This window comes from Saccoglossus kowalevskii, chromosome 18, assembly GCF_978046115.1.
Source record: "Saccoglossus kowalevskii chromosome 18, keSacKowa6.1, whole genome shotgun sequence".
Lineage (NCBI taxonomy): Eukaryota > Metazoa > Hemichordata > Enteropneusta > Harrimaniidae > Saccoglossus > Saccoglossus kowalevskii.
The window spans coordinates 10,912,621-10,984,709 of record NC_140658.1 but is presented as its reverse complement, the minus strand read 5'-3'; the positions used below and the strand labels follow the sequence as shown (position 1 = coordinate 10,984,709).

General features: G+C 35.5%; 2 protein-coding genes across 4 annotated transcripts in view; both read left to right on the top strand.

The window, feature by feature from the left end:
* Nucleotides 1-6,593, top strand: part of LOC102804245 (receptor-interacting serine/threonine-protein kinase 1-like) — a 13,818-nt gene extending 7,225 nt beyond the window's left edge. The window contains exons 3-4 of one of the 2 annotated variants that reach the window (XM_078008259.2): nt 4,707-4,853; nt 6,393-6,593. In XM_078008259.2, coding sequence (XP_077864385.2) covers nt 4,707-4,853; nt 6,393-6,493 — 248 coding nt within the window. In that variant the 3' untranslated portion in view covers nt 6,494-6,593. Of the gene's footprint in view, nt 1-4,706; nt 4,854-5,182; nt 5,297-6,392 lie in introns of those variants that run through there. The other variant, XR_014927005.1, reaches the window with a different exon arrangement.
* Nucleotides 6,594-21,283: 14,690 nt separating this feature from the next.
* On the top strand, nt 21,284-52,906 carry LOC102802620 (palmitoyltransferase ZDHHC17-like). 2 transcript variants are annotated; one of them, XM_078008256.2, is made up of 6 exons: nt 21,284-21,356; nt 41,310-41,408; nt 46,720-46,818; nt 51,071-51,172; nt 52,368-52,463; nt 52,831-52,906. In XM_078008256.2, exons 1-6 carry the CDS (start codon nt 21,339-21,341, stop codon nt 52,864-52,866), a joined length of 450 nt encoding a protein of 149 aa, XP_077864382.1. In that variant the 5' UTR covers nt 21,284-21,338; the 3' UTR covers nt 52,867-52,906. The 2 variants fall into 2 exon arrangements, with proteins under 2 accessions (XP_077864382.1, XP_006815063.1); XM_006815000.3 differs by lacking the exon at nt 21,284-21,356 and adding an exon at nt 38,801-38,963.
* Nucleotides 52,907-72,089: the final 19,183 nt, after the last annotated feature.

The following is a 72,089-nucleotide window of genomic DNA, read 5'->3' as shown; positions in this document are numbered from 1 at the left end:
CATGTATGCCTTTCCTCCCACTATACAAAGGGTACTGGAGAAACTTCGACAAGAGCGCACCTGCACTTTGACGCGGGTGGCGCCCAATGGGCCAAGCAAGGTCTGGTTTCCACTACTGTTGGAAATGTTAGTCGAAACACCAAGGGTGCTTCCGGACCTCTGGATCTGCTGTCCCAACCGAATGGCGCACTGCCTTTGAGCCCAGTGGTGTACCACTTACACGCATTGAGGCTCTCAGTTGACTCACTCAGGTTTTTTCTGAGTGGGCTGCCAAAGTCCTGGCCAGGGCAAGCAGGGATCCCACCAACACAGCCTATGCCTCGAAATAATGAGCGTACACTGATTGGTGTAGTGGAAGGGAGATCCATGCCATCCCTCTGTTGGCCAGGCAGCTGATTTTCGTCAATCTGCTTGACGAAATGTACTTGTCCTTTCAGCGCTTGTTGGCTACAGGTCAGCCTTGTCACCCACCATTGAGAATTCTCTGGGGACGAGGCTAGCCTCCTACTATTAGGAGACTATTTACTGCTTAATCAAAGGCCTAGACCCCTGAACGAGGGAACCACCCAATTGAGACTTTTTGGCTGTGTTCGCTCTAAGCAGACGGCCCTTTGAGCCTCTCCGATCAGCACCACTCAAATACTTGACATGGAAAACAGTCTTCCTACAAGCCCTCGCCTCAGGTAGGCATCGGGCTGAATTAGAGACCCTGTCCTTCTCGGACGGGTGTGCCGCCTTTATGGACAATCAAGTCGTGCTGGTGAGAGCCGTACTAAGGAGTCGAGGCATGGCAGAAAGCACATGTTTATGTGTTGTGACCAGCCTCTCTGACTTCCATTGCCAGGTTCGAGGATTTTAACCGTTTGGCTTCCTCGACACAGGGTTTACAGAGACACCAAGTACGAGTGCATGAGGTCAGTGCGATTGCTAACTCATTAGCTCTTGTGCTGAACATGTGCATGTGCTGAGGGCAGGCTTCTGGAGAACGCAAAATGTCTTTACCACTTCTACCTAAGAGATACCCAATCCATTGAGGAGCGTCATTTTACAGAGGGTTTCGTCGTTTTAGAGAGGGTTCCCGGACGACCTCGGGGATCCCTGCGCATAGGAGATAGAGTAGTCTCTGCTACAGATTTGTATGGAGAAGTTTCTCCCGTCGGCGCTCCTTGGAACTTTCCAGGTCTCGCTTTCGACCTATGCCCTCATGCAGCACTGTTTTGGTCCTTTCTTTTGAAAACCAGTTACCCAAGAATTTGGGTCTAGCATTCTTGGGCATACCGAACCCCGTCACCGTTCAGCATTTTGCTTCGTTCCGGGGACAGCACTGTTTCTTCCCTGGTCTTAATTAGGTGGTAGTCATATTAGTTGAGAGTAATATCCCAGACTGGGACACCCTTTCATCGTTTTCTGTTTGCTCGGAAAACCCGCCACCTATCGGCGTCTGACTCTGCCGACGTTCAAAATAGTCATTTTTACTGACCGGAGTCTATGGTGGGTAATTGAACGTAGTGAATTTAGGCAGAGGGTTTTCAGCCCGTCTATTCACAGTTCATACCCACCATAGACTCTGGGTCCCTCGACCACCCCACTTTTTCCGTAGCGTTGGCTTAGTCCTCGGTGCAGAGGAAAAGAACCAGAGTGAGGCAATAAAGCAATATGGCAGCACCTCATTGCTTCGGTCACGTGGTTGGTAACGTAAGGGAAAATCTTTAGGGGAAGCCCCATGACCTAGATTTCTATCTCCGTCATTGGCTGAATCGCAGATTAATGCCTACAGTTCAAAATAGTCATTTTGACTGACCAGACCATGTGAATAGGCAGGTTGAAAACTCTCTGCCTGAATTTTTTTTGAGTAGTAGTTCTCGAAACGCCAAAAATGTGATTGTCAAGTCTTGAAACCTGGTCATAGTAGTTTTACTTTTTCAAGCAATTGTGTCCATTGAGACTATCGTGAATGGGGTGTGAACGAGCAAACTATTCTTCTACATGACATGTTTGCGACCGTGAAAGTTTTACATACTTCCTCCGCCCTCAGTGTACCTTTCGAAAATTGCGAATCAACAGTTTTTTTTGGTCAAAATCAGTATTAAGAGATCGCATTTTAACAATGTGGTAATTTACTTCTGCATTGCGTTGAAAAAATTACTTCATCAATAATCTGTAAACTTCGTCTGTACGACACAGCATTTTGATTGGTTAACGAAAGATGTTTCGGTCGAAGGAAGTTATTACAGGTCAAATCGTGCTGACAAATATTATGGCGGAATTTGCTTTGTTGCATACAATTGAAAACATTCTACAACGAAGATAATGATAAAGGTCTTGCCTTTGACTCTTTTCCCACAGACCCTACCAATTTTTACACCGTAAATTCAGACGGTATGTAAACCGTATTGTATTAAAATGTGCATATTTTTATGAACTTGTTTCTTTATTGTAATAGGTGTTGTTGAAATCAATGGCCACTCGATCGTTTCACATTTTTTGCCTCAAAAAGACCAGCACTGTGAATGAAAATGTAATTTGGATAATTTTTCGAGGGTTGGGAAGATAGTTACAATTATAACCCCCCCAAATTATCTCTAGTATAAGCCCACCCCCTAATGTTCCTGATTTTACATGTTCAGGCCCCTGGGCTTATGATCGGGAAAGTATGGCATATCTCCAAGGCTTAGAGATCATTTTCATTCACATTCGGCACATACATCATACATATTGTTTCCAAATCAGATCAAAAATGGCCGACTGGCATCCATCTTGTTTTTAGCTCCGCTGTTGAACAGAGCTTATCATATGAATGATTGTCCGCTGTTTTCTGCATCCGGAACTACAAGCCTTATTGCTTTGATACTTTGTGTATTTGAACCTTGGGTAGACCTCTTCTAGATTTGTTCATTTTGTGATGATATCTTCAATTCTATAATTTTGATGAATATTTTTGTCATTTTTTTGTAAAAAGTGATATTTTCGACTTCATGTTAAAAACCTCAAGTCCTATTGCTTTGATATTACATATATAGGTACTACAGGTAGACCTCTCTCAGATTTGTTCATTTCATGATGATATCTTCAATTATCTAATTTTGATGAATATTTTTGCCTTTTTTCGTAAAACATGATATTTGATACAAACATTATACATGGTGAAATACATGTCCATGATGATTCGTTTCATGTTTGAATCCAAAATCTTGTATTTTCAAAAAGTATTGTTTCAAATATACATGTTAGGGTACATGTCCATGACAGTTTGTTTCACAATCAGATCAAAGATGGTTGACTGCCTTAATCTTGCTTTTTAGTTACCGTCGGACATACATGTAGTCTGAAACGGTGACTTATATTTTGGGTTCCGTGTGTGCGTCTGTCCGTTCGGCCGTCCGTCCGTCTTAATTCCTCAGAGACACCTGGACAGATTTTTTTCAAAGCTGGTCAAAGACTAGTCATAATGGGAGACATGTGCAAATCAATTTATTTTTGATTTGGTTGATCTTTGACCGACTGGTGGCCATTTTTGTCCCAAAAAACACCACGTTTCTCGGACATGCCTTGACCGATTTCATTCAAACTTGGCATTGACATCAGTCATAGTGGGTTACTGCTCATTTTTTCCCGTGATTCGATTCAAAATGGCGGACTGGTGGCCATTTTGTTTTTACAAATTTTCTGCTCATTTTAAAGAGATGATAGTACAGATTTAGGAGAAATTTGTTACAAAGACAAGATATAAAGTGTTAAATGTTGTGTTCAGTTATGTTTTGTTTCATTGAAATTTAGCCGAATGGCAGTCATTTTCGTCAAAAACGAATAAAAACACGAAATTCAAACATGTCATCAACCGCTTCTTGACATCATTCATAGTGGTTTACTGATGCACTTCATTTTTTTTTCGTAATTCAATTCAAAATAGCCGACTAGTGGCCATTTTGTTTTTTTATCAGTGTTCTGCTCATTTTACAGTGATGATTTTACAGATTAGGTTGAAACTTGGTACAAAGGCAAGATATAATGGGTTAAATGTTGTTTTTAATTCTTTTTGGATTTCAATAAAATTTAGTGAAATGGCAGCCATTTGTATGAAAAACGAATAAAATTGCAAAATTTTAACATGTCATTGTGTGAAAGTAATTGAACTTGATGGCAAAAACAGTGTGCATGTTGATGGTTGACCAAGCATCAATGTTCTATGAATCCTAATTAACCAATCAGTGAAAGTAATGTACACTTGATGGCACCACAGTGTGCATGATCAGTGAAAGTAATTGTGAACTTGATGGCACCACAGCGTGCATGTTGATGGTTGATCAAGCATCATGTTCTATGAATTCTAATTAACCAATCAATACATTATCTAATTTCTTTTGATACTAGACCAGCCTATTATTGACTCCCAGTTACAAACTATGCCTTTGGTCCATGAATTTTAGGCATGAATAACATTTCCTATAATTTCAACGGGGACTATGACATTAACAATGACTTGTTTGCTTTAGTTACTCAAATAAATTTAAACATTGTACATGTCTATGTTAAAAAATCTATGCCAATCACACCTGTACACAATCTCAAACTAAATAACTTAGAATTTGACGTTTCAGTGGAAATTCTTTGATTACATGTATTTCATACTTCTCTTGACTGCAATGTGAAATAATTATCTATGTTGTATATTGAATATAATTATAATCATTTTCTTAAATATACAGTTGCAAAATCTTCAGTAATCATATCGGCAGTTACAAGACAACAACGACCAGATTTGAAGGAAATTTCACCTGAATGTCCCCCAATCCTGAAAAGTATGATGAAAGAGTGTTGGAATGGGAACCCATACAAAAGACCAACATTTCAAGGTAGAAGCAATATGAATTCATTTTTAGCCTTCGCAGACGAAGTCTGCCGAAGGCTTATAGATTGGGTTCTGTCCGTCCGTCCGTCCGTCCGTCCGTCCGTCTTTTACCTCTTATAACTTTGATATGCTCTGTCCAATTTTTTTCAAAATTGGTGCAAATGTATATCTCAATGCCATACATATGCACGCCAAGTATTTTTTTGATTCGCCAAAGTTTCATTGTGTTTTTCCGTGATTTTCAACATTTTACTAGTACAAATGCCGAAATTTGCCGGAATAAAACCGAGTTTTAACGACATCTCGCAAGAGAACTGGCATACCGTATTGCGCATGCGCCAGTCTAACCGCTGAGGAAATCGGCGGCGATTTCGTCTGAGGATATTGTATTTCGGGACTGTATCTTTCTTTGCACAAGGCTTATATAGATTAAATTCTATCTCAAAGGTAAGAAACTGTGCTTATGGTATTTATTATGAACTTTGATTTATCCTTTTGTGTCCTGACTTTAGTGAGAAACTAGCGATCGCACAGTGTCACATTTTGCCAGAAAAACAGTCCTGCTATTAGTTCAAGAACTGGTTATGAAACGTGTAAATCGAAAGTCTATCTCGTCATTTAGGAGGCTTGGGAATAACGTTTGGCATATAAAATACTGGAATAATAAAAACGTAAAAGTTTAGAACACGCTGATCGTGATTCTGTTATGTACGATTGCTATTTCCGGTGTTCATTGGCAACTGTAGCAGATTGAAACTTGGTTTCGTGACGACATATTAGACTAGAATTATCGAGAAAACGCAACCTACCGTGACTGCTTGAAAGCAATGATGAAATTGAAAAGTACTGTAATTCAATATCAATGAATCTATCATCACTTTAAAATTACCTTTGAAGTAAATATGATACCCGAGTGCGTTATTGCACTCGTGACCGGGACCTCCATGCTCCATGCGGTGTTGAAGTTTATCGGTAAATCGAACCTCTGTCAACAGAGACACATTTTCCCAATCAGCTATTTATTTCGGTACTGAAGTCAGGGTGGCAATTTCAATGTTTAGCTACCATAATTTATCTCCATTATGAGCAGGAAAATAAATTACGGACCTCGATTGAGATGGATTTAACGGCGGCAATTTTTTTAAGGGATATGTAAAATAATATTAGGGAGGGGTCAAATTCACGTAATCCTCAATTTTAATGATGTTGACTTAATATATTATTTTATATAATATTTTAATACAACTACAATATGTTAATTAGTATGCAAATTAATATGCAAATTAGCAGCCAATCTGAGACAATGCAATCCAGTTCAAAGGAAATTTGACGTACACTTAGGTTACATGATCACTACCTCTGCTGATTAATTTTTTATGCACTTCTATCTGCTTTTATATTAAATGTATTTTTCTCAATAGTTTTTTTTTTATTTCTTTTGGTAGCTTGGCATCCATTTGGTTCAGCTCAAGTGAAATTTTCGGCACAAGTACTCACAAGTACAACCTCTGCTTACTTTGGACTAAATGTTCTTTTTTTTCAGGTGCAGAGCCAGATTTTTTTCTCAGAAAGCAAAGGCACTGGAACTACATGTATTACAAAAAAATACCAGTACTATTCACTGCGTGTCTGACAATTGTATAAAGTTTCGCAGGTCCTCTTTTTTTTACTTTGAGAAGTTCTGTCAACCAAAGCATAAATATGTGTTTTCTCTGTACATGAAATTTCGCACGATTTGTTAATATTAATGTATGATAATAAAAACTTGATAATATTCTTCTAAATTTTTGCACTTTATTTGTATCATTGTCGTATGAGAAGTAATCTTGTTCTTATTAGAGATATTGAAACTAATCCAGGGCCACAAACTAGTTTATCCAAACAGACACAACACTGACTCTACATATTTACAGATCTGATTTGTATACTTCCTTGTCATTTTACCTGTTGTACTGGTTTGGTGCTATCTGGTTTCCTTGCTGAGAATAATACTGACCTGGATGGAGAGTGCTATAAACTTGAAAATGCCATAGAAATCATGTTTGCCAATTTATGTCCATGCAACTTTAGAATGACAACTAGCGAAGGCAGTGTCATTCATGACTTGTAACTTCAAGTTGTTGAATAGAAACATTCAAGAGATAATATATTAACTGACTACAATCTCAGTGGTCATCTAACCGTATGATTTCGGTTTCAAAAACCCAGGGAAAGTGTTCTATGTTTTTCATGTAAATAGGTGTTTGTGTGCAAGGGATATTTCCAAAAACAATTTAGTTTCAAGTCGTATTCAAGATGGCGGCCTCCATGTAGCAAATATCGATAAATTAATCGCATTTATTTTATTATCACTTGAACAGCAGCTGACAGTGACTGAAATATATTTTGGTTGCAAAAACAAGACCTGTACCTGTATTTTATTTCAATATTACAGCATGCTAAAATATAGTTGGAAATAATGAATATTTTTAATGTTCATGTTTTTTCTAGCCTTAAAAGAAATGATTGAGAAATCAGAAGATAGTGTTACTGGTCTTAATTTTGATCGCATTGATATTAATAAGGTAAAGTTCATACATATTTTATTTGACAAAAGATATCCTGTACTATATATAGGATTTAATTTCTGAATAAGCGTTTCCTTGTTCAAACAAAACCATGTGGTTAAAATAATCACATTCTTTGTATATATGAACGTAATTAAGGTAGCGGGATTATTATTTGCATACTTGTTTTCATCTTCTAATTGTGACTAAATGACTACAAAAAGATCCAGGAAAGTATATATTTTTGGAATCGCCAGACTCCAAGCTTTTCAAAAGTGTGTTTTTCATGCCCGTATCTGCATTCTACGACGCGTTACTCAATCAAAGGTGAAAAATTACTTTTTCTGTAAAAAAAATAATTACGCAATTATGCTGGTGGTAAGAAGTTTTTTTTTCACTTTTCCTAGTTGTTCAATAGTCTGGTAAATTGAATGTGTCTTGTCAGTTTTATTCAAGCAATGTGTTTTAAAAAGTAGTGTGCTGAATTTTAATTTTCGTTTTAGTCGCATTGCCCCCAACTAAAACGACAACACGTTGGTAAATAATCCATGAAATAGTTTGTCTGAACACATTCCAGTTCCTCTCATTGTCACCTTAAAGCTGTGAAAATTTGGTGTTAATCCGACGACAATAAGTATACGTTATTTTTTGTTAAAGACCTTGTATTTTGAAAAAAATAAACTCTTAGAAAACGTCCGTGAAGTCACAGCAAAGATTTTCAAGCTTGTTTATCGGCACAATCGATTTGTTTTTTCTTCAAGGTCTGTTTTAACATGTGTAGGAGCATCCAAATGTGTAAGGCTATTGGAAACCAAAAACATAAAGGAATGGGATAGCTATAATTCGATAAAATCGGCAGATGAGAACACCAAAATCAATGATTTTTTTCAGTTGCTGTGTGACCTTGTGTCTGACACATTCATATGCAAATGACTAATCTGTGAAACAAACAGGGGCAGAGACAAACCACTCAAGTGTTTGTAAACACTCATTGTGTGTCAGAAAGCTACTGATAACACATCCTAACATTGCTTTGTCTTGAGTTTATCTTTGAAACTTTGAAACTCATAGGCACACAGATTAAACCTGTGTTGTTGACTTGGGAAAACACTACTGAGGCTGCCTTGCTTCCCTTCAGAAAATCAACATTCTAACCAACTTACATGACATTCTATGTTAAGTTGACTTTATCATATGAAAGTTTATAGTGCATTTCATCTATTAATAAATAAATGTGAAAATCGTAATTGTCAACACAAATAATAGTCTCGCTACCTTAATACCACTTCAAATCGATATTACAAATTATTAACACCATGTAAACTTCTTCCCTCTGGATTTAATCTACTCATTAATGTGTTTGTTATTATTTTAGCAATTGTGTTTTGAATGCATTGAGGGAAATGCTGTCAAATTCATTGTGATCTTAATATTTGTTATAGAAGTGCCATATCTATATATCCTGTAAATCCACACATGTCTTTTTGTCTTTATGTGGTTTAAATCACTACAGTTGTATTTATTCACATACATACTGTGATTGCTACTGTTTTTTGTAACTTTCAAACAGTCTCGATCATTGTCTTTATAATTAGTTCATCACACAAGACTGAGTGTTATTTACAAGATGCTTACCATACCTTAGTTGTCCGAGTATAAACTCCTCCGGGCTTATAAACGTATAAAAGTTAAAACTTCTTTCGAGCGACCCTGCGTTTCACGTGAATATTGGTCTGTACGTTTTGGAGTAACGAAAGTATATTCTAAACAAATGCATTGCATAGCAGCAAATGATCACGGTTGCGCAATCTGGTCATGCTGCGTTTCACAATTGTTGATTATTACTCAGTAGTGATTATGATAACTTGAATTGTTATGAAATGCAAATACAATTCAACTTAGTTTCATCGTAAGCAAATTTCAACTCGCATATAAACGCTTGATGCTGTCGGGTATCCGCCATGTTCTTTCTCTTGCAGAATTGACCCAAAAGGTCAAATCGCTAATTAACCAATCAAAATGCTGGATGATACCAACATGTTGAAATTACCATAGCTCATTTAAATATGTTAATGTTATTGAACGCAATGCGGAAGAGATTTGCCGATGTTGTAGTACGATCTTTTGGCTTGGATTTTGATGGGAAAACAGCATGATTTTTTTTCAAATAAAAAATAGTTGTTTTCAAAAGATAAACTAAGCATTAGAAGAATAATTTAACATTGTTTACAGTGATAACAGCTCATTGTCGAAACGATCAAAGCTTACCCGTTCATGCTAGTCACAATAAACACGCTCTTGAATAAAAACTTAAATAGACCATTTTAGGCGTCAGGAATGTCCCAAAAATGACGCCAAAATAAAAAAAACAACTTTAAAAACTGCCGAAAAATCGCCCTTGGCAATTTCTTGGTCCCATTTTATATTTTTAAAAACCCAAACTGCCGTTTAACGGCCCAGGGCGAATTTACGGCAGAATCCAGTACTACACGGAACGCATAATCGGATAAATGACTTGTTGTAAAATGCTGTAAATTTGGAGGGGGGGGGGGCTTATACTCGAGCAGGGGTTTATACCCGGTCAACTATGGTAAGTGTAACTCTTACAAATGAAATAGCATAACCACAAAGTGTGATTAACAACTAGCTTATACCACAACTCGATGAAAACACAAAATAAATGCACACAATATGTTTGCCCTATTGTTGTCAGTGCAAATAATTGCATAACTACAGAAAGCTTTATTTAGTGTATTGTCACGCGTATTGTACACGTATGACGGCGAATTTAATTTTTAAACGTCTTTGCATAGCTATCTCAACCACATCTCTTAGATTTTCTTGGAACTGAACCCGATACCAAGCATATGTTTGATCACACCCAGCTTAGCTGACTTTCTTTATCTCCAATTCACTTCTAAAATTGCAAACTTTGACACTCAGCCAAGCACTATACATTCCTGACACAAGAAAAGAATACATACATAAACTACATACATGTATGCACGAACCAAAACTGTGGTGATTATAATCAGCCTAGAAACAATTTTAAGACCAAGTGTGGAGTTACGGAAATTATACCACTCTGTGACACATAGTTTGATTGCTTTAATATTGTACACATAGGCACTATAGGTTGACCTCTCTCAGATTTGCTCATTTTGTAATGATAGCTTCAATTCTTTAATTGAAATGTGCATTGCTAACAGTGGAACTATCTCGGCTGAGAGGCTGCTTGTTTACAGGAGGTTTTCAGTAGGTTATAACTCTGGTTTGGTCTCTGATAGCATTACAAAATCATCAGCATATAATAGACATGAGAATTTACGACTTAAAAGCATTGGTACATCATTTTGACTCCCGTGTGCGAAGCACAAAAAGGGAGTCTTTGCAGCTAGTGTGTCTGTCTGTGTGTCTGTTTGTGTGTGTGTGTGGGTGTGTCTACCTATCCAAGTGACGCCATATCCATGGACGCACACTCACAAAGTGAGCCCATTGGTGAATAGTGAGACCCCTTCACTTTGTTTTATAATTTATATTAATATTTAATCGAATTTAAGTCAGGTTTGCGAAGCTTAGGTTTAGTATCGGGGTAAGGTATGGTTCACGTTATATTAATATTAATATAACGTGAACCATACCTTACCCCGATACTAAACCTAAGCTTCGCAAACATTTCTATGTTCAGTCACGGGATATTGAACTCTAGTTTAATTAAACTTAATTAAAGTGCAATTCTCCATTGTATTGCATTGTAATTGAGTTTAATTAAACTCCAATTAAAACGCAACCCTATATAGGAACGCGTTTTAATCGAGTTCATATCGCAACTATATTAAAAGTTAATTCAACTATATTAAAAGTTAATCCAATGTGTGGCGTCACAACGATAGTAAGACATGTATGTGTGTGTGTGTGTGTGTGTGTGTGTGTCTCTTCCACTGATATCTCAAGAACCATACATTGATTTTTGATGAAACTTGGTGCATAGATGCTCTGGGCCAATGCGCAGATTTGATTAGGTTTCGGTAAAAATCCATGCATATTAATCACCTAATTTGCATGATAATTAGCTGATTTTTAGCTGTTCCATGATTGTTCCACTGATATCTAAAGAACCACTCATTAATGATTAATCAATTTTTGGCTTTTCCACTGATATCTCAAGTACTAATCATCACATTTCAATAAAACTTGGTACATAGATATCATAGGACACTGCACAGACCTGATAGTTTTTAAAGTAATATCAGTACATATTAATTACCTAATTTGCATAATTAATTAATTTTCAGCTTTTTATATTTCAAGTAGTAATCATCACATTTCAATGAAACTTGGTACATAGTTACTTAAAGACTGTGCAGAGACCTGATTAGTTTTGGGGTAAATATTTGTGCATATTAATCACCCTATTAGCATAATTAGTTAATTTTCAGCTTTTCGCCTGATAACTCAAGTACTGATCATCATATTTCATCGAGACTTGCTACATAGATCCTCTAGGACTATGCAGAGACCTTATTAGTGTTAGGGTAAATAATTGTGGATATTAATTACCTAATTCGCATAATTAGTTAATTTTGTCCATGATTGTTCCACTGAAATATAAAGAACCACTAATTGGATTTTATTGAAACTTTTATAGAGTATTCATCATCACATTTCAGTGAACCTAGGACTATGCAGAGACCCAATTAGTTGTTGGTAAATATTTATGCTTATTAATCACCTAATTATAATAATTAATTAACACTGATATTTCAATTACTGATCATCACATTTGAATAAAATTTGGTACATAAATGCTTTAGGACAATATACATGCCCGATTAATTTTGGGTTGAAATTTGTTCATATTAATTCCCTAATAATAATTCATAGTTTTTTTGTTCGAATCACATTTCAATGAAACTTGGTACATAGATATTACATTACACAGGCCTTATTTACACTCAAATCTGTTCATATCAGTTACCTGATTTACATAATTAGTTTTCAGCTATTCCATCAATATCTCAAGTACAAGTAATTAGTCCCCGTTCGGACGAATTCCGAAAACGGGGACTTATAATTCGGTCTCCGTCCGTCCGTGCGTCTGTGTGTCCGTGCGTCCGTGCGTCCGTCCGGAGTCATATCTCAGAATCCCTTGGACCGATTCCGTTCATTCTTTGCATGTGGTTAGTACTTTATGTGGGACGTATGCACATGCAGTGGTTTAGCGATTTGATTCAAAATGGCCGACTGGCAGCCATCTTGTTTTTTGAAAATGTTGTATTTTGGACATGCTTTGTCAGTTTTCATTCAAATTTGGTACATAGATTATACATGTTAGGATACATGTCCTCTGACCGTCTGTGCATCCGTCCGCCCGTCTGTGCATCTGTCCGTCCGTCCGAGGTCATATTTCAGAATCCTTTGGAACGATTCTGTTCATTCTTTGCATGTGCCTAGTACTTTATGTAGGACATATGCGCATGCAATGGTTTAGTGATATGATTCAAAATGGCCGACTGGCAGCCATCTTGTTTTTTGAAAATGTTGTATTTTGGACATGCTTTGTCAGTCTTCATTCAAATTTGGTACATAGATTATACATGTTAGGATACATGTCCATGACAATTTGTTTCAAAATCTGATCAAGGATGGCCGAATGACAGCCATCTGACTTGTTTGCCTTACTACTATATTTTCAAGATTTATGTACCATTTTCATTCGTATTTGGCACATATATCATACATGTCAGTTTGTTTCATAATCAGATCAAAGATGGCCGAATAACAGCTGTTTTTATTTTTGAACATATTACCGGTACTACTGTAAATAAACAATCTATTATATACGCCACCTGGGACTCAAGTTTCAAGGACACGCTTGCGACAACCCCTCCACTTTAATATGACGAGCACAAAAGGAACTTACAAAAAATTAACGGGGACTGTGTCATTTTCAATGACTTGATCTCTGTGTTATTATTATTATTGCCTGTATAAAAATAGAAACAGCAAAGAATAAAATTTAATTTATCTGGTTATTTTTTTTTTTTAAATGGAATTTTTCACTCCGGCATAAATTAATTACCAAACTTTCAAATCACATTAATATTGATTCATTAGCAATTCATCTTGGTTTTATTTAGGCCATGACTTTTAATGTTTTGTTTTTAATTTGGGTTCATATTTTTCCCAATTTAATTATTTTCATTTTTAACATATATTAAAATTAGTTTAATTCTTTTATTTATTTACTATTTTAATTATTTAGGGGGAAGAATTAATCACAGAGTGTCCCGAGACAATGAGTACGAAATGCACTAAAATGGACAAATCCGATATTGATGCAGTAGAATCACTGTCATCGATGAGCAAGCGGTCTCCACAGCGTCAGGATGGGTCTTTGTCGCCAAGTAGTTTGTACCAAGGATTGCCAAAGATAAATGCGCCACCTTCCCCATACTCACAAGATGACGAAGACAAGATTGACTCATTTCCACCCCTGCCGACATCAAGTTCCAACGTAAGTTTTTCATCTCAAAACGGGGATCTTATGGGTTGACCTCTTTGTGTGCTGTGATATACAGATATATTGATTTGACGATTCGATTTAAGTGGCCATTTTGTTTTAATTAATGTTGTTCCAGAGCAATATTTCTTAATATAGACAAGTACTCATTTGTCGATCACGTACAAGAAGATTGCTCTGCGATACTCTAGGCATAATTTTGAATTGAAATATGTGTATATTAATTGGACATTGTGTTCTCACATATCACAAGTTTGGGGTTGCCTATTTTGTATAGTAAATAGCTCTTAATAATGTAATCTAAAATTTATTTATTATGTTGAAATGGTGTTATTGTTGACTTTGCTAGGATTGCTTACACAGTTTTCATCTCAAACTGAGCTAATTCACTTTAACACAAGTTACTTGTTTTAATAATAGGCTAATATTAACTACCAGTAATAAATACTCATTTTATGCATTTCACATCTTCCATCACTGCTCTCAATCTTTTCTAAACTTTCTTTGATTTGTTTTGGGAATTTTTGGCATATTATTTTATTTACGGTTAAACTTATATTTTTTGAAAAATATGTCAAAACCATAAAAGCATTATGACTTTACGTTTGTTGATATGTTGGTGTCTCCCGGAAGTGTTCACATGGAATTTTATAAGCCTATCATCTATTTTATAATCATTTGTCTAATAACAAGTAGAACTTGCTGAAACGTCATTCAGACAAGATACAATAGTTTTTAGTCCCCGTTTTGAGCTCCGTGTGTCCGTGCGTCCGTGCGTGCGTGTGTGCGTCCGGACCTGTATCTTAGAAATGCCTGGACCAATCACAATCAAACTTCACACATACATCATACATGATATTATAGATATGCACGTCAATTTGTTTTACAATCTGATTCAAGATGGCCGAATGGCGGCCATTTTTGTGCTAAAAATCATTAAAATCAAACATTTTTCGGCTGTTTACAGATGGATTTTGTTCAAACCATGTATATACGTTGGACATTATAGAACCTTGATGCACATCATTTTGTTTTACAATCTGATTCAAGATGGCCGAATGGCGGCCATTTTGTTTTAATGAATGTGGTTCTCGTGCCATATGTCTGACTTGCTATCACTGATTATGTTCAAATTTTAAATATTCATTATACATCATGTCATAGATAGACAGATATATTGGTTTGACGATCCTATTCAAAATGGCTGAATGGTGGCCATTTTTGTGCTAAAAAATCATCAAATATCAAGCGTTTCTGGCATTTATGGATGGATTTCGTTGAAACTTGGTACATATATTAGACATTACAGGTTTCTGATGCACATCATTTATTTTTCAGATCGGATTCAAAATGGCTGTCTGGTGGCCATTTTGTTTTAATGAATGGGCTTCTAGACCCATATCTCCGACTCTTTTTTGACTGATTATGTTCAAATTATAAATATTCATTATACATCATGTCATAGATAGACAGATATATTGGTTTGACGATCCTATTCAAAATGGCCGAATGATGGCTATTTATGCACTAAAAAAATCCTCAAATATCAAGCATTTCTTGCATTTATAGATGGATTTTGTTCAAACTTATAACATACATTAGATATTACAGGTTCCTGATGCACGTTACTTTATTTTTCAGATTGGATTCAAAATGGCTGACTGGCGGCGATTTTGTTTTAATGATTGGGCTTCTAGAGCCATATCTCTTAAGGTAGCGGGACTATTATTTGCATACTTGTTTTCATCTTCTAATTGTGACTAAATGACTACAAATATACCCGGGAAAGTATATATTTTTAGAATCGCCAGACTACAAGCTTTTCACAAGTGTATTTTGCATGCCCGTATCTGCAATCTACGACGCGTTACTCAATCAAAGGTGAAAAATTACTTTTTCTGTAAAAAAAATAATTACGCATTTATGCTGGCGATAAGAAGTATTTTTTCCACTTTTCCTAGTTGTTCAATAGTCTGGTAAATTGAATGTGTCTGGTTAGTTTTATTTAAGCAACGCGTTTTAAAAAATAGTGTCCTGAATTTCAATTACTGTTTTAGTCGCATTGCCCCCAACTCAAACCACAACTCGTTGGTAAATAATCGATGAAATAGTTTGTCTGGACACATTCAAGTTCCTCTCATTGTCACCTTAAAGCTGTGAAAATTTGGTGTTAATCCGACGACAATAAGTATACGTTATTTTTTGTTAAAGACCTTGTATTTTGAAAAACATAAACTCCTAGAAAACGTCCATAAAGTAACAGCAAAGATTTTCAAGCTTGTTTATCGGCACAATCGATTTGTTTTCCCATCAAGGTCTGTTTTACCATGTGTAGGGACATCCAAATGTGTACGGCTATTGGAAACCAAAAAATAAAGGAATGGGATAGCTATAATTGGATAAATTCGGCATATGAAAACACCAAAATCAATGATTTTTTTTCAGTGGCTGTGTGACCTTGTGTCTGACACATTCATATGCAAATGACTAGTCTGTGAAACAAACAGGGGCGGAGACAAACCACTCAAATGTTTGGAAACACTCATTGTGTGTCAGATAGCTACTGATAACACATCCTAACATTGCTTTGTCTTGAGTTTATCTTTGAAACTTATAGGCACACAGATTAAACCTGTGTTGTTGATTTTGGAAAACACTACTGAGGCTGCCTTGTTTCCCTTCAGAAAATCTATATTTTAACCAACTTACATGACATTCTATGTTATATTGACTTTATCATATGAAAGTTTATGGTGCATTTCATCAATTAATAAATAAATGTGAAAATCGTAATTTTCAACACAAATAATAGTCTCGCTACCTTAAATGCTTTGACTGATCATATTCAAATTTTATATATTCGTTATACATCATGTTATATATATATATATACATGTATTCAAAATGGCTGATTTTGAATGCTGTTCCAGAGCAATATCTCTCAATATCGACAAGTACTTGTTTGACGATCAGATACAAATGTCAATCATTTTAATGTTAAAAAAATCATATTCCTGACATGGTTATATTCCAGCTATATTACTATAAACAAAACTATATAAATTTGATAATTAACGGAGACTGTGCCATGCATGGCTTGTTCTAAATAATGTGCATGATAATTGTATAGTATGTGATAATTATTTGTAGAAATTGTGGATGATACAATCTTGCAAATACATGCAACTATACAACAATGTACTGACAGTGACAGGTGATGTGAAATGATACAGTAAGAATTACTTAGGGTCCCCTCACCCATACCTCTAATCCTAAACCTGCCCTTTCAGTTTCCTTTCCTCATTGTAATTGTACCATATGGCATCGTCTGCTGTAAAAGTTAACAAGATTTAGGTGACACAAATATTTACTGGAAAAAATAATTGTTTTTTTTTTTCAAGAGCATGAATTAATAGGATACAAATCGGCATTGACAGGTTAAGCTGGTGAGCTTGTACTAACTCAGGGTTATGACGCAGCTAAAGATGTAAATTGTGTCACTCTTGGCATCCATATACATGTATGACAGCAATTAATTTTCAATCTTTCAGCAACATGATGCTGATATCATTTGATCATGCTGTCAGACAGAGGGGGTGTAAAATAAATGAAAATTGGAAATAAAAACCCAAATAGTGACAAGTCTAGAAATTCTGCACCTGCAACATGCTTGAATGCACCTGAGGGAGGGTGGTCGTTTTTCGCGTCTATAGCTACATGCACATGAGGATTCGCGTGGAGGGCGCCCTTCTTTTAACGGAGTGTATTTTGTTACATTACCGATTATTTTGTGTTAGAAGTAACATCTGGTCCACAGCTAGTGCATTGTTTGAACATGGCCGTTCTTCACCTGCGATATTCAGATATGAACAACAACCTTATGACAACATATCGTTTCATTTTTTTTGTTTTGTGACGAACGCACTTGAGGATGAAGGGGTGACAGATTACACCATGGACAACACACATCTAACTCACATTCAGTATGCGTAGCTTTACTGGAGTTTTCTACAGAAATATAATTTACCGGTAAACCACCAAGGACTCTCCTGCTCTTTCCTTGTTGTTTTGGTGTTTTCACATATGGAGAACTATGACAAACATTGCTCTTGAATCCATTTTGGGTAGGCGTTTTAGTCGGTGTTATCAATGAGTACGACATCGTCACCCTATAATTATCGTTGTCTCAAGAACTACAGATCCCGCTTCCCTTTGCATGTCTCGACGCTACACTACACCATTAAACTAACTAAACTAAACTGCACTAAGCTAATAAATGTATTCACATGCCAAAATGTAGACAGAAAAATAATGTTGCCTTTATTTAAGGAAGAATCAGAAATTCTGTGAAGATAGCAAGAGTGTAACAGTGTTTACGTCGTCATCTTTGAAGTGACCTGACTCACTGGTCACGCGACGAACTAATTGCGAAAATTCGTGGTATATATGAATACTAATTAGGACATTTTGCACGCTAAGAGACAGCTTAAAACGGGGAGCATTTTGGCGCAATCACACTGTAGTAAATAAGTACATTTTTGTGATTTTCGGTGTCTTAAAGAACGAGAAAACCATATATTGATTTCCGTATACACCGAAAACATTGATAAAAACCGTAGCTCAAAAATGCTATTTACACCCATTTTTAATATTTTTTTTTAGTAAGACACTTGAAGCCATGCACAAGTTATATATATAGTATTAAAACTATAATATTTTGTTTTATTTGCTGTAAAATGGACACACTTTTTGTAGTAATGAATTATTCATATATTCAAAGCGGGGGAGTCGTCAACTGTGCATGTGACAGATGGACATAGCGTCTTATTAGGTACAAACAGGCGTGACGTCTACCCATAAGCTGTTGCGTTTTTGGGTGTGTTGTTATCGTCACTTGGGACTAATTTCTGCATGTGCGCAGGTGACTACCCTCCCGCTTTAAATAAGTACATAAAGCAACCAATCACGTCATTCGACCTGAGAAATAATTTTAAACTCATAGTTGCTGTCGACATAGGAAGTAAAGTAAGCAAATAACACCGAATAAACGGCAAGGTAAAGACTATGTCTAATTATAGTAAACACATACTGCGTGCGTGACTCGAACCGGCGCTCGCGTACGGCACCTAATCGCCTTGCTTCACGCCACTACACGTCTTCCCCTCGGCCACCGGGCATCCACAAAAAAAGGATGCTTAATAACCGAGCTTATTACGTGCAGAGAACATGAAACCCGTCCACGCGATCCACGCCACACAGCGTGGCCAGAATGCGGCAAAGGTCAGAATGCGGCAAAGGTCGACAGCAACTATGAGTTTAAAATTATTTCTCTAGTACTTATTCACTGTTACAATGCTGTACCATTACTTTCACTATCCTACTACAGCCAGATCTGAAGGCCTTTGCCGCATTCTGGCCACGCTGTGTGGCGCGGATCGCGTGGACGGGTTTCATGTTCTCTGCACGTAATAAGCTCGGTTATTAAGCATCCTTTTTTGGGGATGCCCGGTGGCCGAGGGGAAGACGTGTAGTGGCGTGAAGCTAGGCGATTAGGTGCCGTACGCGAGCGCCGGTTCGAGTCACGCACGCAGTATGTGTTTACTATAATTAGACATAGTCTTTACCTTGCCGTTTATTCGGTGTTATTTGCTTACGTTATTCGACCCACCGCCTGGCTACATGTATGCGTGTATTGGAGTTGCATAGCTATGTACGCGAATGACAAAAAACAAAGTAATTTTCTACTTTTACAACTACGAAAGTACATTACTTAATAGCTAGATCAGAAATAAAACCAAGTGCAAGGTGGTGAAAGATGCTAAATGATATGTGGCACCAAATAGATGAATGAAACTCCAGACAATTACACACAATTCACTGTGGTATGTGATCAGCGCTTTCTTGGGGCCATCTAATCGTGCATTTCCTGCTCTACTGCTAAGTTCTATTTCCAAATCGTGGGTTTGCTGTTCTAAACTTCTAGTGTAATGATTGTAGTTGAAATGAACAACTTCTTTTTATTACTATTTATCAATAATGTTCTCATTATAGGCCAAGTTGATAGATGCTGCTGCAAATGGTGATATTAAAGAAGTAAAACGATTGCTTGCAGAGGGTTATGATGTCAATTTCAGAAATAAGGTATTTGTGCCTGGACATGCACAATTAATATGAATTTGTCGAAGCGTGACTGATTAATTTTTGTTGTACATAAAATATATAATGTTTAATATGAGGTACGTGACACACTTTAACATTATCTGTGTTACTTACTCTTGGATATAACTCTTATTTCTCTGTAGGATGGTAATACAGCATTGCATCTTGCAACATGGAATAGACATGGGAAAGTGATTGATCTATTTATAAATCATGGAATTGAGATGAATATGAAAGGCTATGTAAGACATATTGATTATTTATTATCTTATCAGATTTGGGAAACAATCATTTTATCATATTTGTCACAACAAATTGTTCACTGTTTTTTTCATTATTATACATCTACTACTGTAACCTATGGAGTTTCCGGCATAACTATGCAACTTTATATTATTGTGTTTGATCTCTTCACATTTTCAGCAGATCAACATAAAAATTACCTTTAATCAGGCTAACTTTCACCTGAATATATATTTTCATATTCAAAATAAAATATGAATAATTTGAACTCAAAATTTTCTGATTGACTCTATTACATAACCTTATATAAACAAAGACATTTCTGCAGTCGTTATCAACGAGCGGCAGTATTCTGATCGCTTATCTTCAAATTAAATCAAACTAGATGCAATAATTCTTTCTAAAAATATTTGTTGAGTTGACTGCACTAATATGTGTCAGTCATTCTAGCTTGAAAGCAAAGAGGAGTGGTTACTGCTTATATCGCAAGGTCTGATGAAGTGTGAAAAGAACATTCAGAAATTGTGCCAGTGGAGTGCATGCAAGTGGCATGTTCGATTATGCAAATATTTCAAAAACTTTATTGACATCGCCTGGTGGAAAATTCTGAGCACGAAATAGATAGGTTTGCTTATTTTTGTTGCCAGCTTATGTTGAAAAGGACGTATAATAATAAGGTTATTAACAAAATACACAAGTTTATGTTCTCGCACGTGTACGCGTTTGGTACACTATTCAGCTCAAACAATACCTCCCATGTACGATGTATTTGAGCATAAATTGTGGTATTTTGTTAATAACCTTATATTATTAGACCTGAATGCATATAGAAATATCTCATTTATAATTTTCATTTTATGTCATACAGATTTATTGGAATTACTATTACGTCACAGTCACCAACATTTACATATACTGTTGTATGATATGTTTTCAGTTTGAGAAGACAGCATTACATTATGCAGCGGAAAATGGTGAATTTGGCATATTGAAAAAACTCGTTGCGGCAGGGGCAGATATGGAGGCCAGGGCAGAGGTAATGAAAATAATACTATTCTCACTTCAAAATGAATGACTGGTGGCCATTTTGTTTTAATGAACGTTGTTCCCTGACATGCCATGACGAATCATGTTCAAACTTTATATATACTGGTACATCATGTCACACATAAGCACATGTATTCATTCAATTCAATTTTAGATGGCTGAATGGTGGCCATTTTAATGTTGAAAATTCGCCAATATCAAGCATTTTTGTAATTCTGGATCAGGATCTCGGTCATGCATAGATAACCTTTCAGTTGATATTATTGCATGTTACCAGTAGTGTCATTGCATCATTCAAGTAATTATTGTAATCCTGTCTGAAACATTGGCTCTGCTAAATTAATAACATTTTTCGTGAATACTGTGACATTCACCATACCATATCAGCTAGTGATATTTGAGAAATAAACAACCGCCACACAATTGCACAATTCATGACATATGTATAGAGGCAATATATGGAGTGAATAATTTAGTGAATTTTGCAATAACAAGTGGTACACCTGTGTATTTACAAAGTTTGGCCAGCAGACATCATAATAATCTACAGTTGTGTGTCACTTAATGATGGTGTTGTTCTCTTGATGACATATTTAATTTTGGTGCATTATGTCTTACTGATCGATATTGAGAATCACAGGTTTTCTCATCTTAATGTATCGCAAAAGATTCATTCTTGATATTCTAATAATTCTGTTGTGCTTTCAATAAAAACCTGAACGCAAAGGAAATTGATCTTTCCTCGTCTTCTTTCATCGCGTGAGTATTGCCCAATTCATAGGGTCATGTGTCACATGTGATTTTGATTGGTTGGTCAGGGTCGTAGTACTTTAAGTAAGTTCTTTATTGAAGGTTATTATAACCGTTTTGCTTACATGAACGTTTTTCGCAGTCCACTGGCATTTGCGTTTGTTCTCAAAGAACCTATTAAGTTGGTGTAGCACTGTCACCAGATCAGGTAAAGAAATTTGTTTGATAGATTGCTGCAAAATTGCTGGTGCTGAGTCAATGCCATATACAAGGATTTTATCTGTCAAGTCTCTTCAATGTGTTAACTTCATGCAAATAAATTCAGGTGAACTTTTGACCACCTGCAAGCTCAGAAAATGAATCTGGGCAATGGGTATTGCTCAGCTTGTAACCACCACAGATAGGTACTGTCTAATTCATCATTGCGACATTCTTCAGGGCTGCCCCTTCACTATATTACTACTAAATGTACTGAATGATGTCTTACCCGTTAGTTGTATTTTGTTCAGTGATTCTCTTCCAAATATTGGATTTCTGTAAATGTCATTATGTACATACAATTTGAGGCAGTATGTCTGTAGCCATGTAGTTTGCAGTTACAATAATTTTCTCTCCTGAAGTTCAATCCATGACAATGAATGGCTTTTTCAACCTCATTTCCTCAATGTTTATTCTCGTTTGATATTTTTAAACAAAATATGCACTCATTAAAAAAATAGTAAATATGCGTGTTTTTTGTTTTTGCCGAACGAGGACAAGAAAGACAAAATGGAGGTAGTTTTGTGTCTGGTCGATTGTGATCTTCGGTTTGTATCAAAAGCACATCTCACAAATGAAGAATTTTTTTTTGAACGATAATTTGATAGCAACTAAATAAATTTCAATCGTTGGCGTATGTAAGGGCTGGACCATTTACTATCAAGGGCTCAAAATACAGACGAACATTACACCGCGATGTTTTTAACTACTTTTTCTAGGTATGTTGTACATACTTTGTAATTGTACGAAATTTATTTAATTTCACTCTTAATTTCAAGAATTTCTCGAGGAAACAATCTGTGGTTACTTTACATGTTCACGTAGATTTATTTTTGCAGATTTTACTTGTCAGCAGAAATAGCGAAAAAAACTGTCTCAGCTATAAATATTACCCCAAAATATCCACAAATGTTTTGTCTATTGGTCTGTAGATTCCTCAGAAGGGCAGACCTGGCAATTTTTTAGGCTCTGGAATGTCATTAGCTGTAAAGCAGTGTTTCTGCATCTCCACGTATTTACGATTGCATACCTAACATTGAAAATGGGGATACAATTTTTTCTCTAAACATTTTTTTTGAATGAAAAATACTACTGTTTTCACATACTGGAGTCAAGAAGAATGAGGTCAAATTTTTTTAGAGCTTGACTTAATGTTACCTAATGGATCGTCTGGATGTGAAAGATCGTTATTTTCTCCCTGATTTGTAGAAAACTGTTTCTCAACTTGTCACCTGATTTAGTTTCAAGCAGTGTTCAAGATGGCTATATAGTAAATATCGGTGGATTAATCACATTTATCATATTATCACTTGTATGCCAGCTGACTGTGGCCATTCTCAGGCTGACCAGGGAAACTACTTTAACATTATCATGCCTGGCGTGACAAAGCAAATCATTCGAGGGAATACAGACATGTATCCTGCTACATAAAAGCATTTTATGTCCCCTAATGCAATATAGACTGGCCCAGAGTGGACGCGATAAGTCGAAGCCAGCGAGATTTGAAAGCCAACTGTTCAGTCAAAACCCAAGGAGATAGCCAATTCGCTAGCGAGTTTGCAAATAGGCTGCCCCAATACTTGCTGTAAATGTTTGAACATTGAATTTATACCCATGAATATGTCATGCACCCAACAAAAATAATTACCCCTAATTGCACTTTTTTCTTTCAAGGTTGCATACCCAACTTTTTTTGATGACGTTATATGTTGATATGTTAAGATTCAATAATAATATGTGGTTGTTATGCACACCATGTCTTATTTGACATGGTGCAATAATGTTCCATTATGTGATTGCCATTTCATGGTATGTGGTTGTTATGCACATCATGTCTTATTTGACATGGTGCAAAAATATTCCATTATGTGATCACCATGGCATAGTATGTGGTTGTTATGCACACCATGTCTTATTTGGCATGGTGCAATAATGTTTTATTATGTGATTGCCATATCATAGTATGTGGTTGTTATGCACACCATGTCTTATTTGACATGATGCTATAATGTTCCATTATTTGATTGCCGTGGCATAGTATGTGGTTGTTATGCACATCATGTCTTATTTGGCATGGTGCAATAATGTTCCATTGTGTGATTGCCATGGCATAGTATGTGGTTGTTATGCACAACATGTCTTCTTTGGCATGGTGCAATAATGTTCCATTATGTCAATTCTATATCATAGTATGTGGTTGTTATGTACACCATGTCTTATTTGGCATGGTGCAATAATGTTCCATTATGTGATCATCATGGCATAGTATGTGGTTGTTATGTACACCATGTCTTATTTAGCATTGTGCAATAATGTTTTATTATGTGATTGCCATATCATAATATGTGGTTGTTATGCACACCATGTCTTATTTGACATGGTGCAAAAATATTCCATTATGTGATCACCATGGCATAGTATGTGGTTGTTATGCACACCATGTCTTATTTGGCATTGTGCAATAATGTTCTATTATGTCATTTCCATATCATAGTATGTGGTTGTTATGCACACCATGTCTTATTTGGCATGGTGCAATAATGTTCCATTATGTGATCACCATGGCATAGTATGTGGTTGTTATGCACACCATGTCTTATTTGGCATTGTGCAATAATGTTCTATTATGTCATTTCCATATCATAGTATGTGGTTGTTATGCACACCATGTCTTATGTGGCATGGTGCAATAATGTTCCATTATGTGATCACCATGGCATAGTATGTGGTTGTTATGCCCACCATGTCTTATTTGGCATGGTGCAATAATGTTTTCTTATGTGATTGCCATATCATAGTATGTGGTTGTTATGCACACCATGTCTTATTTGACATGATGCTATAATGTTCCATTATTTGATTGCCGTGGCATAGTATGTGGTTGTTATGCACATCATGTCTTATTTTGCATGGTGCAATAATGTTCCATTATGTGATTGCCATGACATAGTATGTGGTTGTTATGCACAACATGTCTTCTTTGGCATGGTGCAATAATGTTCCATTATGTCATTTCCATATCATAGTATGTGGTTGTTATGCACACCATGTCTTATTTGGCATGGTGCAATAATGTTCCATTATGTGATCACCATGGCATAGTATGTGGCTGTTATGTACACCATGTCTTATTTGGCATGGTGCAATAATGTTCCATTATGTCATTTCCATATCATAGTATGTGGTTGTTATGCACACCATGTCTTATTTGGCATGGTGCAATAATGTTCCATTATGTGATTGCCATGGCATAGTGTGTGGTTGTTATGCTCACCATGTCTTATTTGGCATGGTGCAATAATGTTCTAATATGTCATTTCCATACCATAGTATGTGGTTGTTATGCACACCATGTCTTATTTGGCATGGTGCAATAATGTTCCATTATGTGATCACCATGGCATAGTATGTGGTTTTTATGTACACCATGTCTTATTTAGCATTGTGCAATAATGTTCCATTATGTGATTGCCATTTCATAGTATGTGGTTGTTATGCACATCATGTCTTATTTGACGTGGTGCAAAAATCTTCCATTATGTGATCACCATGGCAAAGTATGTGGTTGTTATGCACACCATGTCTTATTTGGCATGGTGCAATAATGTTTTATTATGTGATTGCTATATCATAGTATGTGGTTGTTATGCACACCATGTCTTATTTGACATGGTGCAAAAATATTCCATTATGTGATCACCATGGCATAGTATGTGGTTGTTATGCACACCATGTCTTATTTGGCATGGTGCAATAATGTTTTATTATGTGATTGCCATATCATAGTATGTGGTTGTTATGCACACCATGTCTTATTTGACATGGTGCAAAAATATTCCCTTATGTGATCACCATGGCATAGTATGTGGTTGTTATGCACACCATGTCTTATTTGACATGATGCTATAATGTTCCATTATTTGATTGCCGTGGCATAGTATGTGGTTGTTATGCACATCATGTCTTATTTGGCATGGTGCAATAATGTTCCATTGTGTGATTGCCATGGCATATTATGTGGTTGTTATGCACAACATGTCTTCTTTGGCATGGTGCAATAATGTTCCATTATGTCATTTCAATATCATAGTATGTGGTTGTTATGCACACCATGTCTTATTTGGCATGGTGAATTAATGTTCCATTATGTGATCACCATGGCATAGTATGTGGTTGTTATGTACACCATGTCTTATTTAGCATTGCACAATAATGTTCCATTATGTGATTGCCATTTCATAGTATGTGGTTGTTATGCACATCATGTCTTATTTGACATGGTGCAAAAATCTTCCATTATGTGATCACCATGGCATAGTATGTGGTTGTTATGCACACCGTGTCTTATTTGGCATGGTGCAATAATGTTCTATTATGTCATTTCCATACCATAGTATGTGGTTGTTATGCACACCATGTCTTATTTGGCATGGTGCAATAATGTTTTATTATGTGATTGCCATATCATAGTATGTGGTTGTTATGCACACCATGTCTTATTTGACATGATGCTCTAATGTTCCATTATTTGATTGCCGTGGCATAGTATGTGGTTGTTATGCACATCATGTCTTATTTGGCATGGTTCAATAATGTTCCATTATGTGATTGACATGGCATAGTATGTGGTTGTTATGTACAACATGTCTTCTTTGGCATGGTGCAATAATGTTCCATTAAGTGATTGCCATGGCATAGTATGTGGTTGTTATGCATATCAATATTATTATTACTAAGTGCTCTGGGCTGTGATATCATTCCCAAATTCTGGACTTCGAAAACATATACTGCTCTGATTATGTGAGCAATAAACTATATGTCAAGTTAACATGCTGTAGAGAGAGTGTTTGCTTCGTTGGTATACAGTCATTTTTGTAATAGAGCATTGATCACTGAATGACTGGGGTGTATTCACAAGAAATAATGTTATTGTACATTGTTTAATATACTGTTCGATATATACACAAATCCCCTCTGAGTTCTATGCCTTTTTATGTTCCCTTTGTGTTTTGTGGTATACACTGTACATGAAATTCTTCTGGTTCATATTCTTAGATATCTCCAGGTGTTTTTTCCAACTCCCTGACTCTTTTCATCATCTAGATTGTACAACTTCACTGAATGATCGATTTCTGTGATAGAATGTTGATGATAGTGAGGTTCTAGCTTTTGTTAGGTTTATAGTGTGTCTGTAGTGGAGTAACATGACTGATTGCTGTTTTGATATTGTTCAGGAATGTTGTTGTGCCTTGATATTTGTTTATTTGTATTCTATCATATTTCATGATGTGTTCGGTGTTATTCAATGGAAAGTTTGATCAGACATGATATTTGCCAGTGCCCTAAAGGGTCAATTTGTGTCAAAATCTATATTAAGGTCTCATACCACTAATCAACCAATGGCCGCTCATTTAAATGCCTTGCAAAAATAAGTCGACACAGCGGTGCTGTTAATATTACTGATTGTCCGTCGTCATCTGTCATCATCAACTTTACAATTTCAACTTCTTCTTCGAAACCGCAAGTTAGAATGTTTTCAAATTTGATATGCAAATACCTTAGATGGTTGTTTCTCAGATTTGTTCATTTCATGTCAAAATTTTCAATTCTTTTGATTGCTTTGATATTACATATCTAGGTACTACATGTGGCCCTCTCTCAGATTTTTTCATTTCGTGATGATATTTTTAATTCCTAATTTTTATGAATATTTTTATTAGTTTTAGTAAAAAGTGATATTTTGGACTTCTTGTTAAAAACTGCAAGTCTGATTGCTTTGATATTATATATATTATCATTTTCTAATCGCCGACAGTCTGCTTGTTTTAATATTTTTTTCTCAGGTGTTCCCTGTTTGAGGGTGTTATCAGCTGGGTGAAAGGTGAGACTAACATGTGGACTTTTGGTATACTAATTAGCGGCTGTGTACCTGTGGGTTTATTAGTCCCCGTTCGGACGTAGTCCGAAAACGCGGACTTATGTTTTGCCCAGTGTGCGTGCGTGCGTGCGTGATCACCTGTATCTCGAACATGCATGGACCGATTAAGTTCAAACTTCACTCATACATCACACATTATATGGGACATGTGCACATGCGTTTTTTTCATGATCCGATTAACGATAGCCGAATAGCGCCCATTTTAAGGCCGAAAATGCATCAAAATCGCACATTTTCACCATTCCGAATCCGGATCTCAGTTATGCATGGACGGATTTTGTTCAAATTTGGTACATACATTAAACATAATAGGACCTTGATGCACGTCATTTTTTTTAGCTCCGCTGTCGACTTTGTCGAGCGGAGCTTATCATATGAGTGATTGTCCGTCATCGTCCGTCGTCTGTCGTCGTCCGTCGTCGTCCGTCGTCGTCCGTGTCAATGTTTTACTTTTTCGACTTCTTCTTGAAAACTACAAGCCTGAATGCTTTGATACTTGGTGTATATGTATCTTGGGTAGACCTCTCTTAGGTTTGTTCATTTCATGTTGATATCTTCATTTTTGGAAAAAAGTGATATTTTCGACTTCTTGTTAAAAACCGCAAGTCCAATTGCTTTGATACTACATATATAGGTACTACATGGTGACCTCTCTCAGATTTATTCATTTCGTGATGATATCTTCAATTCTCTAATTTTGGTGAATATTTTTGGAGAAAAGTGATATTTTCGACTTCTTGTTAAAAACTGCAAGTCCGATTGCTTTGATATTACATATATAGGTACTACATGTGGACCTCTCTCAGATTTGTTCATTTTGTAATGATATCTTCAATTCTCTAATTTTGGTGAATATTTTTGTCATTTTTGGAGAAAAGTGATATTTTCGACTTCTTGTTAAAAACTGTAAGTCCGATTGCTTTGATACTATACATATTGTTCATTTTCTAACGATGTCTTCAGTTCTTTAATTGAAATGTGCATTGCTAACAGCGGAGCTATCTCAGCCGATAGGCTGCTTGTTTTGATCGGGTTTGAAATGGCTGACTGGCTGCCATTTTTTTTAAAGAATTCAGTTCTGGATCCGTATCTGAGACATGCTTGGATTGATCGAGTTCAAACTTCACACACACAAGATACATCATGTCACAAATATGTATGTGCATTTGTTTCATGATCTCATTAACGATAGCCAAATGGCGGCCGCTTTAAGGCCGAAAATGCATTGAAATCGCACATTTTCACCATTCCACTCCCAGATCTCAGTTATGCATGGACGGATTTCGTTCAAATTTGGTACATACATTAAACATAATAGGACCTTGATGCACGTCATTTTTCTTTCGAATCAAGTTCGAAATGGCCGACTGGCGGACATTTTGTTTTAAGGAATTCAGTTCTGGATCCGTATCCAAGACATGTCTGGATTGATCAATTTCAAACTTCACACACACACTGTACATCATGTCACAAATAGATATGTGCATTTGTTTCATGATCCGCTTAACAATAGCCGAATGATGGCCATTTTAAGGCCGAAAAATCATCAAAATCACGTATTTTCACAATTCCGGAACCGGATCTCAGTCATGCATGAATGGATTTTGTTCAGATTTGGTACAATGTGTTGTACATATGCAGGTGCATTTCGGTCATGATCTGCTTTGAATGTATATGTCACTAAAATATGAACAGAACGGGGACGTGTCATTGACAATGACTTGTTCTATGTGTATTTGAATGTTCTAATCTTGATGTTTTTCCAGTGATTTCTCTAGGTGCAATCCAAATACAGTAGGTGTGTCTTGTTTACCTGCGAGTTTGAGCTGTCCAACATGTTTTATGTGGTTGATTACTGGCATGTTGATTTCCCATTTTTTAGCCATGTTTTCAACTTTGTTCATCATTTTCATATAGCAATCTCGTCATATGTTAACATTGTCGTCTATGGAAATTCAATTAGTGGTATGAGCCCTATACTGTAAAATACTTTATTTTCACTTGGAATTAATTTTCGCTGAAGGAATGATTCACTAAAAATTAAATCTAGCGAATATACCTTTTTTCATATATTTTACATTCAACTCCCAAAAATCAGTGAAAATAATTTCCGTACAAAACACAAAAAATGTCCTTTCGGCGAAAATTAATTCCAGCATGTCGTACATGCATTGATATAATGTACATGCTGCCATGTCACCACATTATGTGATTGTCATACATATCGCATGTTGTATTCGGCAGATTGCAATGTCTCATATGGTATATGGTTGTCTTACACATTGCATGTTGTATTTGGCATGTTGCAATTTTGTCTTATATGGTTAATTTAACAGTTATGTCACACCGTACGGTTGTTGTACATACTGTCATTTTTAATTGGTATGTTGATATGATATACAGGAACCAAATAGCGAGCACAGTGTGAGAAAGATAACACTTGTTGAGACCAGTGGCATCAGTCAGATTCGTTAAAATTTTAACTTTCAAAAAAAGGGCAAACGTTTGACGATTCTGTTTAGGTTTGTCAATGTGACAATAACTTCCTAGATGGCGCTCTAATTACCATTGATCTGATTTATTTGTGGGTTTGTCTGTGATTACAGGTAGACATATTCAATGTCTTTAATACCGGATCCTTCCTTTGTTTTTTATGCCAATAACTTGTCAAAAGGACACCATGCATAGCATTATTTATGTAATGACTAGTTTGGCATGCTTTGTTTTAATATTTGACTATCAAATTGATGGGAAAACTATGATTTTGTACCTATTGTGCTTAAATTTTTGTCTCAGTAGGGCTGTGTGCTTTGAGACATTCATTCATTTTGTCTGTATAAAGCATCAGTGAATCGTCCACTTTCTGTCATTTTCTTTTTATATCATAGCTATTTATGAACACAATGAGTCACCAGTGGGTGTTTTGAATGGTGACCAGTTGCCAAATTTGTGTATTTTTTCAATAGTAGATATTAATATATGTATTTTATTTCTTTGTTGCGGGCTTGTTTTTAATAAATTGTAAAAATATAGTGTGCAGTGTTTCAAATTGTTCAATATCACTGCTAAGTGCTGTGGGCTGTATTATCATTCCCTAATGTTGGGGTTTCAAAACATGTCATTTTATTTACTGCTCTGATTATGTTGGCAATAAAGCATGTGTTAAGTTAACATGCCGTAGGGGGCGTACTTGTCTTGTTTTTATGCGGTGATTTTACTCAGGATACGTTGATACCTTGATTATTGCTTTTTGTGATGTTTTCGCTACTGTCATATTTATATGCACCCAAAAGTGCTGTAAATTCATAACATGCCATCAATACTTGTTGTACTGGTGTTTAAGTTGCCTTGTATGATAATTTTACCTAATCTGTTGTATTTTGTAATTTCTTGTTTCTACCTATGCATTACCATCTATATTAATATACAAATAAGATTTGCTGGTGGTGCATATGCAGTGCACATGTAATTGTCTTCAGGTTGCTTGAAGTATTGTTTATTCAATTTACACTAAATATTAAATTGTGGTGGAATTAGAAGTACCTTAAAGTGCCTGTGCAATGGTGGGCCACACGTTTCCCATTTTAGATCTGTGTCCCACTGAAATGGGCAGCTATTAATTTTTTTGCTGAAAATGATTTCTTGCATCCAAGTAAATTTGAGATATTTCTCGTGCTGTAGCTACGCCCACCTATCCTGGAACGGTCGACTGTTTCCGGATTTCCTACTCTCGCCGAAAGTGCGCCACCAAATGCCAAAATATGAGAGGAAGCCGTACCCCTGAGCCGTCATAACACTGGTCATTCAATATACTTTTAAACGATATACATTTTTTGGTCGGCAATTCCTATATATTTTATTTTTGAGAGAGAGTTTTTAGAAGTTGTTTATAGTGGTTAAACGTTGTGTTGTGGCGGTTGCAGTAATATGTATAGTCATAGTGTAAGTATTCACACGTTTCCAATCGACCCGAAGGTGCAACATCAGTGGACGAAAGCCGTGAAAATAACGAGAAAAGGTTGGGGTGGACCTTCTCCTTAAAGCGCCATATATAGTGTCCACTTCACCTCAGATTCTTTTTCGAAAAACTGTCCTCGTCCATTAAAAAACAACTAGGTTTTAAAGAGAAATGCCGACAACTTAAACCTGGCACAACACTTTTGAAAGAAATAGATTCCGAACCAGCCCATGATCACCCAGACGGATTGCAGAAGAGAGAGAGAGAGAGAGAGACATCGGGTGTTTCAAATGATTTGACTTTTTTGCGATACTGATTATTGTTTTATAAAGACTATTTAGTGCATGTTATGTGAAATGTAGCAATAATTTTGATAGTGACACGAAAACGAAGCGTCTGACAAACAGGAAATTACGCAGCCTTTACACATTGCTAATTGTCTTCATTTTCGCAGGCTAAAAGTTTTTGAACTGTTCGGTGATTGGAGTTGAATGTCAAATGTTTTTTTTTTTTTTACTCAGACGATCGACGAAATAAAACAGTGTAGTGACGTGCCTAGTAACCTGCTAAAAACGAGACAATTCAATCGTCAAATTCGATTTTGTCCAGTGCTGGGGTTCAGCGACGGTGTACAAACGTGCGCCGGTGACGGTGACGATCACGGTGACCAGCTACACAAGAATGGACATATTTCGCATCTAACTCAATCCCATGAAACAAACTTCATAATATGTGTTCATTATGGTCCATTCTTCCTCGACGAACAAGTACATAAATGGCAATTTCGTCAAAGAAGAGAAAACTGCACAAAAGATTTGCCCCATAGACACGTATCGGCAATGCAAGCTGCCCAGCGACTTCCCCTTCTGACGTCACAAGGGGAATTTCTGTATGCAAAGTTAATGAGGAGCCTCGTTTTAAAATACACAAAAATAAAGTTGCCGTAGACTGAGTTTTAGACACATTTTTTCATTTAAAAAAATAATTTATGCTTAGAAACATAAAAATTAATAATATTTATGTATCAATGGATAATTTTAGGCGTGAATATAGCAGCCATTTCACAGGCACTTTAATTGACTGTCAGATATATATACTAATTCCTGTTGAGTTTCTCCATGCCTTTGTTAGCCTTCGCAGACGAAGTCTGCCGAAGGCTTATAGATTGGGTTCTGTCCGTCCGTCCGTCCGTTCGTCTGTCTTTTACCTCTTATAACTTTGATATGCTCTGTCCATTTTTTTTCCAAGTTGGTGCAAATGTAATTCTCAATGCCATACATATGCACGCCAAGTATTTTTTTGATTCGCCAAAGTTTCATTGTGTTTTTCTGTGATTTTCAACATTTTACTTGTACAAGTGCCGAAATTTGCCGTAAAAATCCGAGTTTTAACGACATCTCGCAAGAGAACTGGCATTACCGTATTGCGCATGCGTCAGTCTAACCGCTGAGGAAATCGCCGTCGATTTCGTCTGAGGATATTGTATTCCGGGACTGTATCTTTCTTTGCACAAGGCTTACATAGATTAAATTCTATCTCAAAGGTAAGAAACTGTGCTTATGGTATTTATTATGAACTTTGATTTATCCTTTTGTGTCCTGACTTTAGTGAGAAACTAGCGATCGCACAGTGTCACACTTTGCCAGAAAAACAGTCCTGCTATTAAGGTTGGACCATCTGATTTTTGAGGGGGAAGGTCAGCCCAGTGAAAGTCAATTTTTTTTTTTTTATGTGTTTGGAATTTTTTTTTATCAGTAGGTTTGCTTGAAAATTTATTTTTTAAGAGTTCATCATATCCAACATTTTTTTTTCATTATCTTCAACGGTGGTAGAAAAGACTTGCTATTTTATTGCTATTTTACGTTTTTCGACAAAGTGGCCTCAATTTCGACAAATTTGATCAAATCTCAAGGCAAAACAGTCGGCCATTTTGGTCCAAATTTTGAAAAAAAAAATATGACGTGCACGTGTAACCCAATATACATGATCATCATATAAAGTTTGATTAAAATCGCCCTATTCAGCTTCGGGAAACAGTTCCAGACACGTTACAGACTGTGAATTTAAGATATTAAACAAAATGGCCGCCATTTCGACAAATTTGATGTACAAACTTTCAAGTGAATCAGGCGATATCTTTCAGAGGAATCAGCACCAAAATAAAAAAAAATGAAATGGCTGTGAGTCGGCCATTTTGGACCGAATCTTGAAAAAAAGTGACGTGCACCAATAACCCAATATGCATGATCACCATACAAAGTTTGATTGAAATCACCCTGTTCACGTTTAAATATCAGAATTTAGCAAATTTGAGGGACAAAATGGCTGCCAGTCAGCCATATTTAATTAAATCGTAACGACAATTGGCATATGTAGGTCATTATAGATTGTCTGTATACCAAGTTTGAACGAGATCGGTCAAAGGCTGTCCGATAAATGGATCCAGAAGGACGGACAGAACCGTTTTCGGACTTCGTCCGAATTGGGACTAAAAAGGTTCGTCGGTAGTCCGAAAACAAAAAGAAAAATAAGAAGAGAAAGTGTGCTTCGTCCCCACATCCTGTTACAAAGCAACAAAAGATCACTGACATTGTAACAAAAAGGGCTAAAATGCAGGTGACTGCTACATGTACTAAAGTGGCTTTTGACATTGGAATGGTTGGTGCAAGTGAGGTGGGTGGTGAGAGTGGAATGGTTGGTGAATGTGGGTTGGGTGGTGAGAATAAGGTGGGTGGTGAGAGTCGGATTGTAGGTCAGAACGAGATTGCTCTGTAAGAGTGTGATGTGTGATCTGATATCTCAAGAACAGTATGTTGGTTTTTAATGAAACTTGGTGAATAGATACTCTGGGCTAATACGCAGATTTGATGAGGTTTTCATTAGTCAATTTTCGCTTTTCCACTGATATCTCAGGTACTAATCATCACATTTCAATGAATCTTGCATAGATATATAGGACGATGCACAGACAAATATGAGATATACTAATTACCTAATTTGCGTAATTACTCAATTTTTAGCTTTTGATATTTCAAGTACTATGACTTCATTTCTTTTCAATGAATCTTGGTACATAGATGTTCTAGGACAATACACAGACCTGATTAGTTTTGGGTTAAGATCATATTAATTACTTAATTTGCATAATAAATCATAATTTTTATTATAATCACATTTCAATGAAACTTCGTACATAGATGGTCTGTGACAGTACTTATCTTAATTTAATGAATCTTGGTACATATATACTCTAACACAATGTGATGATCAAGTTAGTTTTAGGTTTATATACATCTATAATAATTAAATAATATCTATAGTAATATAAATCTATAATAATTTACTTTTCAGCTTTCAATTAATTTAGTTATGATTAAACATCACATTATAATGAAACTTTGTACATGTGCACCCTGGAACAATATACAGACCTAAAGTAAATCTCTACATAATAATTTCTCAATTTGTATAATAATTCATTGAGGTAATCCACAGACATGATTAGTTTAATGCATATTGATTATCTATGATTAGCCCATTTCTGATATTAAACAAAAATCAGATTTAAATTGAATTCATCGCAGAGGTGCTCTGGAACTAATTAGAATAAAAACCATGGACGAAAAATCAAATGTATTTTCTGTATGTATTATAAATTGTGATAATGTGAATCACATTTTTTCATATTATGCATCTCAAATAGCAGACAAAAAATAGTTGCCAAGCTTCTTGTTTGAAAAGCAAATCTTAAATTTTGAATTAATTTTAATGTGTCTCCAATACTCTCAGCACTGAAGAGTTCTTTCTAAGCTTCCTTTGATATTTAGTTTATTTGTACTTGTTTAATACGACATGGTTCCATACAATCATGAATGTATCTTGTCTATTATTGTGGTCACATAACATACTGTGGAATGCTTTATTTGCACTGGCATTTTATTTTCCCTGTTTTACCTGTAGTCAATTTCCTGCAAAATAAATTCCAGTGAAAATGCAGCTTTCTCTATACGTTGCATTGAGTCTTAATACAACATAGTGAAAATTAGATCCACACAACGGAGGAATGTACGACCTAGAAAAAGTGCCATATGCGAGTACCAAGTTGCGAGTCGCAAATAGCAAAATATGCCATCTGCTAGTGGTAAAAACGGCATATGCGAGTGGTAAAATGTATCATTTGCTAGTAGCAAAAAAGCCCTAGCGAGGGGTAATACAAAGGCCAGAAAGCTGTTTTCAGCGAAAATAAATTCCTGAGAAAATAAAGTATTTTACAGTAGTCAGCAAAATTGCAAGCAACTTTTCTAACAATGTTTCTGTTTTAGTCTGTAAATGTATGTATTAAACTAAAACAGCTAAATTGTCAGAGATGTTGCATGCAATACCGCATTTGCTCTATTAGTAGCGCATGCTCTTGTGTAAATAATAGAGGTGTTTCTATGGTCAAAATACATCATATTTTAATCAATCAGTATACAATCAATGCAATTGTTGCCGTACATGTGCTTCTATTGGAGATGCTCTAATAGAGCATGTATGGTATACAATCTAAATGCAACCAGAGTGAAATTGTTTTTGAAAATAATATTGAAATGCAGATATTAATTTTCCCTCTGCTATTAATTAATCCACAAACCAGAATTATTGACATCCATTTATATATGACCTAGTTTCTTCTTGTACTATGTGCCCCCTTACCTTGGCAGGAAGAATTGCCATATTTTTATGACACAGTAATTCAAGTGAATCTACCGTGTTCAGAGATGACACGACAACAGCTGATGGAAACATTTTTTTTCCCGAAGTCATATAGTGACAAATATTTTTTTTTACACTGGTGAAGCAGCATTTTTTTTTTGAAGAACCCTTCACTTTGCAATTTTTTTTTTCGTTTCTGACCTCCCCCCTCAAAAATCAAATGGTCCAACCCTTAGTTTAAGAACTGGTTATGAAACGTGTAAATCGAAAGTTTATCTCGTCATTTAGGAGGCTTGGGAATAACGTTTGGCATATAAAATACTGGAATAATAAAAACGTAAAAGTTTGGAACACGCTGATAAAAGTTTAGAACACGCTGATCGTGACTCTGTTATGTACGATTGCTATTTCCGGTGTTCATTGGCAACTGTAGCAGATTGAAACTTGGTTTCGTGACGACATATTAGACTAGAATTATCGAGAAAACACAAGTCAAGTTCGGCCAACCGTGACTGCTTGAAAGCAATGATGAAATTGAAAAGTACTGTAATTCAATATCAATGAATCTATCATCACTTTTAAATTACCTTTGAAGTAAATATGATACCCGAGTGCGTTACTACACTCGTGACCGGGACCTCCATGCTCCATGCGGTGTTGAAGTTTATCTATCGGTAAATCGAACCTCTGTCAACAGAGACACATTTCCCCAATCAGCTATTTATTTCGGTACTGAAGTCAGGGTGGCAATTTCAATGTTTAGCAACCATAATTTATCTCTATTATGAGCAGGAAAATAAATTACGGACCTCGATTGAGATGGATTTAACGGCGACCATTTTTTTAAGGGATATGTGAAACAATATTAGGGAGGGGTCAAATTCACGTAATCCTCAATTTTAATGATGTTGACTTAATAGTCATAATTTTTTTTCAAAACTCCGGATATTATTTTGTATATTATTTTAATACAACTACAATATGTTAATTAGTATGCAAATTAATATGCAAATTAGCAGCCAATCTGAGACAATGCAATCCAGTTCAAAGGAAATTTGATACTAGTATACACTTAGGTTACATGATCACTACCTCTGCTGATTAGTTTTTTATGCACTTCTATCTGCTTTTATATTAAATGTATTTTTTTTTTGTATTTTTCTCAATAGCTTTTTTTTTAAATTCTTTTGATTGCTTGGCATCCATTTGGTTCAGCTCAAGTGAAAATTTCGGCATATTCCTGGTCAGATTTTAATGACATTGAAAACACAAGTACTCTGGCTTTTTGCACATTCTTAATATTTTATTTTTGCAGAATCCCGTAAATATTAATTTGACAACTTTGTAGAGTGGAAACAGACTGGTGAATTAGTTCATCCTCGACTTTAGTAGAACATGTTTAAAATAGTACAGTGTGAACTGCAATTTCTTTCTGGCTGGTATAAATTTATTAAGTAATATTTTTTCGTACTAAAAAGACACAAATATCTTTTTTAATTAAATCTAACAGCCAATGGGAGCACATATGCTACAACCTCTGCTTATATTGGGCTAAATGTTCTTTTTTTTCACTTTTTTTTACTTCTCTAGATTATATGAACTCACTGAATTATCGATTGCTGTTGTAGAAGATTGATGATGGTGAGGTTCTAATTTTGTTAGGTTTATAGTGTGTCTGTAGTGGAGTAACATCATTGATTGCTCTTTTGACTAAATGACTATTTTGAACTGTAGGCATTAATCAGCGATTCTGCCAATGACGGAGAGATAGAATCTAGGTCAGGGGAAGCCCCATGACCCCAAGATTTGTTTCCCTTACGTCAGGAACCACATGACCGAGCCCATATGGCGGCGCCATTAGGGCTGGATACTCACTCTGCTTTTTCTCCGCATAAAGTGGAGACCAAGTCTAGCATCTGTGCCTGGATCGCCTGCTTTTTTCCTGTCCGGGTTTCTGCTTACGTTGTTGCCGCTGCGCGGCATCGACATTGTAGCTGGTAGGATAAGTTTTCCTTGTCATTTTTACCCTCGTGTCATTTTCTTCTTTGTGTGTAGCTTTTTTCACAACAAAGAAATAGAACCCGGGCGTCGTAGCTTAATCACTTGTTGATTTCGTTACGTCTCCTTTTCCTACTGTAATTCGCTTCCCTCATGCATGTCGTCTTCATTTTATGCTTGATCTATGTATTTAGAAATGAATAGATGTAATGACAGCACCAGGGCTCGCTGCCGTTTTTTGGTCTTCTCGTTTTTCGAGTCGACTGTGCAGTGGTTATTACATTCAGAATTTACCAGCATAGAACCCGTATCCGAAATACTTTTGCCGTAGCTGCGTGCGGGGTTTGGGGTTTTTGCCTTGAAGGGGTGTGTTTTTCACTGGAGTTCTGAGGCCTGAGATTTTTTTTCAAAGCCATCAAAATCGCTCAGACTGACCGCGTCGCTCGTATTTTCATAGCAAGGTCGCGCGGCCAGTAAAAATATCGATTAAAGTGAGTTGCGTGTTTGGCATGAGTGGAAAGTCCTCACGCCCGATGTCGGAGGTACCAATATTTTTTCTCTGTCTCCCCCCACTGATCGGAGGGCATCCTCACAGTCTGTTTTTTCAGGCGGTGGTTTACCCGGTTTTACCGGCTACAGCGAGGCTGTGCCCCTGGAGGCTTTCCTCTTATGGGTTTTGACTCCCTTCTTATCGACCCACGGGCGTCCCCAGAGGGAACCGACCCTGTCATGAGACGCACAGTCGAACACATATTTAAGTGGAAAGGGGACAGTTCGCTCGCGTCGAATACAGTCGGTACCTTGAGCGGTCCCTCGAGTCTTCCATCTGTAAAGACTCGGTGAGCCACGCCTTTGGGGTGATGCGGAGTATCATCGATCCTAGTGATATGATGTAAATACCCCCGACCTTGATCCTAAGGCCTAAGGTTGCTTCAACGCTTATGGAATCACAGGCATCGGGATCCAAAGCAACCCCGTTGGCACGTCTCTTCCTGTCCGTCCGAATGCGGAGTGGGGTGCAGAGCGCGCAAACAGCATTGATGGGCAGATGTTGGTCAGCCCAGTCAGCATAATGTAATGATGCAAAGTTATGTGGACGGTCAATATTGGTATTTGATGGTATGATGTACACTGCTATTGCTGTTGGTTCAATGTCAATGATGTGGTTGTAAAGATATATCCCACTCTACGATTGTCATACAGTGTCATAGTTAGCATGTTGTATTATGTGTCGCTATGTGAATGCTATACATATCGAGTCATAATTACCATGGATTATTTATATCACATTTTATGTGGTGTGGTAATTGCCAAGATGTCATGTTATGGGATTGTCATAAACATAGTGGTATATTTGACTTGTTGCCTTGTTTTCTGGTGGTATAATTGGCATATTGCCAGGATGTCGCGTTATGTGATTGTCATAATCATAGTGGTATATTTGACTTGTTTTCTGGTGGTATAAATTGGCATATTGCCAGGATGTCGCGTTATGTGATTGTCATAAACATAGTGGTATATTTGACTTGTTGCCATGTTTTCTGGTGGTATAATTGGCATATTGCCAGGATGTCATGTTATGGGATTGTCATAAACATAGTGGTATATGTGACATGATGCCATGTTTTCACGTGGTATAATTGGCATATTGCCAGGTCGCCACGTTATGCGATTGTCATACACATAGTTGCATAATTGGCATGTTGACATGTCATTTGATGTGATTGTCATTAAGATAGTATTTGATGGTGTGATGTACACTACTGTAATTGCAATGCTGTTTTATCATTTTATAGACTTTACTCATTAGCATAATGTAATGATGCAAAGTTATGTGATTGCCAATGTCAATGATTAGGTTGCAATGATATATCCCACTTTATTATTGTCATACAGTGTCGTAGTTAGCATGTTGTAATAATGCGTCACTATGTGAATGCTGTACATATGTCATAATTATCATGAATTATTTATATCACATTTTATGTGGTGTGGTAATAGAATGTAGTAATAATGTTCTGTTATGTGATTGTCTTGTCACAGTATGTGGTTGTTATGAACACCATATTGTATTTGGCATGGTAAAATATGATGTAATGTTATATTATTGCCATACACACTATATCACAAATGTATTTGTATGTGATGTATTGTTTACTTTACAGGTAAACTATCATACAATGAGTGTTAGTGAACTAAATTTACTTTTAGAATGTAGGGAAGAATCTACATGAACCAATTTGTTATGCCAATTACATTACCACTACACTACACTTGGTTTTATAATCTTGTACAGTAAATGTATTTGTAGGTAATCAGGAAATACTATTATTTTTATTGTATAGAAAAACTCGACACCACTACATTATGCATGTCAGTATGGGGGTATTGCTATGGTGAAGACATGTCTGAATCAAGGAGCAGATTTATATGCCAGGAGAACGGTGAGAATCATGTATAATTACAGTCACTACACAATGATTATATGTAGGTCATACAAGGTCAGAGATGGAGGTAACCATTAAATAATAACCTTATGTTTGTGAATTTAACTCAGTGACTGATATTAGAATAATGATAACTAAATATCATACATGTTCAGTCTCACTACATAGTAGTGTAATATTTCAAACATGTGTAATTCACATTTTATATTGAAAGATTAGCAACATTACTCTTATCAGAACTTGTTAATGTTGCGTTAACAAATTAGTACAATCCTAAATTATAGTAACTTGTGGTGGAATTGTTTCTATTAAATTAGGAAGCAGCAATATTTTCACAACATTTTGAGACTGCCATTTGAAATGCTATGCAGTTATCGCATATAAATTCCACTTGGGACCGTATGTAATGGTAGTTTAAAACATAATAGTATTTTTTCGGTAATCCACAGATTACTCAGTCTCTAATGAATGAAATATCTTTTACTTTAAGTGCCGAATGCAAACCATTGATTTCATAATTGCGTTTTGTTGGTCTCGGTAGTCTACATGGAAAAAATTATTTTAATATTTTTGGTTTTAGGTTTGCTCTCTAAGTGTGATTAATTATAAAGTTGACATTTAGAAAACACTATATTACAGTCTATCATGCATAAAGCTTGAATTTGTTAACATTTATGTAAATTAATAAAACAGATTATGACATCGATTTTAATGATTATATCATCATGCATGGTTGGTGTCTCTATTCTGTATTTTACCGTCCAGAAAGTGTAGGTACAATGAACCTTTGAAGTAAAATGACATTTTTTCTCTATATGCAGGGTTTAATTTAAAAACAAATAATAATGAGTAAAAAAATGTAATATTGCATTTATAATTTCATGTCATTTTGAGAACCCAATCTTATAAGCCTATAAACTAGAGCTTTTACATCGCTATACTCTTATAAGCCTATAAACTAGAGCTTTTACATCACTATACTCTTATAAGCCTATAAACTAGAGCATTTACATCGCTATGCTCTTATAAGCCTATAAACAAGAGCTTTTACATCACTATACTCTTATAAGCCTATAAACTAAAGATTTTACATCGCTATACTCTTATAAGCCTATAAACTAGAGCTGTTACATCACTATACTCTTATAAGCCTATAAACTAGAGCTTTTACATCGCTATGCTCTTATAAGCCTATAAACTAAAGATTTTGCATCGCTATGCTCTTATAAGCCTATAAACTAGAGCTTTTACATCGCTATACTCTTATAAGCCTATAAACTAGAGCTTTTGCATCGCTATACTCTTATAAGCCTATAAACTAGAGCTTGTACATCGCTATACTCTTATAAGCCTATAAACTAGAGATTTTGCATCGCTATACTCTTATAAGCCTATAAACTGGAGCTTTTACATCGCTATACTCTTATAAGCCTATAAACTAGAGCTTTTACATCGCTATGCTCTTATAAGCCTATAAACTAGAGCTTTTACATCGCTATACTCTTATAAGCCTATAAACTAGAGATTTTACATCGCTATGCTCATTTAAGCCTATAAACTAGAGCTTTTACATCGCTATGCTCTTATAAGCCTATAAACTAGAGCTTTTACATCACTATACTCTTATAAGCCTATAAACTAGAGCTTTTACATCGCTATGCTCTTATAAGCCTATAAACTAGAGCTTTTACATCGCTATACTCATATAAGTCTATAAACTAGAGCTTTTACATCGCTATGCACTTATAAGCCTATAAACTAGAGCTTGTACATCGCTATACTCTTATAAGCCTATAAACTAGAGATTTTGCATCGCTATACTCTTATAAGCCTATAAACTAGAGCTTTTACATCGCTATGCTCTTATAAGCCTATAAACTAGTGCTTTTACATCGCTATACTCTTATAAGCCTATAAACTAGAGCTTTTACATCGCTATGCTCTTATAAGCCTATAAACTAGAGCTTTTACATCTCTATGCTCTTATAAGCCTATAAACTAGAGCTTTTACATCGATCATACTCTTATAAGCCTATAAACTGGAGCTTTTACATCGCTATACTCTTATAAGCCTATAAACTAGAGCTTTTACATCGCTATGCTCTTATAAGCCCATAAACTAGAGCTTTTACATCGCTATACTCTTATAAGCCTACAAACTAGAGATTTTACAACGCAATGCTCTTTTAAGCCTATAAACAGAGCTTTTACATCGCTATGCTCTTATAAGCCTATAAACTAGAGCTTTTACATCACTATACTCTTATAAGCCTATAAACTAGAGCTTTTACATCGCTATGCTCTTATAAGCCTATAAACTAGAGCTTTTACATCGCTATACTCATATAAGCCTATAAACTAGAGCTTTTACATCGCTATGCACTTATAAGCCTATAAACTAGAGCTTGTACATCGCTATACTCTTATAAGCCTATAAACTGAAGCTTTTACATCGCTATACTCTTATAAGCCTATAAACTAGAGCTTTTACATCGCTATGCTCTTATAAGCCTATACACTAGAGCTTTTACATCACTATACTCTTATAAGCCTATAAACTAGAGCTTTTACATCGATATACTCTTATAAGCCTATAAACTAGAGCTTTTACATCGCTATGCTCTTATAAGCCTATAAACTAGAGCTTTTACATCGCTATACTCTTATAAGCCTATAAACTAGAGATTTTACATCGCTATGCTCTTTTAAGCCTATAAACTAGAGCTTTTACATCGCTATGCTCTTATAAGCCTAGAAACTAGAGCTTTTACATCACTATAACTTATTAGCCTATAAACTACAGCTTTTACATCGCTATGCTCTTATAAGCCTATAAACTAGAGATTTTGCATCGCTATACTCTTATAAGCCTATAAACTAGAGATTTTGCATCGCTATACTCTTATAAGCCTATAAACTAGAGCTTTTACATCGCTATGCTCTTATAAGCCTATAAACTAGAGCTTTTACATCGCTATGCTCTTATAAGCCTATAAACTAGAGCTTTTACATCGCTATACTCATATAAGCCTATAAACTAGAGCTTTTACATCGCTATGCACTTATAAGCCTATAAACTAGAGCTTGTACATCGCTATACTCTTATAAGCCTATAAACTGGAGCTTTTACATCGCTATACTCTTATAAGCCTATAAACTAGAGCTTTTACATCGCTATGCTCTTATAAGCCCATAAACTAGAGCTTTTACATTGCTATACTCTTATAAGCCTATACACTAGAGCTTTTACATCGCTATACTCTTATAAGCCTATAAACTAGAGCTTTTACATCACTATGCTCTTATAAGCCTATAAACTAGAGCTTTTACATCGCTATGCTCTTATAAGCCTATAAACTAGAGCTTTTACATCGCTATACTCTTATAAGCCTATAAACTAGAGCTTTTACATCGCTATACTCTTATAAGCCTATAAACTGGAGCTTTTACATCGCTATACTCTTATAAGCCTATAAACTAGAGCTTTTACATCGCTATGCTCTTATAAGCCTATAAACTGGAGCTTTTACATCGCTATACTCTTATAAGCCTATAAACTAGAGCTTTTACATCGCTATACTCTTATAAGCCTATAAACTGGAGCTTTTACATCACTATACTCTTATAAGCCCATAAACTAGAGCTTTTACATCGCTATGCTCTTATAAGCCTATACACTAGAGCTTTTACATCACTATACTCTTATAAGCCTATAAACTAGAGATTTTACATCGCTATGCTCTTTTAAGCCTATAAACTAGAGCTTTTACATCGCTATGCTCTTATAAGCCTAGAAACTAGAGCTTTTACATCACTATACTCTTATTAGCCTATAAACTACAGCTTTTACATCGCTATGCTCTTATAAGCCTATAAACTAGAGATTTTGCATCGCTATACTCTTATAAGCCTATAAACTAGAGCTTTTACATCGCTATACTCTTATAAGCCTATAAACTAGAGATTTTACATCGCTATGCTCTTTTAAGCCTATAAACTAGAGCATTTACATCGCTATGCTCTTATAAGCCTATAAACTAGAGCTTTTACATCACTATACTCTTATAAGCCTATAAACTAAAGATTTTACATCACTATACTATTATAAGCCTATAAACTAGAGCTTTTACATCGCTATACTCTTATAAGCCTATAAACTAGAGCTATTACATCACTATACTCTTATAAGCCTATAAACTAGAGCTTTTACATCGCTATACTCTTATAAGCCTATAAACTAGAGCTTTTACATCACTATACTCTTATAAGCCTATAAACTAGAGGTTTTACATCACTATGCTCTTATAAGCCTATAAACTAGAGATTTTGCATCGCTATACCCTTATAAGCCTATAAACTAGAGATTTTGCATCGCTATACTCTTATAAGCCTATAAACTAGAGCTTGTACATCGCTATACTCTTATAAGCCTATAAACTAGAGCTTTTACATCGCCATACTCTTATAAGCCTATAAACTAGAGCTTTTACATCGCCATACTCTTATAAGCCTATAAACTAGAGCTTGTACATCGCTATACTCTTATAAGCCTATAAACTAGAGCTTTTACATCGCTATACACTTATACGCCTATAAACTAGAGCTTTTACATCGCCATACTCTTATAAGCCTATAAACTGGAGCTTTTACATCGCTATACTCTTATAAGCCTATAAACTAGAGCTTTTGCATCGCTATACTCTTATAAGCCTATAAACTAGAGCTTGTACATCGCTATACTCTTATAAGCCTATAAACTAGAGCTTTTACATCGCCATACTCTTATAAGCCTATAAACTAGAGCTTTTACATCGCCATACTCTTATAAGCCTATAAACTAGAGCTTGTACATCGCTATACTCTTATAAGCCTATAAACTAGAGCTTTTACATCGCTATACACTTATACGCCTATAAACTAGAGCTTTTACATCGCCACACTCTTATAAGCCTATAAACTGGAGCTTTTACATCGCAATACTCTTATAAGCCTATAAACTAGAGCTTTTACATCGCTATACTCTTATAAGCCTATAAACTAGAGCTTTTACATCGCTATGCTCTTATAAGCCTATAAACTAGAGCTTTTACATCACTATGCTCTTATAAGCCTATAAACTAGAGCTTTTACATCAATATACCCCTTTTAAAATTCACACATTCAGGTAATGTACCTGGTATATCGATTTGGTCATGTGTACCGGTATAAGCTACTATCTTCATTTTTGATTTGTAAAAAGAGGGTGTAATTGTAATATTTAGTTTTGATTATAATTTACTATTACTTGATTTTGTATTTATATTTATAGGACAATGCATCTGTTTTACATTCTGCTTGTACTGGTATCCACGACGATGTCTTGACTTTTTTACTGGAGAAAGGATTGAAAATTGAAGATAAAGATAAGGTACCAATGTTTTTAATCACATTACATAGAATATTGATTCTAGACACGTCACCATTGGGGAATACCTAGGTCTAATAGTGTAGTATGAGTGGACAATATTCAAATGGTATTTTGTACGTAAGATTTTTGCAAACAGACAAGACATCCTATGAGATTCTGTGTCTATGGTCTGTCTCAGCACTTAAGCCTTTTTATTAAAATACAGAACTGTGCCTTAGTTTTTCTTGTGTCCATGCAGATTGAGGAGAATAGGTAAGAACTTAATTGTTCCACAGTCATTGGGTACAATGACAAGATTTGTTAATATATTGCAAGTCTATTTCTAAGTTTTACTGTAATGTCAGTTTTGCTATGCTTATGACCATTTTTACTTGAGGCTGGTGCCATAGTCGAGTTTCATGATGCGAAAGACTGATAGGACGAGCATGCATAGTGCGTATATGCGTGAAGTTCCTAATCTGCATAAAAAGGAGCCAGGTGCAAACATTTGGGGGGGGTGTCCTTGAGAAGTGCCGCGATTCACTATATATGTAGCATATCAAGTATGAATTGTGACAATGTCCATTGACTGTCAGTAAGCCGACAGCAAACCTTGAACCGAAATAAAGAGGCAAGTCGTATGATTTCACAAACGTTTGCTCAGTGACAACCATATGACATTCCAAGTGTATCCGTGCATGACAACGAAGATGGTAGCGCCCATCGAGTCGGCTGTTTGACATTAACCCGATTTCACAATACAATATCGTCTTGTGTTTGTGAATAGTGGTTGTGATTACTTGATTATCAGCCTGGCAAATGATGATCCCTGTGTTACATGCTTACCAATGAGCTGAAATACATTGAGATGACAGAGCGCTGTTATGTATAGACCTGTTGACCATTGATACTGTTTCATTGCGTGGACATTGCCTGAACATGTTTAATTAATACCATGGTGATATTGTGTTACTTGGATTGTGTCAACAGTTGTGTGTAATTGCAGGGCTCTATAAATCTACTATAACAGCATACATGGGAGTGTATAATTGTTTGGCAGTAATGCACCAGATCTCTTGTGTTAACTAAGACATAGAGGTTGCATCGTTAAGTGTAGTTGTACCAGATAACTAGGATTGTTTTGATGTTTACCCAGCACATTACATTGATTTTTGTTGCGAGCATTCAGTCATACTCGGTTATCATTGGTGGGTTGGTTGATAAGAAATCTCAGTACAAGAGAATTCTTGTGAGAGTAGCGGTGTTATTCTATGTGCAGTCGGCAATACTCTCACCAAGTTGTTAGTCCCCGTTTGGACGCAGTCCGAAAACGGGGACTTATGTTTTGACCTTCGTGTGTCCGTGCGTGCGTGTGTGCGTGCGTGCGTGCGTCTGTGCGTGCGTCCGGACCTGTATCTTAGAAATGCCTGGACCAATCACAATAAAACTTCACACATACATCGTACATGATATCAGAGGTCGATATCACTCATAGTATGGTCAATGTTTGGTTTTTACCCTCACAGTCCACCTCTACATGTGTATATGACATCAGAGGTCGATATCACTCATAGTATGATCAATGTTTGGTTTTTACCCTCGCAGTCCACCTCTATATGACATCAGAGGTTGATATCACTCATAGTATGGTCAATGTTTGGTTTTTACCCTCACAGTCCACCTCTATATGACATCAGAGGTTGATATCACTCATAGTATGGTCAATGTTTGGTTTTTACCCTCGCAGTCCACCTCTATATGACATCAGAGGTTGATATCACTCATAGTATGGTCAATGTTTGGTTTTTACCCTCACAGTCCACCTCTATATGACTTCACAGGTTGATATCACTCATAGTATGGTCAACGTTTGTTTTTTACCCTCACAGTCCACCTCTATATGACATCAAAGGTTGTTATTACTCATAGTATGGTCAATGTTTGGTTTTTATTCTCACAATCCACCTCTGTTTGACATCAGAGGTTGATATCACTCATAGTATGGTCAATGTTTGGTTTTTACCCTCGCAGTCCACCTCTATATGACATCAGAGGTTGATATCACTCATAGTATGGTCAATGTTTGGTTTTTACCCTCACAGTCCACCTCTATATGACTTCACAGGTTGATATCATTCATAGTATGGTCAACGTTTGTTTTTTACCCTCACAGTCCACCTCTATATGACATCAAAGGTTGTTATTACTCATAGTATGGTCAATGTTTGTTTTTTATTCTTTAATGAGTTGAACATTGAACACTAGTTTATAATACTACAATACTAACCTGCAGTAAATGCACCATTACTGATTAGCTATAATATAAATTTGTGTTAGCTAGTTCATCTACTTACTTTGATTCAGGCTTTAATTACTGCATCTACTTAATTTTTTACTGTGAGAACCATGTTGTACCTGACTGCCATCCTCGACATACATATCGAAGTAGGCTATGTCAATTACATATCCAACTGGAACACCCTACAACCGCACATTACAAGGTCATACAATTGTCATGACTGCTTCTGACTCTGTGCAGTACGTGCGTATCTCCAATATTCTGTAAACACATCTCACTTGAGACAGAGCTTTGCTTTTCAATTCATCAATGGTGACTACCTAACCGCCAGAAGCTTTCACACATGAGTTGCAAATACACTTTGCTCGGAGTGGTGTACCTAACATCACTCAATTCACCAGCCATAGCTTCCGAATAAATGAGCGATGCTTACAAAATTTATATTAAAACACTGGAATAAGGGTACAACATTACTCGGACCCTCAACTATCGAATTATTCATATGTACAATTTTCACAAAATCACATACATTAGTCATGCCAGGCAGACCCTATTGTTACTTTATTCGCACCCCTTTTGTTTATAATTAATTCATATTAGTTTTTAAATTACCATATCGCATTCCATTTTGACTCAATGCATCGTTCTATTTGCTCTATTTGTATGTACTTTACCATTTGTTGCACACAATGTGCATCTTCTCTTCACAAAACTTTTGAAAGCATTTAATTTGACTTTGTTCGTCATTTCACTCGCATTTGGTATTCGCTTTATTATTCGTGCATTCACTGTGCACAGAACTTGTATTTTGAGTACTTCAGATACTTTTTGCAATATTGTCACATTTGTAGATTGTTTTGATATGTTCTAATCTGAATTTTATTCTTGTTTTATCATTTGATTAGCATCCATGCTATCATCTCATCAAGCTGGAATTAAATGTTGTTTGCATGACTTGAATTTGCTTGTCATGCTTGTTGTTCTCTTTATAATTGTGGTGCTGTCACTGCAGCATAAAGGCATACTTGGGGGTACCACAGTGTTCTTGCCGCAGTGTTATTCTAAATTGCAACTCGTACTGTGGCAACAAGTCTTACGACGCATACTTGTAAGCTTGCCGCAGTGATCGACCACCAAACTCGGGTACCACATTTTCCATATCACGATGTAACTCAAACCTGCGAATTGCATCATTGGTTCGGCTGCTACGATGACTGCAGGCGAAGGTGTGATGCTTCCCCAATACCTACCTCCTGGCATCCTTGTCTCTGTGTCGTTTCTTTGGGTTTTATCCCACTTGATTTAACTAGTCCCTTCAGTGTTAACTGAGTTATATAGTTTAATCAATAGTTGAATAACAAAATTAACTTTGAAATATAAAGAGGTATTTATTTACGATATTCATCTGAACATCCGGGTCACGGATCACGCCTCGTTTGCGTGACCACACCGTTTTATCCCACTTGATTTAACTAGTCCCTTCAGTGTTAACTGAGTTATATAGTTTAATCAATAGTTGAATAACAAAATTAACTTTGAAATATAAAGAGATATTTATTTACGATATTCATCTGAACATTTGTTTCAAACAAGCCTATTTTCCCATTGAACTTATTTTAAATCAAATGGATAAGAAGTAATTCTCTTTGGTTATGTTATTGGAAATGACATTGGTTTATTTATTCCAGTTTATAATCTGAGAAATGAAATAAACCTTTAAAGGTTACACACATCTAACATTATCGAGGAAATTTCAATATTGAACTTTAGATTGTGGTTTAGATTGTGATTCACACAGATTGACTTAGTGTATTGTGCAATGTGAATGTGGAATAGTTAATACATGAACAGGTTTCAGATCATTTTGTCTCCTGAAAGAAACATTAAAATATCATTATGATAACACTATTCTTGCCCTATACCTTGTATCAGTGTAAACAAGATAATTAATCACATTGTGTTATATCTTTACAGAATTCATATACACCATTACATTACGCTACTTATCATGGCAAGAACATAGAAGTCGTGAATGTTTTACTCAGAAACAATTGTAACATTGAAGCAAAGTCATCGGTAATTATCTGATTTGTATTTTTTAGTACGGGTATGTTTGTATGTAAGTTATTACAGTTTTAAGCGTATGTCTGGTGATGTATTGAGTTCTGTGTTTAGCATTTTTATTAAAATGCTCCCATGAATGTAAATATAGGTTTTGAATGTGATATCTACAGAAACAATGCAAAATAGAAGTAAACATTAAATAAATACTACTCATTAAATTAGAAAGTGTGTAAAAGTATAAAATATCCCTACTGTAACATCACATGGCGACAGTATACGACTTGTTCATGTATGTGTGTGTAGGTATGTATTGTTTGTGTCAACCTTAAGTATAAGAGAAGTTCCATAAAACGTATCACAATTTAATATGATTATTGTATCCATACCATGTGGTCGGTATAGGAACATGGGCAATACAAATTTGGAACGTGGAAAACAAATTATCACATGAAAACTTCTTTCAAGAATAATGGATAAGTGATGTAGAAGGATCAGTACACCAAAGTTCAAATTTTTCCTGACTTTGGTGCCAAAATATGTGTCTACCCTTACCCTGGGTGAATGTAGCACATATACTCAATGAGGTCAATGTCACACTTCACAATTAATTCACGATTGAATGTGACATTTTGGGGATCTTAATGAAGATTGACAGGTGTTAGTATTTGATTCTGCATGTAACTTGTCTGACTGCGTCCATGATTCTCAAATCTCCATTTCTGCCCAAATCATTTTAATTAGATCAAACATATTTACACTTTCTGTTTGTAAGCGTCAACACTGATTGGCGATTGGTGATTGGTGATGTCAATTTTCACTTCTTATTTCAAATTAAATTTTACCATGTAGAAGATACAATGTAGTTTTATTAACACATTCTAACTATAGTTGGTTTTAGTTTATATTGATTGTAATACCACTCAATGTTAATGGTAAATGTTAAAATATAGAAACTTATTCGTTTAACCAAATTGTACTGTTGATCCCTGTCATGCTTTTGCACCTGTATTGTACCACTTTGAAACAGAACATTACAATGTAATTCCAGCAATTATTTTTGAAAATGTTGTATCTGTTGTGTAAAAGTCATCAACTAAATGTAATTCTATTACGTGTTGGTATGAATCACATACAATTACCGGTATACAATTGTTTAAACATTACCGGTACTAACACAAATCATTGTATATTATGCTGCATTACACAGGATGGGGAGACAGCTTTGTTTCTAGCAAGCTGGAAAGGAAACGCTGACATCGTCAGACTGCTCATCCAATCAGGCGCCAATCTAGGAGTCACGGCAGTAAGTAAAATATTTTGGCTTTTCACCTTTGTTCAATATTTTATTCAACAACTAAAGTAGATTTGACATTTATTCATAACTGTGTTATTATCATGATATACACATGTTCTATTGCCACAGACAGTGCGTTGTTTAAATCATTCTAATGTCGGCAATAAGTTGACCCGGTTTTATTTTTGTCAGTGGTTGAAACATGTTTTCATCAGCAACATGGTCACAGTATTCAACTACAAAACAGTGTACATTAAATAGTTGTGATTTAAACACATCACTTTAATAAACTGAAACCAGACTGTCATCCACATATATATTATGTACAAATATTTGTTACATTAAAATAAACTGACATGCCTATTTGTTTTACCAGGAAGGAAAGTCTTGTGTTGATATTGCGCTGGAATGAAATCATGAAGAGACTGTAAAAATACTCCGTGCTGCAATAAGGGAGAAAATGGTGAGAACAATGTCATTGTTATGTAATCAATACTTCATACATATGATCAGTATGAAAATAATTTTTGTGAAAAGACACGGAAAGAGTTTTATGAGTTTAAAATAGTGTAGGTAATACTTCGAACATTTAAATTTAAACAGTGAATTTCTAACCCAACAGGGGCTGACTCTAACCTTGGCTAGACGATCAAATAAATATTGTGATTAAAGTAGATATTACATCAAATTATTAATAAATATAATACACAGCATGATCAAATCAGTGACAGAACTAAGACTGTTTCTTGGTGTTATGTTTCATCATTGACCAATTTTGTTTATCATTGTTTTTCTCTCTATAGAACTGAAGATGCACAACACATATATCAACTTGGTGTAAAATGAAGCCATCTTCGATTTATGGTGCTGAATGATTTAACGCTAATTTGTTTTCAACATCAGTTAAGTCTAAATGTATTGAAATATTAGCATAAATATTTCAACAACAATGACAGGTCTCATGCCACTAATCAATCAATGGCTGCTCGTAGCCCCTCAATTTAAATGCCTTGCAAGAATCAATGAAATGTTTTAAATATTTTTTTTCTCAGGTGCTTCCTGTTGCGTGATCACCTGGGTCAAAGGTGAGACCAACTTGTGGTCTTTTGTTTACTACTTAGCGACTGTGTACCTGTGAGTTTATTCTGTATGTATTTGGATGTTCTAATCTTGGTGTATTTCTAGTGATTTCTTTAGGTGCAATACAACTACAGTAGGTGTCTCTTGTTTACCTGAGATTTGCAAGAGTTTGAGTTGGCCAACATGTTAGTTTTTTTCAAGTGGTTGATTACTGGCATGTTGATTTCCCATTATTGAGCCATGTTTTCAACTTTGTTCATCATTTTCATATAGCAATCTCGTTGTATGAGCTCTGACAACTTGTATATTTAGTAGATTTCAATTTTCCAATAACAGTTATTATTCATTAACTATTTATTATATTGTTTGCAATTTTGTGTTTACAAAATACTCAGTTTTGAAAAAAACACAAATATTATCAAATTATGAGGTGATGATTTTTACAGTTACAATTTATTTTGAATATGATTACATAGATGAATACATATATCTGCTTAGTTACCTATTCCCATCATTCACTGTATGTCATACTCTAATACACATTTAACAATACATTTATCTGCTTAGTTACCTATTCCCATCATTCACTGTATGTCATACTCTAATACACATTTAACAATATATTTATCTGCTTAGTTACCTATTCCCATCATTCACTTTATGTCATACTCTAATACACATTTAACAATACATTTATCTGCTTAGTTACCTATTCCTATCATTCACTGTACGTCATACTCTAATACACATTTAACAATACATTTATCTGCTTAGTTACCTATTCCCATCATTCACTGTATGTCATACTCTAATACACATTTAACAATACATTTATCTGCTTAGTTACCTATTCCTATCATTCACTGTACGTCATACTCTAATACACATTTAACAATACATTTATCTGCTTAGTTACCTATTCCCATCATTCACTGTATGTCATACTCTAATACACATTTAACAATACATTTATCTGCTTAGTTACCTATTCCCATCATTCACTGTATGTCATACTCTAATACACATTTAACAATACATTTATCTGCTTAGTTACCTATTCCCATCATTCACTGTATGTCATACTCTAATACACATTTAACAATACATTTATCTGCTTAGTTACCTATTCCCATCATTCACTGTATGTCATACTCTAATACACATTTAACAATACATTTATCTGCTTAGTTACCTATTCCCATCATTCACTGTATGTCATACTCTAATACACATTTAACAATACATTTATCTGCTTAGTTACCTATTCCCATCATTCACTGTATGTCATACTCTAATACACATTTAACAATACATTTATCTGCTTAGTTACCTATTCCCATAATTCACTGTATGTCATACTCTAATACACATTTAACAATACATTTATCTGCTTAGTTACCTATTCCCATCATTCACTGTATGTCATACTCTAATACACATTTAACAATACATTTATCTGCTTAGTTACCTATTCCCATCATTCACTGTATGTCATACTCTAATACCCATTTAACACTACATTTATCTGCTTAGTTATCTATTCCCATCATTCACTGTATGTCATACTCTAATACACATTTAACAATACATTTATCTGCTTAGTTACCTATTCCCATCATTCACTGTATGTCATACTCTAATACACATTTAACAATACATTTATCTGCTTAGTTACCTATTCCCATCATTCACTGTACGTCATACTCTATACACATTTAACAATACATTTATCTGCTTAGTTACCTATTCCCATCATTCACTGTATGTCATACTCTAATACACATTTAACAATACATTTATCTGCTTAGTTACCTATTCCCATCATTCACTGTATGTCATACTCTAATACACATTTAACAATACATTTGTATAATGATAACAATACAAGTTTTAATCATTTTGATTATTTAGAAAAGTTCATTCCAGTGATGTATTATTACCAGTGAAATATTCTAATAATATGACAGAACCCCACACCCTCCCCGTGGCTTTCGTTGCGTATGGAAGTTATTTTCACGAGTGATGCCGTGTATCCTGCGGCCGTACTTTCACGAGCGAAAGTACAGCAGAATACACCGCATCTCGAGTGAAAATAACTTCCATACGCAACGAAAGCCACGGGGAGGGTGTGGGGTTCTGTTATTATTACATATGTTCCATACTTTATTATTTCGTATTAAAGAAAGAACGTGCAAACCGGGATGGAATTTAGGTCGGGGAACCCCATTGCCCATTAATATGTTCCAATATAAGTGTTACGCCCTAGCAGCGCGTGTCAGTGTAGAACGCGCCCGGAGAACGCGTGTCACTGTTTGTTTGAAATTAAAATAATCAGACGTCTAATCTGAGTCACTGTCCGAATAAATAACTCGTTGACGTTTAGTTGGGACCACGGCAGAACCAGAACTTGAACTGGACGACTATGATACACAGTTTATGTTGAAGTTAAAAGTTCCGCCACAGAATTGTGCATTGGCAAACATGCCGTGCAACTGCGGTACTCCACAGACGGGATGACTTTCGTCGACAGCGGTTGTCGCTTAGCTGCACGCTACAACTTCGTGTGTGATGTTGCTTGCTGGTCGTGGATTGACTGAGTCTTGATTACCTGTTAAAATGTTGCTTTTTGGCGTTGGTAATTTTTATTTGGAATTGAGTAACGCCGCAACGTCGCCAGCAGAAACCTGGTATCTCGATACTGATGGTTACGGCTGCATAGTAATCGCTGATTGTACTGCTGGTGGATCTTCTGAGAGCCCTTCAAGGTTTATAAAACCCAGTTTCCAGGTGGTCAACATACATTAAGTTCTCCCAATCGTAGTATTCCATGTGATGTACATCTGACATGCCAAAAATGTTGTTGAACGATTTGAACTGGATTAAAATAGCAGACGAAAATGTGTTTACAAAATAAAAATAGTTCGGTAGCCAATGAAAATACCATGTTCATTTGCATATCGACCGTGAAAATACCGAAAACATTATTGCATGGATGATATGCAAATTAGTTTGGGCCAAAATAAGTGACTGCCTAAAAGAGTACCATTACTGTTGTTCAAATTTCATTTCACTCGGCAAGTATATTCATGTACCCCAAGGGGAAAATATCGTACTTCTAAATATTGTTTATTCCGAAAAACTGTACTCCTGAAGGAACTACTTTGCTCTCAGACCTCATTTGCATATGGGTTGTGGAAACGCCGATTTTGATTTCTGGGACGAATCAAAATAAACTGCAGTACATATGTAATAATGTACTTTATTTTATTCTAATGAAATGTATTACATTCCAGCATTAATTGATGTACATGTATTTTTCATATCTGATTGTAGTTTTTATATGAAATGAAAAATAGGACATAATAGTAAACGAATTCTCATAATTTCATTTGGACGTTGCATTAAACACATTTTGACACTATTATTTCTCACAAGTCAACAATTTCAGTTACAAAATACCAAATGGGAAAAAATCCTATTTATCATAATTTGAAGTGTGTTGCAATCAGTGTATAACCAGATATTCGCATCTACTGTGCATTGTAGCAATTACCCTGACCGTGTGTCTGTTATCGCTATCGCCAACACGATATCTCGTGTGGGTGATAGTGATAACACTGAGATGAATGGTCTAGAGTACATAAAAATTAGTCAAATACAAAAATGTACCGAAATTGATGGAAACAAGTTTATTTGTAGCAATGATTTTTTATTCACATCGTGTGTTCATTTTATCATGGTTTCAATTGCTGTAAATTATTCTGTAATAAATATTATACAGAGATAGAAAATTGTTGTAGTATTCATAGTGTAGTTTATATGATATAAAAAAAATTCAAAACGTATTTCAAGTTATGTCTGTGTGTGCTTTAAGCTATTATGGTGTAATAAAGGTGGTTGTTATTGGAGTCAAGTGTGTTTATTTTTTCTCTCTGTGTAAAATTACTTTATTTGTGCAGTTTAAAATTTTTCTTTAGCTTAGTGTCCACCTTAATTTGGCAATCAGTTGACTTTTTCTGCCCTAGATTTTGTTTACTCTAATGTCAAATTTGACTTATACTGTACCCCTCCCCCTCACGATGCATTGGAAACCTGAGCAGTAACAAACGTTTTAACAATTTGAATTTGATCGGCTTGAGCTGCCATAGTAGGGTGGAAACGTGAGGTGGTATGGTCACCCTCCCACAATGCATTGCACATATGTGAAGTACTGTACATGCTCAGCAGTGTGAAATTTGAATTCAGCGGAAGCTGGCGTAAAAAATCAGAAACATGATAAAATGAGAATCAATTACGTAATTCAATTACGTCAGCTATTAGTCTTTTGTGTACCGGTCGTTTTGTTTATTGCCAAATATCTGTGAGCTGTGGATCTGGGTAACTCTTGATTAAACACTTCAAGACAAGCGGCTTTTCGAAGAATATTGAAGGATGTTTACATCCATTTTGTTTGAGTTTGAGCTGGCCAACATGTGTTTTTTTCTGGCCAGAATTCTGTTACATCCATTTGATTTCACTAATTAAAACAATATTTTGATCTTTGTAACTTTTTGACTTCCGTGTGCAAAGCACAAAATGGATGTCTGTGCAGTTACCCTATCTGTACGTGTGTGTCTGTCCATTCCACTAATATCTTGAAAACCGTACGCTGGTTTTTAATGAAACTTGGTGCATAGATGCTCTGGGCTAATGCGCAGATTTGATTAGGTTTTGGTTGAAAACCATGCATATTAATTACCTAATTTGCATGATAATTAGCTAATTTTTAGCTGTTTCATGACTTTTTCACAGATATCTAAAGAGCCATTCATTGGATTTTGATGAAACTTGTTACATAGATGCTCCAGACTAATGTTCAAGTGTCTTGGGTACTAATCATCACATTTGAATGAAACTTAAATAGATACATAGGACAATGCGCAGACAAATACGTGAAATAGTAATTACCTAATTTGCATAATTAATCAATTTTCAGCTTTTGATATTTAAAGTACTACATGTATTACTTCATTACTTTTCAATGAAACTTGGTACATAGATGTTCTAGAACAATTCAGAGACTTGATTACTTTTGGGTAATAATGTGTGCGTAGTAATCAACTAATTTGCATAATTAGTTAATTTTTGGCTTTTACACTGATATCGTAGGTACCAATTATCCCATTTCAATGAATCTTGGTACATAGATGTCCTAGGACAATGCACAGACCTGATTAGTTTTGGGTTAAAATCAGTGCATTATATTAATTACCTGATTTGCATAATCAGCTAATTTTCAGCTTTTACACTGATATCACATGTACTAATTAATTCCATTTCATTGAAACTTGATACATTGATGCTCTGGAACACAATGCACATCCCTGCTCAGCTTTGGGTTAAAATCAGATCATATTAATTACCAAATTTGCATAATAATTCATAATTTTTTGGTGCCCTGAAACAATATGCATACCTAATTCAATTCATAATAATTGCTTAATTACTATACAATTTATTTGGGTCATTGCAATAACCCACAGACATGATTAGTTTAATGTTGATAAACATGCATATTGATTATCTATTATTAGTCCATTTCTGATATCTAAAAAAATCAGATTTAAATTGAATTCATCACAGACTAAAAACCATGGATGTAAATTCAAATGTATTTTTTGTATGTATTATAATTTTTTATACTGTGAATCACATTGTTTTCAATTTGTGCATCTCAAATTGGAGACAAATATTAGTTGCCAAGCTTCTCATTTGAAAAGCAAATCTTAAATTTTGAATTAATTTCAATGTGTCTCCAATACTCTCAGCACACGGGAGTTCTTTCTAAACTTTCTTTGATTTTTTGCGAAATTCACCAAAACGCTAACAATATCGTCTATGGAATTTTAATTAGTGGTATGAGCCCCACAATACATTGTACATATGTGACGTACATTCTCAGTAGTGTAAAAATTTGACAATTTTGGAACTTCAACCACTCGCGTTCTGGGGCTGTGCACTACGCTTGCCACAAATAACACCATACTCACAAATATGCGTCAATGACTACTGAAAACCTAAATTAGACTCTAATTTATAGGTCAGGAAAGATTGACAAATGACGCCTAAATTAGAGATTTCACTGAAAATGAATTAACCAGTCCGACATAGGCGGGTATAAAATTTGTACTAATGTTTGTCAATTTCAATTTATTAAAAACACCTCAGTTACATAATAAAGTAAACATGCACTCACTAACAAATATCAATACAGTATACATACAATATTTACAAAACAACAATTATAAAATACAGAATCAGACGATATTACGTCACAGTGATACATTTTACTTGGCAGTCATAGCCGTGTGAGGGCGTTTTTTAGAACAATGGTGGTGTACGTAGCTATTGGGAAGCATGTAATAAAACCTATAGAATTCGACACACACAATTTTTGAACAACAACAAATACATTTTAACAGTACATACATATAATATTGGGCATTGTGTATGTACAACGTTGAGCAAATTAATGTCAATCATTTAGAGGAAATGACACATCTAGTGTTTGCATCATGTTGAACTTCCACGTCTAACTTTTGAAAACTCACCAAGATACGCTCAAAACACCGTGACGGGTGTTCGTGATATTGCTAAGTTGTTGTATTTCGTTTATAAATAAAAACATCACAGTATTACTTGTAGTTTCTGCATTATTACGAGTACCTGTGGTATCAGTATTCCGGGAGAATCAACTGACTTCCAACAACAGATAATTTCAATAAGATAATTGTAATTCGGACGAGATATACGGTGGGTTCACAGTGCCCTCTATAATTGTGGATGGGCTGTGATTTGCCGACCGGGAGTACATTGTGCTTGAAACGTGCGAGCTATTAGTAAATACTGTATAATGAATATATATATATATATATAATTGCAAAGGTTCAATCGATAAGATATAAAACGTGTGTGTCCGCCGTCGATGCATCAACATTCAATAATAGTCCAAGTTTTCATAGTTTCTGGTGACAGACACTATACTACCAGCTGAATTTGTATTTTCATTGCATAGGGCATATTATATACGACAATCTAAAACTACACCCGACGTGGCGTGTATCACAAAGAACACGTCCAAAACTTAAGAACTTTACTGCGCATATGCAATGACTTCAAACGTAAGGTTTTGCGTTGCACAGGGTCACTTGACAAATGACCCTCTGAAACCACGGCGTTACTTGACAAATGACCCCTTAAAATCACAGGGTCACTTGACAAATGACCGTTTGAAATCAAAGGGTCACTTGATAAATGACCCTCTGAAACCACGGGTTACTTGACAAATGACCCTCTAAAACCACAGGATCACTTGACAAATGACCCTCTGAAACCACGGGTTACTTGACAAATGACCCTCTAAAACCACAGGATCACTTGACAAATGACCCTCTGAAACCACGGGGTCATTTCACAAATCATACCAACTCATTGTCTAAACAATTTTTATCGGCAATTTTGAGCAGTGCTGCTATTTTTCTTTCAAATAACATGTTTGTACTGTTTCTAAAATAGCAATTTGACTAATTCACTGATATTTCCAGGATTTTGTGCAGCATGAAAAGTTGTAGGTCTCAATATTAACAACGAGCATCGAAAACGCAGAATTTATTGTCCTTCGCACATTGAAATGTTACAAATTTTAAAACTGCCATTCACAGTGATTACATTGAGAATATAACATTACTAATAATATTAATCAACAATCAGTAAATTGTTCTATTATAACTAGTAGACATCAAGTTGATATGAACATACCAAAGGCAATTACAATCATAATTCTATTTTTAGATTTTATGCATTTTTCATACTTTATAACTGCAGAGTTCTATATAACAACAACAACTTAGGTCTAACAATCACGCATTAATAATTAGAGCAATTAGGTGCAAACTACAAAAACTGTGTTTTTCTTTGAAAATACGAGCATATTTAAAACTTTCTATGAACTTGAAAATTTCAGAGCAGGAAATATTACACAAAAATTGATTTATTGGCTTTTCAATGTGTGTGACAACCCCCCCCCCCCAAAAAAAAATCACCCGCTGGTTTTCAAAGGTAGTCGATCACCTGATCACTCAGCTATGATAGTCATTCTATATTTATATTCAATATGCATTGTATGTGACTGTGTTCACGAATATTATGTGTAAAATCCTGAATATGGCCTTTAATGTGGAGAAAAGGAATGTGTCAAGTTATGGAAAGCGATTTAAAAGTTGGTAAATTTGACCTGAGGGATTGTCCTACAAAACCTTTAAAAATTAATAAAAAAATCGAGAGAAAGTCCTATATAAATTACCCGGCTGTTGTCATCTTAGCTCAACATAAATAACAATAAATTTAGTGCACATTTGTGAAAAACGATTGAAAAGTTGTTAGATTTGATTTGAATTTCTACATAAACGGTATCGTATCAAACACCGCAGTTAAAAGTTTAGAAATATTGTGAAATAAAAAAGGAACACGCTCTGGCCATTCAAGGGAATATCAGGTAATACTCGCTTCCTGTATGAGAGTACTATTATATCTTGAGACGAAACACCAAAGTCATTCACGCACAGTCAGTTGTGTATCATTACAAGTAGAATCTTTAATTGCGAACATCTACGAATATCATCGCCCCCCCCCAAAAAAAAAAACCCAATCTCTCCCTTTTAACCACTGTTATCGATGCCAATTTACACCTGCGGTCGCGTCTTATCACACTGCATAAATTTGGTTATTTGTCTAGTTTAGTAGGTGTGTGGGTGTTACATTTCCCACGCTTAAGGTTTAGATATGCAATGTAATGTAATGTAAGAAAGCCTACCCGCATGGCGCAAACATGACATCGGTATTTTTATCATGGTTCACCCCTGAACCATTAAGTTGTAATGTCAAGAAGATTTGAAATATATGCATATTCTAATTTGATTCGTGTCTTCTAAGTTTTCTCGTTTGGGTGTCCTCGTGCCGTCTTCGTCGGTGGTCTAGTGTGTGTCGCAATGTCTTCTGCGTTGTCTTCACCGTTGATTGAGTGGGTGTATCGCGATATCCTCACCGTCGAATTCTAAAAACATGTTTCGCCACCAACCAAATACAGAAATTAACCAATACAAACTAATCGCACGATTGCGTTTGAAATGATAATCGCACACAATTATATTTGACATAAAGAAAACAATAAAAGGTAGATGTCGATAAAAATGAAAGTTTCGGTTTACGTAATTATATAGAATAGCCCTCCACCAAACCAAACTCATATACCAATGTAAAAATATGAAAACAAACTATAATATAATAATCAAAAATATCAATAAACAAAACGAAATATAATAATCGTGAAAGTATAGTTGTAAATAATGTGCAAATATTGAAGAGATAACAAATCAAACATGGCATCTGTATTTTTTTCTGCAAAAATAATAGTACAAAAATAAAAATGTCAATAATAGGTTATAGTAGATAGGCGAAAAAGTCAAAATGGTTATAAACTAGCTTCCTCGTAAACATTGTCTGTATACGTTTTGAGATGGGACGGAAGTCTAGATTCCAAGTAAATCTCTTGAAATACGGGAGAGTTACCGATCAGTAACCGGCAAATATGTTTACAGGTCAACGCCTTACGGCAACAGCTTGTCAGACCAAAGGGAATCGGTATAATAGATGGTAAGTTCAGCTTGAGTGTGGACCCATCATCTATGTGAAGGGTAGGTGCTCTCCAGCCAATATCTAAGGTAGACGGAAAGAAACTCTGCTTAAGTTACATGTCGAAAATGGGTTTTCTGAATGCGAATTTATTGCGAGCTGAAGCTATGCAAACCTGCATTACCCATAGTGTTATTGACTCAGAAGTGGAGGTAATATCTAACAAAACCTGACTAGTGTTCGAAGCTGCAGAGAAAACCGAGCCCGGGTTAAAATAATTTCGTATTTTCTTAGAAATTTGCTGACAGAAAAAAAGGAAAGCCATAGTTGCAATAACAGCATTAAAACATTTGATGAATACAGTGTCGAAAGGAATTTTGGTTTGGCTTGTAATAATAGGCCTAGTCGTAGAGTGGGGTAGATAAAGGATAGGTATCGCCTGTGCCACATTCATGCTTCCCAGAGCGCCAATGACGAGTAAAACGCGCTGCATGTGATCATTCAGGCGTCTGAATTTAAAGTACATAAGTGCGGAAATAATCAGCGTTAACATGATACTAATCATGATTGCAGAAGGTGAGAATAATTGTGTCAACAATGATAAAGGTGAGTCGGAAATATCGAAATTTGGCTGAACCATACATGGTAATTGATCTACAGGAGAAACAAAGGCAGTGGTTCGTCAATTGTGTGTTTTTGCAATTCTTGTGAGATTCAGTCGCAATGTATACTCAAAAGTCATTGATTGCGTCCAGCTTTGCCCACGCAACTCAAGATCTGGCAATTTTGCTGTCTATGGTTCGCCAAAGACTGTGCAACCTGAGATATTAGAGAAGTCATGCTGGTGGTATATTGTGGTGAAGAAATGAAAGTCAGCAATATGTTCTACGGAGTTACTCAAACTCGGTAGTAATTGCAAGTCACCACCCTTCAACGAACATGCACACGGTTGATCGACCATGCACAGATCGCAGTCTGTGATTCCCTGGAGTGACTTATGTGGAAAATCTATGGACCAATCGCCGCGGTGTTGCGTGAGAAGTATGTGACTGTGATGACAAATATTTTATGTAAAATCATAAAAATGGATTTTAAAGTTGAGTGAAATACAATAATTTGCATAAAACTTCAATAAGATATTGTTGAGTGTTCTCTGCAATGGTGGCATTAATCTGTTTAAAAGAACGTACAATGTTGTGGAAATCGATTTAAAAGTTGGTAGATTTGTTTGTAAATTCGATCTAAGTGGTTGTCCAACCAAACCTCGCAGTTAAAAGTTAGAACAATTAATAACAAGTCAGTCCCTCATGAATTACCCGGTTGTTGTCATGTTAGCTCACTACATCAGGTAATAAGTTTCGTGCAAAGTTGTGAAATTGAAAAGTTGGTACATTTGATTGGAAGTTCTGTATAATTGGTATCGTATCAAACCCCGCAGTTAACAATTTGGAAAAATGTCCAAAAGTCTAACGAAAAACCAATATTAACAAACAGTCATACGAACCGAACGAATAATATTAAAAAATATCGTTCAAAGTTGTGGAAAGCGATCGTAAAGCTGCTAGATTTGTGACTGTTTTTTAAAACTCCGTGTTGGAAAGTTCGAAAAAGCGATGAAAAGCCTGGTAAACGACCCGCGAATAGTCGAATTGTCGTTCGATGCAAGTAGAGGTCATAGATCAAATCCGAAACATACAAACGCCATCAATATTAGTTTAAACCATTTGTAAATGATGACTAGTACTTGTGTCATCAGTAGAAGGTACTTAATATGCATGGATTTTAACTGAAATCTAATTAATAATGTGGATTAGCCCAGAGCATATATGCATAAAGTTTCATCAAAAACCGAAATATGATTCTTGAGATCTCACTAGAACGGTAGAGACACACAGACGCAAAGATTCCCATTGTGTACTTCACACAAGGAAAACAAAAATACCAATAGCTCAGAAAAAGTGAATAAATTATTAGGTTATTTTTTCTATTTTTAATTTAATTAAAAAAAAATAACTTTTAAAATATGTCATTGCTTACTGCTTCTGGAAAATACTCTACATCAATAATAATTCTGTATTCTGAGATGAGCGTAATTTGAATTGTTTGTGTTGAGATTTAATTTGTTATCAATTTTGATTGGCTGAATAAATGAATCATCAAATTGACAGTATATACTAGAGTGGTAATGTTTAGGGGTTGAATATTAGAAATCATATTTTTGTAATTTCTCGTAAAAAGTGATTCTCTCGATTTCTTGTTGGAAAGTGCAAGTACGATTGTTTTGATATTACACTACACTATTACACTATTACACTATTATAGGTACTACAGGTGGGCCTCTCTTGTTCATTTTCTCATGATATCTTCAATTCTTTAATTGAATTGTACATTGCTGACAGCGGGGCTATCTCAGCAGGGAGGGTGCCTGTTTAGCGTTGTGTCGACCAGATTTTGATAATCTGTTGACTTCTGATTTGATTTTTACTCAAATGTCATCTCATGCAATGTGAAATTTTCTCCCATATTGCACACTGTACATGTGCAGTAACATGTTCAGTAGTGTAAAATGTAGTTCAGGTTCAAATTCTTTAAAGTTTATAGGTCTGAAATTCGTAAATAGTGTTAATCTAATAAATAACTGCACTGCATGTGTGTACATTTCAATTATATCTACGTTGAAATGAACACTGCTACATGTGTTAAACCATAAAATCTTATAAAATAGCGTGGAATCCAGCCATTCGAAGTGCCCTTCCCAGTGAACTCAAGAATGGCACGGTGAATCGCTACTTTAATATGTAGATGGCAAAGAATTCTGTGTCATCGCTAATCCTGTGTTTCCACAACTTCAGTGCATTACTATGGGAGCCCGCACAGATATACGTAAGACCGGCTCTCAGCCCTCCAGACAGATTCACTAGTCTATTATTCATGAATTTTCAAAGTATAATAGCGATAATAAGCTGCATCTCGTCCATATATGAAACCGTACACTCACTAAGTAGTGAGATTTATACCGATATGTATATATATGAGTTGAATTTACTCGAGTATTTAATTTATTCCAACCACGGAATTCTCAATCAGAGCTAAATTGCCACATCTCATTTAGCTCTGTCAAGATCCCACCCAACTCTGTCAACATCTCACCTAGCTCTGTCAATATCTCACCTAACTCTGTCAACATCTTACCTAACTCTGTCAACACCTCATCTAACTATGTCAACATCTCATCTAACTCTGATAACATCTCGCCTAACTGCTCACATTTAATCCAACTATGACCACATCCCATATCGCTGCCCATACCTCATCTGATTTTACGCAGATCTGCTAACATATCTACGAAGAGAATGTTATCACTAACTAAGACAAAGTCAATTGCATAAAACGTATATCACAAACACCAATACAGTAAGAGTTAATTAATGATGAATGAGTTGGAACTAGTTTACTGCTCAGCGCATTCAAAGCACGATTCTACCCATGAGCCTTTGCGTTTTTATTGATCATTGTTATCGTTGCTTAGGGCTAAATTACTGCACGTTCATAAGTGTTTTTGATAGATATGCAGAATTTGATTGCATGCTACCCTCTATGTTTTATCAGTGTCAATGCTGTGTACTTACATTTTCATCGTGGGATCACGCCTATAAATTATAGAAAAACGTTAGCTGTAGCTCTCAAAAATGAGTCTATTTAAATAGTTCATTCTGATAATCTCTAAGTGTATCAGAGAATAATGGTTTACTGTATAATGGCTAGATATAATGTGAGGATTGACTGCATTGCAATATAAAGCAGGAGCTGGGTGCTTTTTATTACTAAGTTTGGTGATGTCATGTTATCCAGACAGTAATTTGAAAGTTTAGCTGTTATGTGTCACAACACCATTTGTTTACGTGAGTCAGTGTCAATGTGTGAAGTAGACCTGCATATATGATACAGGCTCATTGTTGTACTTTAGTTCCCGTTTCGGACAAAGTCATATCTCAAAATCTCATTCACCGATCTATATTAAACGTTACACAAAGACATGAAATTTAAGAAGCAGAATTATTTTTTGAATTTTTTTCTTTTATTTTTGAAGATCGGAACAAAAATGTCCGAATGGTGGCCATTTCGGAGGTAAAAATTGCTATTTTTCGATTTTCAAACGTGTCAGCAGTTAATCAGGCATGACCAATATTGTTTTGATCAAAGTTTGTCTTATGATCATACATATTGGGTTATTGGTGCACGCCATTTTTTTCGGTGTTTCGAACAAATTTCCCTGACTGGTGGTCATTTTTTTACATATTTTCCTCCTTTTTCTAAGATAGACTTTTACATACTTATTCAATCTTAGTTCATATATAGAGTAAATGAACATACACACATCAGCATCATTTTTTGTGATCAATTCAATTCGGCCAGCCAACAATAACATTTGATGAAAAAGTGCTAAACCATCATTGTTACGTGTCAGCAGCTGTTTCTCAGGCATGACCAGGATCATTTTTATCAAAGTTAGTGTGATGATCATAAAAATTGGGTTACAGGTGCACATCCTTTTTTTTGTGATCGAACAAATTTCGCCCACTGACGGCCATTTTGTTTTTTTACATATTATTTATCTTTGACAGACTTTTTTTTTTTTAAAGTGTTAATACAGTATTTTGTTATATTATTTCTTTTGTTTATTTTAGGAATATGAATGCATATTTAAAAACATGTTTTTGTTCTCTAACTAAATAAATAAACGTTAATTGTATGATGACATCATCTTTCATCTTGAACCTGGACCGTCATTTGTTTCTGTGTCTGTGCCGTTTGTGAAGAAATATGTTGCAATGGTGCGTGCTGGGTCAAACACGAATACCTCAAGTTCGTGGTAAATAAGACCACATGTTGCAATGGTGCGTGCTGGGTCAAACACGAATCGAATACCTCAAGTTCGTGGTAAATAAGACCACATGTTCGCAATATTGTTGTCTGACTCGATTGACCTTTACTTGCTACATGATTGGGTTTACTGAAAGCTTGAAGATTTTAACGATTTTCGGTTAGTAGATTAACCATTGTTTGCTACATGTTTTTGTAGAGTTTTGCAATCACGCTAATGTTGGTTTCGTGTTTGAATAGCCCAATTACTTATCAAACCTATTCGGAACTAGTACACACGGAGGAATACATTATTCCTTGATTTTTCATAATCTCGCACCTAGTCTAGCAATTTACGAAATAATTATTTTGCGAGACATGTTTGTGGATGTAATGTTTTTATAACTAAAAGTGATATTAGAATCGTTGCAGTGTTTTTATCATCACACACGCATTTATGTTCGAAGGTTTATGTTCTGTACCGTAAACTTATGTATAAGCCACGACTACGCTAGAACAATGAATTTATTTATAAGTCAAGTCTTTTTTATATTAATTTTTTTCTCTTTGTTTATATATATTGTTTTTGTTTTTTGTCTTTTTTTGTATGGGATATACAAACTTTTCCACTTTATATCCTGCAATAAAGATTTAATAATAATAATAATTCCATGTACATGTTTGTGAATATTAATAAACGAATTTGTGTTCGTTCTTGTGAAAATAAATCGTTCTTAAATAACAATGACGACCGACTGGCGTCTGGCAAGTATGTACGCCTTTAGCCAGTGTAACCAACAATGTTTAAAGTTTTGCTCCGTGAATAATTACATGTACAATACAGCTAAAATAAGGCATTTAATAATTTTCGATGTAGTCCTTTGTGATGTGTTCCTATTTGAAATAAATAAGCGCAATTAAATAGCGACGTCTGGCATTGTTACATCATGGTACTCAGAATCACAGGCACTTGAATCGATGAATTTTATTGTAGACGCAATTAAGTATATATGAAAGTTATATAATCTAATTTTTGTAATAAATTCTTTCGTTCAAAGTCAAATTCATTGATTCAAATGCCTGTGCTCCGTATTTATTAATCAGAAGTTAACGTTGTTTGTTTGTTTGTTTCGGTCGGCCGTAAACGAACACATACGTAAGACCGGCCCTCAGTCCTCCAGACAGATTCACTAGTCTATTATTCATGGATTTTCAAAGTATAATAGCGATAATAAGCTGCATCTCGTCCATATGTGAAACCGTACATTCACTAAGTGGTGAGATTTATACCGATATGTATATATATGAGTTGAATTTACTCGAGTATTTAATTTATTCCAACCAAGGAATTCTCAATCAGAGCTCAATTGCCACATCTCACCTAACTCTGTCAACATCTCATCTAACTCTGCTAGCATCTCACCTAACTCTGTCAACATCTTACCTAGCTCTGTCAACATCTCACCTAACTCTGTCAACATCTCATCTAACTCTGCTAGCATCTCACCTAACTCTGTCAACATCTCATCTAACTCTGCCAGCATCTCACCTAACTCTGTCAACATCTTACCGAGCTCTGTCAACATATCACCTAACTCTGTCAACATCTTATCTAGCTCTGTCAACATCTCACCTAACTCTGTCAACATCTCATCCAACTCTGTCAACATCTTACCTAGCTCTGTCAACATCTCACCTAACTCTGTCAACATCTCATCTAACTCTGCCAGCATCTCACCTAACTCTGTCAACATCTCACCTAGATCTGTCAACATGTCACCTAACTCTGTCGACATCTTACCTAACTCTGTCAACATCTCATCTAACTCTGTCAACATCTCATCTAACTCTGCTAACATCTCGCATAACTACTCACATTTAATCCAACTATGACAACATCCCATATCGCTGCCCACACCTCATCTGACTTTACGCAGATCTTCTAATATATCTGCGAAGAGAATGTTATCACTAACTAAGACAAAGTTAATTGCATAAAACGTATATCACAAACACCAATACAGTAAGAGTTGAGATTAATGAGAATGAGTTGGAACTATTTTACTGCTCAGCGCATTCAAAGCACGATTCTACCCATGAGCCTTTGCGTTTTATTGATCAATGTTATCGTTGTTTAGGGCTAAATTACTGCACGTTCATAAGTGTTTTTGATAGATATGCAGAATTTGATTGCATGCTGCCCGCCCTCTATGTTTTATCAGTGTCAATGCTGTGTACTTACATTTTCATCGTGGGATCACGCTTATAAATTTTAGAAAAACGTTAGCTGTAGCTCTCAAAAATGAGTCTATTTAAATAGTTCATTCTGATAATCTCTAAGTGTATCAGAGAACAATGGTTTACTGTGTAATGGCCAGATATAATGTGAGGATTGATTGCATTGCAATATAAAGCAGGAGCTGGGTGCTTTTTATTACCAAGTTTGGTGATCTCATGTTATCCAGACAGTAATTTGACAGTGTTGTTGTTATGTAACTTTTCCATTTTATATCCTGCAATAAAGATTTAATAATAATAATAACAATAATAATGAACAATGTTTAAAGTTTTGGTCCGGGAATAATTACATGTACAATGCAGCTAAAATAAGGCATTTAATAATTTTCGATGTAGTCCTTTGTGATGTGTTCCTATTTGAAATAAATAAGCGCAATTAAATAGCGACATGTGTTCTTGTTACGATCATGGTACTCAGAATCACAGGCACTTGAATCGATGAATTTGATTGTAGATGAAATTAAGTATATATGAAAGTTAATTAATCTAATTTTTGTAATTAATTATTTCGTTCAAAGTCAAATTCATTGATTCAAATGCCTGTGCTCCGTACCCATTAATCAGAAGTTAACGTTGTTCGTTTGTTTGTTTGTTTCGGTCGGCCGTAAACGAACACATTTTGTGAACACGTGACACCTCTTCGGAATTTAGAGGATTATTTATACATTCGATATTTCAAGACGATTTGAAGTATATCATGGCTGCAATAAAAGTCTCCGCGTAACGTCGAAATCTACTCGATGAAGTGATCACTATTATATATGGTCGCTATTTGTTTCGCTAACAGCGCCATCTTGTGCATTAGCTTGCATACTCGTTCGTTTTTATGGTAGAAATTCAAATTATTAGGTCTGTTGATGATGCGTTCATCTCAAATACAATACAATATTGAATTAAATGGAGGAGTTATTATTCCCAATAAATTCCCCTTGTTTTAGTGATTCCTCAATATTTTTGTTGATGTTCCGAGAACTCTAATTATGCCTTGTCATTGCATGAACTCACTTAACTAAGTTTGTATTTTGTTTGTATTTGTATTTTGCGTAAATATGCACACATCTCATTCATCTGTCCACATCTCACCTAGCCTACCCACATCTAACCTAACTCAAAAATCGCAAAATCGCATAACTCTGATCACAGCTCAACTAACACTTCCCATAGCTCACCCAACTCTGTCAAAATCTAACCTAACTTTGACCACATCTCATTCAGCTGCCCACATTTAACCTAACTCTGCCCATCGAAACTAACTCTGACCACATCTCACTTCACGCTAACACATCTCCTCGTGTTGCTTTTCCCACATCTCATCTATTTCTGTCCACATCTCGCCTAACTTAGCTCACATTCAACCTAACTGTTTTCACATCTCATCTAACTCTGTCACTGATCTGATCACCTAATGTGACATATACTGTATTAATTCCTGCCATACATTTGTAACAGTATTGTACCACTTTGAAATGAATATAACAAAACATAACAATGTAATTGCAGCAATTATTCTGAAAATATAGTATCTGATGTGTAAAAGTCATCAACTAAGCAACTATATTACGTGTTGGTTTGAATCACATACAATTACACAATTGTTGTTTAAATATTACTAACCCAAAACATCATTGTATATTATACTGTATTACACAGATTCCCTGCTAGTCACGAAGGAAACTCAGACATCGTCAAACTGCTCATCCAATCAGGCGCCAATATACGAGTCAT

What these genes read in the sequence shown, in the direction of transcription:
- LOC102802620 (XM_078008256.2), top strand. An exon ending in ATTTATATGCCAGGAGAACG is followed by an intron (nt 41,409 to 46,719) that starts GTGAGAATCATG and finishes TTATATTTATAG; the next exon opens with GACAATGCATCTGTTTTACA. An exon ending in CCAATCTAGGAGTCACGGCA is followed by an intron (nt 52,464 to 52,830) that starts GTAAGTAAAATA and finishes TTGTTTTACCAG; the next exon opens with GAAGGAAAGTCTTGTGTTGA.